At 37.7% G+C, this 72,089-nt stretch overlaps 1 protein-coding gene and 1 long non-coding RNA gene across 2 annotated transcripts; one reads left to right on the top strand and one right to left on the bottom strand.

Moving 5' to 3' along the window:
- The first annotated feature begins 19,783 nt into the window (after positions 1-19,783).
- LOC145286020 (uncharacterized) lies at positions 19,784-70,112 on the top strand. The gene is made up of 2 exons (XR_013869091.1): positions 19,784-19,936; positions 67,595-70,112. It is a non-coding gene; the product is annotated as an uncharacterized LOC145286020 (long non-coding RNA).
- On the bottom strand, positions 27,806-30,628 carry LOC145286019 (ufm1-specific protease 2-like). The gene has a single exon (XM_080134638.1). It carries the CDS (start codon positions 30,291-30,293, stop codon positions 28,320-28,322), a length of 1,974 nt encoding a protein of 657 aa, XP_079990764.1. The 5' UTR covers positions 30,294-30,628; the 3' UTR covers positions 27,806-28,319.
- Positions 70,113-72,089: the final 1,977 nt, after the last annotated feature.

Raw genomic sequence — 72,089 nt, 5'->3', positions numbered from 1 at the left:
CTTCATGTATAACTCCTATTGCAACCAAATCTCGCCATCACAATATTGCTGACAACAAATTCATAAGAGAGGAAACTGCCAGGATGTTGGTTGTTGACTACAATGATACCATAAATAGATTTAGGAACTTGACGCCTACGCCATGCCTAACATCAATAAAATGATTGACGATGTAGCATGGTATAATATCTTCACAACACTCGACCATCAAATACCTATAAGTCACACTGATCAAAAATACACTGCCTTTGACATAAGTGGAAAACTATACCAATTTACTTATCTACCTTTTGGTGTCACTAATGGAGTAGGTGCATTCCAAAGATGTATCAACGACATCATAGAAAAGGAGAATTTTATAGACACCTTTGTGTACATAGACAATGTCATAATACGCGGAAAGGATTAAAAAGAGTACGACTAAAATCTCCAAAGATTTTATGATGTAGCGAAAGGATATAACATCATGCTGAACCAAAGTAAGCGCATTATTTCAACTATGCCAATCACTTTACTTGGTTACACAATCCAAAACAACCAAATTGCTCCTCACTACCAAAGACTAAAACCACTCCTTGAAATACCACTACCTCTAAATCTCACGTCTCAAAAACGAGTAGTCAGAATGTTCTCATATTATAGTAAGTTCATTCAAAACTTCTCTGATAAAATACTGCTACTCAACCACAACAAAGAGTTTCCACTGCCCCATCTTTCTTAAACTCTTTTCAAACGTTGAAGACTGATCTAAAAAATGCTACACTAATAACAGGAATTTGAAGTAGAAACAGATGCAAGTAATCACTGCATGGTCAACCTGTTGCATTTTTTCATGGACGCTAAACCCAAACGAAATTAAACATCATACTGTTGAAAAGGAAGCTGCTGCTATTGCCGAAGCTCTCTAAAAGTGGCAACACTTTCTACTCAGAAGACACTTCAAAGTCATTACCGACCCAAAGAGCATTAGTTTCATGTTTGACAACAGTAGGAAATCTAAAATCAAAAATGATATGTTGTTGGCAGATTGAACTGTCACAGTTCAAAATCAATATCGTCTACTGTCAGGAAACGGAAAATGCAGCTGCTGACACATTCTCTTGCATCTCTGCTCTAACTCACACTCGACAAGACCTTCGTGATTTGCATGTTAGACTATGCCATTCTGGTGTTACACGGTTCAACCACTTCATAAGAATAAGGAACCTCCCATACTCTTTGAAACAAGTTAAAAACATAATCGACTCTTGCTCCTTCTGCCAGTATCTGAAACCCAAATTTGCCAGATGTAACAAAGAAACATTAATACAGGCTATACTACCTTTTTAGTGATTAAACATTGACTTCCAAGGCCCTCTACCTACTTCTTCATGTGGTATTTGTTACTCACCATAATTGATGAGTATTCTCGCTTTCCTTTTGCCTTTCCCTGTAAGGACATGACAAGCAAAACCAACTATTTTCAATTTTTAGTGATAACTACAATATTTATTATAGCAGTTCAAATCTAATTATTTATTTTTCTGTAGAATCACTCATATTTTTTCTCATTGTATAATTCTAATTGAATTGTCTTGTGTGCTAAATTAAAGATGTTAGATTTGGCCATTGCATAAATGACTGTAAACTTCCTGTCACAAGTTTATAGAATTGTGCAAACAAACAAAATAAATAAATAAACAGAATATTTTCCTGCTATAAAATACTTGATTATTGGTAACTTTCTGTAAATTAAGTTAAGTTTTTGTTTCAAATAATATAATTACAATTTAATTGTATTCTACTCTTGCATTCTAACTTATATTTATTCCTATAACACTTATATTGCACCCTCTTAATGTAAATGCCTCCAATCAACACAACTAGCACAAAATGGCACCATTCACTGTAGAGATCTTTAGATATCAAAAAAATGTTCTTATTTTCAAATTGTTTGTCTATGGAATTCCTTCCATGCTTTCTGTTTCTTCCATTGTATAAAATGCAATAATTCAAATGTAACGTGAACAAACATCTTGTTACACAACTCCCCATTTAAAATGGCCCCTATAAATCTTTCCCCTAATTACGATAGCCCAGTATGTCTCAGTGGTAATATGCCATGTTTGTTGTGAACAAAAGTATTAAAAAAACTATGTCAATGTGAAAACTTTAACAGTAGATATATATTTTTTTTTGTCCATCGTACAGTATATCAATACTCTATGGCTGACTGGGATAGCTTCCATACATTTATATCGGATCTACCTCTGCGTTCCATGTTTAAAAAGGATGCGTCCCCTATATTATCAGACCTAACGAAATGGTTAATTGTAGGTATAGACCGATTCATACCCTTCAAAATTCCAGCAAAAACCTAACAGCCAGCCGTGGTTCTCTCCAGAGTGTGCTGCTGCCATTGCACACAGAAATCTCTTTTTCCATTGCTTCGAACGTAATATATGTACTGAGACTAAAGCTGCTTTCAGGCCATCAACAACCACTGTAAAAAAGTAATAAAGAATGTGAGAGAGTTGTATGCTCAGTCCATCAAATCCAAAGTTGCTGAGCAGAGGCTTGATTCCTATTAGTTTTGGCAAATAACAAACAGAATCCTGAACAGAAGTGTGTGCTCTATCCCAACTATCATCAACGGATCTGAAGTAATCTCGTCAGCATCAGACAAAGCTAAACTCTTTTCCAACAACTTTGCAGCTAATTCTACCCTTTACGACCAAGGCCGTCAACTCCCAGTATTTCCTCGTATATCTGAAAACACGCTATGCGGCATACAAATATCTGTACGTGATGTTGCCAAGCTAATCAAAAACCTTGATTCCAGTAAAGCAACTGGCCCTGACGACATTCCAATTATAGTGCTAAAAAAGCATCAACCAGAACTTGCACCCATACTTACAAAGTTATTTAAGCGTTGTCTTAAGGAGAATTGCTTCCCAACATTCAGGTGATCGTTTATCTTCCTCTCAGTACAGACCAATTAGTTTCCTGTGCATTATGAGTAAGTTGCTGGAATATGTGTTAAATAGAGAAGTAGTCAACCACCTCAGCAAAAATAACCTTCTTAGTGATATGCAATATGGTTTCTTTTCTGCTAGATCTACAGCAGACATGCTTACAGTTATATCTCATAGGATTAGTGAATCTCTTGGCAGAGGCTTCCTCTCTAGGGCAATTGCTCTTGACCTATCAAAGGCCTTTGATAAGGTATGCCATAAAGGTCTACTTCACAAGATCTCCAGCTATATAGCCTGTATAGTATAGCTAGAAATCATTTCGCTCTGATAGGCTCATAAGAGTAGTGGTTGATGGGCAGAAATTAGAAGCTCTCAGTATTGTTTTTTTTTGTTTGTTTTTTTTACATGGAGTTCACCACTTATCAAGGCCCAATGGCCACTCAGGGATAAGGGTTATTGTGTGTACAGTAATCAAAGGGATAGTGTAGCAATAGTATTGGAGAATTGGTAAGGTGTCATTACTTAGGGGGGGGGGGTCATCAGGAATTTGTTTGTGTTGGACTTGAAGGCATCCAGGTTGAAGTCGGGAGGGAAACAGGCAAGCGGAACAGAGTTCCACAGGCGTGCAGTTCTAAGAAAGAAGCTTTGTTCATGGTATCTACGTTTTGATTTAGGCACAGATAGGAAGTGAGGAAAATTATTGACAGTGGTTTCAGCTAGTCGGGTGTTTTTTGAGAAAGATTGGCGAGGGGGGGACCAGAGAATGGAGCTCAGACGAGCACCTGCCATGGAAATAACGATAGAACAATGACAGGCTCGCTACGTCTCTTCTGTGGGAAAGAGGTTGCAGGGTAGAGAAAAGGGCATCTCCCACCAAGCCACTGAGTCTATTTTGTACTCCGTCAAGGCAGGATAGGCTGTTTTTTGCAGCCCCTGCCCAGATGTGGCAGCAGTACTCCATCTTTGGACGTACTTGGCTCTTATATAGATAGAGAATTGCATCATTAGTGAGATATCTTCTGGAGCGGTAGAAGGATCCCACCATTTTCCCAGCGACCTTGGCCACAGACTTGATGTATGTGTTCCATTTAAGATCAGGTGTAAAGGTCAAACCCAGGAGCTTATCAAATCCTGAGGCCTACCTTAGACGAGAGCCATCGATTTCAATTGATGCCAGATGGGGATCAGAGCGTTTATGATGTAGAGATAGGAGCTTGGTCTTAGATGCATTAAAGGTAACCAGCCACCTCTTTCCCCACTGTACCACACGCTCAAGATCAGAGGAGAGAGAATCAGAGAGAACATCATCATTTACGGCCTTTGATGTATTGCCATAGATGGTCGTGTCATCAGCATAGATGTCAACGAAAGATTTTAGTATGTGTTTTGGGAGATCATTGATGTAGATCAGGAAGAGAGTTGGGCCCAGGATGGACCCCTGAGGGACTCCAGCATTAATACTGTGGGCCTCTGATTTCTGCCCATCAACAACTACTCTTATGAGCCTATCTGAGAGAAATGACTTAATGATAGAGAAAACATTTCCAGTTATACCGTAGCTGGAAATCTTGTGTAGTAGGCCTTTATGCCAAACCTTATCGAAGGCCTTTGATATGTCGAGAGCAATTGCCCTAGAAATGAAGCCTTTGTCCAGAGATTCGCTAATCCTATGAGATATAACCATTAGCACATCTGCTGTAGATCTAGCAGAGCAGAAACCATATTGCGTGTCGCTAAGAAGGTTATTTCTGCTGAGGTGGTTGACTACTTCTCTATTTATTGTGGATTCCACACACAGGAGACTTATTGGTCTGTACTGAGAGGGGGATGACTTATCACCTGAATTCTTAAATACAGGGCATACTGATGAGGTTTTCCAGGGTGTTAGAAAGCACTTCTCCTTAAGGCAACGCTTAAACTGTTTGGAAAGTATGGGAGCAAGTTCTGGTTGTAATTTTTTTAACACTATAATTGGAATACCATTGGGACCAGTTGCTTTACTGGAGTCAAGGTTCTTGATTAGCTTGGCGCCCTCATGCATAGATATTTGTATGTTGCATAGCGTGTTGTCTGTTATAGGAGGGAATATGGGGAGTTGATGGCCTTCGTCACACAGGGTAGAATTTGCCGCAAAGTTTTTGGCGAATAGTTTGGCCTTGTCGGATGCTGACGAGATGACCTCTCGTCCATTGATAATGGTTGGGATAGAGCGCACGTTTCTGTTCAAGATCCTATTTGCTATTTGCCAGAACTGGTGGGAACCAAGCCGCTGCTCAGCTACTTTGGACTTAACGGATTGCGCATATAGCTCTCTTGCATTTTTTATTACTCTTTTACAGTGGTTGCTGGCAGTTCTGAAAGCAGCTTTAGTTTCAGTGCATCTATTATGTTGGTAGCTATGAAAAAAGTGATTTCTGTGTGTGATGGCAGCAGCACATTTGGGGGGAACCATGGCTGGCTGTTAGGTTTTTGTTGGAATTTTTTGGATGGTATGAATTGGCCTATGCCTACAAGTAACCATTTGGTCAGATCTGATACTATAGAGGACACATCCTTTTTAAACATAGAATGGAGAGGGAGATCAGATATGAATGTACGGAAGCTATTAATGCTGGAGTCTCTCAGGGGTCCATTCTGGGCCCAACTCTTTTCCTGATCTACATTAATGATCTTCCAATTCACCTCCTTACATCATTCATCTATGGTAGCACATCTAAGACAGTAAACGACCAAGTTCTCTCTGATTCTCTCTCCTCTGATCTTGAGCACGTGGTACAATGGGGAAAGAGATAGCTGGTGACTTTTAATGCATCTAAAACCAAGCTTCTATCTTTATATCATCAACGCTCTGATGTCCATTTGGCATCAATTGAAATGAATGGCTGTCATCTTGAGGAGGCTTCATGTTTTGACAAGCTTCTGAGATTGGCCTTTACTCCTGATCTGGAATGGAACACATATATCAAATCCATTGCCAAAGTCGCGGGAAAAATGGCGGGATCTTTCTACCGCTCCAGTAGATATCTCACTCCTGGTGCAAATCTCTCCCTATATAAAAGCCAGGTATGACCAATGATGGAGCACTGTTGCCACATCTGGGCTAGAGCTGCTAGAAGCAGCTTATCCTGCTTTGACAGAGTTCAAAATAGACTTTGTAGCTTAATGGGGGAATACCCTTTTCTCTTCCCTGTAACCTCTTTCCTACAGAAGAGACGTTGTGAGTCTGTCTCTGCTTTATCATTATTTCCATAACAGGTGCTCGTCTGAACTTTAATCTATGGTACGCACCCCCCCCCCCGCCAAACTTTCACGAAAAACACTTGTCTAGCCAAACTTTCACGAAAAACACTTGTCTAACCAATAGTTTCCCACACTCTTTATCTGTGCCCTCATCAAACTTTCCTGAAAAACACTCATCTAGCCAAAACCACTATAAATAATTTCCCACACTCTTTATCTGTGCCTAAACCTAAATGTAGATTCCATGAACAAAGCTTCTTTCTTAGAACTGCATGCCTCTGGAACTCTTTTCCATTCACCTGCTTTCCAGCTGACTACAATCTGATTGTCTTCAATGTAAACAAGTTCTTGATGAACTGTCTCCCTAAGTAATCCAACTTCCACTACTTATGTTTACTACACTATAATCACATTGACTAATGTATACCCATCAACCCTTATCCTCGAATGGCCTCCGAGCCTTGATAAGTGGTGATTCTCTGTATAAAAAAAAAAAGTTTTATATTCAGTGTTGTTCGGGAGATTATTTTGCTTTTTTCTTTTCTATATTTTTTTTTTTTTTGGTATTTACTAAATAATTATTTTTTAAAATAGGATTTTCCAAGTTAAATTCATCATGAAAGTGTATAATATTTAAATATTTAATCGAACCAAATCGCTATAAAACTATCTCAAATTTAGGCGCTTGCTCAGAACCCCTCCCCCATGAAAAATATCTGTACGATGCATATACTCGTGAATGTAAATGTTATAAAAATTCATGTAAATTGATCAAGTAGTTTTATTTTCATAAAGAAATCATTTTTCAGCGAATTTGAGTTTTTCAATGCCTCTATCTCCATGGTAAGAATGGCTTTCTAAAATCTCATAAAAGTTTGAATTATTTGTTCCTTCAGACTATTTTAAGAATAGTGTTGTAAGATCAAGGAACTCTTTATTTTTTAACACATGTATTTTTTATATCATTTTTTAACAAGATTCAATTATTCTAAATATTTATTTGTAATTTACAACATTCTCCTTCATGACACATTTGCATTTCTGACTACAAATACTGCAAGAAATAAATCCAAGGCAAAGCAAGTTCAAGGACCGGCTATTGGTTTGGTTTTGCATAACTTGCAGGGAATCAACTAAAGTTTTCTTTAGCTGAAGCAGGGATGCTTTAGAGTCTGAATCGATGGATCTAAGTTGAACTAAGTGTGAAGAAGGAATTGCAGTTGAAAAGCAGATTATAAAATATAGAAAGCAATCTGGAGTAACTGAAGTTGATATTGATCAAACACGTAAGTAAGAACTTAAAAGAGATCTATCCAAATGTCATGATCTGATTGTCACTAAATGGGAAGCAAGATTTGCCTTCATATTTCTTCTGTTAACTGTTTTTATTAGATTTTTGGCATCATCAATCTGAGAACACAACAAAGTGTTGCAACAAAATTTAATAGTCCTAGCAAAAAATATGCTGAGGACCTGGGTGTTGCCTTCAGAAGTTCTTTATCTTCAAAACATTTTAGTAGCAGCTTCCAAGGAGGATGTGCCTAACAGTGATGACCAAATCATCAGTTATTGAATCAGTGTTAATTGAGTCAGTGTTATTGAGTCAGTGGCAAGTGCAAGAGAAAAATGCCAAATATTATTACTTGCAAGCTATTTTTGACTCTTACAGTTTCTGTTGTCATTGCAGAGATAAGTTTTCCAAAACTTATTAAAACTTATTTAAGGAAAAAATCAAGGTAGAAGAAAAACAGTCAGCAGGAAGAGAGCTCCACAAGCATGCAGTTCTTGAAAAGAACTTACTGGAAGAGGAAGCTGTATTACAATGAGGTGTTGAAACAAAAGAAGAATGGAATAGATCAGACAATTCTGAAGAATACATATCATAATAGTATTTATAAAAAATGCTGAAACTAGCAACATTAGCTTTGTGAAAGAGAGAGAGAGAGAGAGAGAGAGAGAGAGAGAGAGAGAGAGAAAGAAAAGAAAGAGTGGGGATAATCAAATTACAGATATGTTTTTGAATCCTCAAATAGAACACAGATTCACCAGCTCAAATATGACAACAGTACTTGAGACAAAATCCGATAGTAGATTTGTAGAGATAGAGAATAGCCCAAGGTGTGAGAAAGTGTATATATGTGTGCATGAGGATGAAAGAAGCCATTTTGTACCTCAATTCACAACAGAACCTAAGTCAACTTCTAGATCAGCTGCATATTTCAATTTTTAATCTGATGGAAACAAATGAGAAATCACACCAAGATAGAAAGTGGTATCATCAGCATAGACGTTAATCTTCTGAATAATATCATGAAGACTATTGATATAAACAAGAAACAGTGTTGTGTTTAGAATATAGCACTGAAGAACACCAACGTTGATAGGAAAAGAGAATGAGGAGACACTATTCAGAGTTACTTGCAAGCTTTAATCAGAAAGAAAAAAAAAAACTAACAATGTCAAGAATCTTACCACTAATACTATAACCCTATATATATAATATATCTATAATGTAGAAAACTAGAATGTCATACTGTTCAATAGATTTGAAATATCAAGCACAAAGGTTTCTACCCTCTTCTGAATTATCCATAAACTAAGAGACCTGCCTAGTTACAACAATTAAAAGATCAGCAATCGAATGAAAACCATGAAAGTCATACTGACATCACTAAAGAGGCCAAAACTTTCTAGAAAATAAGCAGAGCTGCCATTGAGCAACATTTCAAAAACCTTGCTAATAACAGAGAGAAGTCTAACAGGACGAAGGATGTTTCAAAAGTAATGCCTCTCATTTTTTTTTTATCCTACCTAAATGGATCAGAGGGGGATTGCAAATTGCATTGTTACGATGAGTGAACTTTTGCATTTATGACCTAAAAGTTTCATCTCTCTGTTGTAGATATTGGCTAAGAAGCAACCCTGTTATGGACGTGCATCAGAAGCAGATATGCATAACTGAATTCCTGGCAAAAGTGTATTGAGAATAGTGGTGATAATGTACAAAAATAAATTCTGGAACACAAATGGTTGCTCGTTTTAATGGTACCACTCTCGTCTTCATAGTTCAACTTTTTGAGTTAAAAAATAAGAGAAATTACTTTTGGAACGACTCTCATACTTAGTTGGATCAAACCAATCAGCAGCACTTTTAAAGGGAGGAAAAATAGATTCCTTCCAACAAGAAGGGAAACAGAAATGAGACAAACAAATGGAATAATTTTAAGATAGAAGAACATTAAGGGGCACAACATTTGAGATAACAGAAATTAAATTTGAATGGGAAGCCTTAAGGTGGTCAAGAACAGAAAGGATCCTAACAACATTTTATGTCTTTTGGTTTATTGAGCAAAACCTAGTTTCTCTATTGCACGTTTCCTTTCACAAACTATCACTTTCCCAACATACCTCTCACATTGAGAAAAATCAGTAAGCCTCACTTTTCAATCTATTCTTGACAATACTATTCAAAACTTTTGTGATGAATGTTTATAGCCCGCTCAGGAATGCTGATCATCTTTTTTAAATCGCCAACCATAAAACAAAGTGCTGATTGGAAATCCCTCAGAGATCTTATCAGAGATTCCCCATGGAGTAAAACATTTTCTCTTGCTGCTGAACAATATGTGAATGAGGTAACAGAATGGGGCAAAGCAAGCATAGAAGCATTTGGCGCCCCACCCCTGCGGAAATTATTTAGGTTCACTTCAACATGTGCAGCTGCTATTGCACATAGACAGCAACTCCTCCACCAATTAAATTGCGATATCAGATTTACAGCATCAAGAAACCATTGTAAAAGTATATTAAACATAGCTAAAAGTAGATATACTGAGATGATCAGAAAATGAATTGAGTTGCAGAAATTAGAAATTTGCAAGTTCTGGAAAATCTATAATAGTGTAGTGAATAATGGGTAATCACAATTACCAAACTATCCAAGCATCATGATCAATGGATAAAGCTGAATTTCTTATCCAGTGGTTCATCTTTAACTCCACAAAACACTCTCTCCCAAATATCTACATTATATAACACACAGAGAAATAACACTTGATGATCATTACCTCTTTCCATTGATAACACTGAAGCATTTCATTCCTGATATATATAATAATATATAGTAATAAAAATGATATATGAATGCATATACCATACACTAGATAAGACAGGTGTGTATCAAGGCTGGTAGTGCTTATTAAAAGCACACAGATGTCTTAGCATCATACTGTGCTTCTCCCAGGCAAATCAACCCCACGTGCACATCGTGACCACTGCCACGCAGATGGGGCTCTAATGAACGGCAAGTGTCCTGCGTCGTATTACTGGACCTCCACTGCCTTGTGGGCCAAGGTTCTTTTAACCAAAGGCTAAGGGTGAGGTAAACCTGACAGAAACTTCCAGAGAAGCTTAGGCTCTATAAGCTTAAGCATATATGACCCACCGGCGTGTGGAATATGCTCTAGTGCCCAGCAACCTAAGTCCCAGTCATGCATCAAATGGCATGATGGGTGGAGAAGGCTCCGTAAGCCGTGGTGAAGGCAACCTCTCTAGGAGAAGGAAAACCCTGATATAAAACCTGCGGTGACTGCTGCAGCCAATCGAAAAAAAACCCTGGACTTGATTCTCAGCGACACTCTCCGCTTTAACCAGGTTCCATCCGATTCTCGAGAACTCAACGGCTCGACTCTCCCAAACATCTTAACTATCAGCCTTATATTATCTCATTTATGCAAATTAATGCGCGATCGAACCTGATGATTCGTCGCCTTCTCGTTTCCCATCGCTCGGGTTTCGAGTTCGCACATGCAGCCCACCTCCATGACTGCAGTCACACTCAATTTTCACTACAGATGGTGACTTGCTCTTCTTTTTGGTTCAATGTGGCAGTTTTCCAGAGAGTGGGATTGTCTCGGTGCAAAATCTTTCCTCACTATAAAAAGCTTCAAGCACAGGCATTACTTGATATGTAATAGAATACACATTTTACGATCATTGTGTATCTTGATAAACAAAAAGGCTGGCTGTATCTTAAAATGGCAAATGGACACTCAATGAGAACTGATGCGGATATGGTCGTCAATGGAAATAAAGGCTCTGGAACATCCAAGGTTTGGACCGGAAGGTGTTCAGGGCACCACAGCCTGGACCCAGTCATCAGCAGATGTGCAGGATTGTAGAAGGTTCATAGAAGTGACCGTCCGGCACGTGCTGCTAGTGGCGCTCATGTCTGCCTCATTTGAGCCAGAGATATATTAAGTAATGGCAATACTCAAGAACGAGTTTGCTGCCATCAGTGCTTAATACATCCAAAACTTTTGACAAAATCTGGCATGAAAGTCTTCAAGAAAATTAATTTGTCTAGTAATTTCTTGAGCTGCTTGCCTTTGGAATTTATTCAATATGCAGAAAATTAAATAAAATATGAACAAACATTTCCCTGCTTAGGATGCCTTTCTAATTTGGCCTCTTATTCACAGTAGTTACTTACACCTTAGTGGTAAGGTGTCTTATTTTGGATGAATAGAAGTAACAAAAAAAATAATAAATAAATAAAATCCTGCTGTTGGTAGAGTTGTGTTCATTAGTTATCTTTAATGGACTATTCCAAAATAGCCTCATAAAGGAAGTGAATAGAAACGAAGATAACTTGTATTTCATTATTTTTATCAATTTATTTACATTGCTGCATCATGACTAATGTTTTGGCAAAATTTTAAAAAAATTGAAAAAGTGGTTATTGAGAAAAGTGTGAACAAACAATCGGACAAACGATTTTTGGGCAATTTTACCCCTATAATGGCCCCTAGAGAATCAACCAGAGTTATCCTAGAAATCCGTTCTGGCAAAAATTTAGTTTCACCATGACTAATGTTTGTGCAAAATTTTTTTTAAAATCCAGGGCGTGGTTATTGAGAAAATTGTGAACAAACAAACGAATGGAGTGAATTACTAGGCCCAATCCCTCCTTTGTGGGAGACCAATAACTGTTACTAAAAGGAATAAAAATTACTTTTCTAACTACCTGCCTAAGTTTTGGTTTAAAGTATTTCAAATTAATTACATGTAAAAATAAAAATGGTTGCTCCCATTTTGCAGTAATCACCAAAGTCTGTGACTTTTACTTTTATTTTCAAACTAGCCTGGGTGCCCAGTGGTGCCTGGATGTTTGGATGTGTGTGTTGAGCAAAAAAGAAAAAAAAAATGCTGTAATACGTAAGCAGGCTTGAACCCGTACTGTGAAGGAGGAAAAAAATGTGAAAAAAAAAGTGAGGTCTTTACCATTGCGTCCATCACCAAACCAGAAGTGGTGAAGGTTTAAATTAAGGCTAGTCAATCAAAAAGAGGGGATGGCTTTTGAAAATATCGGTGAAAAAAGCAACCTCCTTGTAGAAAAGTGCCCAGTTGAGGGTGAGAGAATGTTTTTAGCCAATTTTTTGATATTTGTCGTCCAAAGCTTCAAAACAATACCTCGTGAAAATCCGTCACCTCTGTCGAAAGTTTTAGGCATGCATATATACATATATTTAAACAGACAGGTGAGATTTATATTATAGATAATCAGAAAAAGTAAATTTTATTGCATTTGGAACAGCTACTTGTATATTTACCGTTTTTTTCACCCCCCCCCCCCCCAATGAAACATTCAAACCTTGATTATTTTCCATTCCATCCACTAGCACCCTCATAGAGAAACTTATTTTTCACCTCTTTTTTATGTTAGAAGTTTTTGAGTAAAAGGAAAAAATGCAAATAAACCAGTATTTTTCATTTTTTCTTGTTTCCTGTAACTTGTTAGAAGATTTTATAAAGCAAATATCAGATGAGGACTGATGTCAACATTTTAAGTGTAAAAATAACTGAAAAATCTTTACAGAAGAGAAAAAGAATTGATGATCCTGAAAACTGAAAAAGAAAATAAAGAATGAAATAAATTGTGAATTATATTTTGTTAAAAAATGTATACCAACTTTTGTTATACATTGGTTTATCAAGAAAATGAAGCTAAATTTTGCAATTCTGTTTAGTGGATAAATTATTTTTCTGTGTTTGCACATAATTGTCATAATCATTTATTGTTGCATTCAAAAATTTATTTTTAGTCTTAAAAATGAGCATTTTCAAAATTCAGTAAAACATTAAACATTTAAAGTAAAAAAAATCATTAAAAAAATTCAACACAAAAATAAAAAATCTAAGCAATGTTTATCAATTTAAAAAACAAAATAGAACTAAAAAAAATGGTTGGATATGTTTATTTTGAAAAAAAAATTATTAAGATTTTTAATTTTGCTGCAAATTTTATAACATTGGAAAATGTACAATCTTCTTTGAACAACTTTTATTGCTACAATTCTTTGAGCTTGCCAATGTTACACATAAATATAATATGACTATTAGACAGAAAATAGCATCTTTATGATGTACTTCAACTTGTTAAAGAGAATAAAATTACTGTTCACCAAAATTTACATAAATTCATCCAGTAGTTTTGTTTTTATAAAATAAATCCGACATTTTTGGCATCAAAATTGTCATTGCTTAACCTCATTTAATACACACCTTCGTAAAGATTTAAAATCGGGTCAATGATAATGGTTACGATTTTCATCATACTACTAAAAGTTGAATTTATGAAAACAAAACTATTGAATGAATTTACATTTTAGTGAACAGTAGTTATGTTCTGTGAAAGCGAAGTACATGATAAAGATGTCTATTTTTTTTTTTTCAACAGTCAAATTCCATTTAGGTGTAACACTGAACAAGGACCCAATTCTTAACTCAAAATTTTTTTATAATACCCTTTGTCCATGGTAAATGATGAGATCATCGTCTAAAACAAAATGTAATGAAAAAATTGTAAACTATTGTGATAAAATCTATTTAATATTATACATGAACGCTGAAGAAAAACATGTTTAAAGCAAGCATAATTGAGGTTTATACAACATGGTGTCATACTTGTGTTATGTACTAGTCTATGCATATCCGTTATATAGTGGTCTATATATAACTGTGTTTATATATAACTATGTTTGTGTATATATATATAAGCGCGATAAGACACAGATTAAAGATCAGGTGAAATATCCTGATAGATATTACTTTGAGGTAATACTTTCAGGGTGATCCTAACCAAAAAGGTAAAGCTCAATATTTAAAAATAGAGCAATATATAAGTTTAGTGGTTAAAGTTAAATTCTGCAAATCAAAATATAAACGCATATTCGAATTAAGAATTTATTGTTTGACACAAGGAATATATAGAGGGGAGTTATGTTAATTTTCTCAATCAAAGGATTTTCAATACTGGCTCATGTCATCAGAGGAAATGAAATACGATTAGCAAAATGTTCAGCTGTGAATAAACACATATTTTGCTTTTCAGCACATATGTTGAAATAGATTTTTGAGTGGTGAATAATAATTATAGGAAAAGTCAGAGTATGATATCTTCTGAGGTATTATTGCCAGTGTCGAAAATTAGTAGGCCTGGATTGAAAAATACTTGGAGAGATGTTTAGAAGCTAATTGTCTAACACATCGGATCGAATAAACATCCCTCCGAGCATTTTTCAATTCAGGCCTACTAATTTTCGAGGATTACCGCATCCGAGATATGCATATATAGCTCAACGTACAAATTCCATCACTACGGGAATATATGCAATGGAATGGAACGTTTATTCAATATTTGATATACTGTCTCCACACCCACAAGGAATTTGGATCTCATCTACCAAAATGTATTTAAATCACCAACGAATATGGCCACTTCTTATACCCTTCGGAAAAACAGTATGGAGCAACCATCCATTCTTGTTATATGGGATTACTGCTTTCTCCCTTGGACCACTATTCTGCCGACCTGGCAGTAATACCCTGGAAGATATCGTACTCCTTCCGATAATGGACTGCCCAGGTTGTATGAAATTCCTTTTCCTATAATTATTTTCCTATAATTATTATTCACCACCCAAAAAACTATTTCAATATATGTGCTGAAAAGCAAAATACGTGTTTATTCACAGCTGAACATTTTTCTAACCGCATTTCATTTCCTCTGATGACATGAGCCATTATTGACAATCTTTTGATTGAAAAAATTAATATAACTCCCCTCTATATATTCCTTGTGTCAAACAATAAATTCTTAATTCGAATATATGTGTTTATATTTTGATTTGCAGAATTTAACTTTAACCACTAAACTTGTGTGTGTATATATATATATATATATATATATATATATATATATATACTAGCATGGGTGCCTGGTGTTGCTCGGGTGTTTGGAGGTGTATTCTGAGCAACAAAAAACAAAAACAAAAAAAACAGTCAATTTTTTTAACTTTGACCCTTATTCTGACCCCTTAACATTTATTGCTTTGGGCTCAAATCAAGTTATTAAGTTAGATCTATGTCCAAGGAATCTATATCTAAAATTTCAAGTGTTTAGACCCAAAATTGTTGGAGGAGTTTGGTAGAGTTCTCAAAGGTCAAATTGTTGAACTTTGACCCCTTACCAGCCAAATTTCTGGCCGAAACCTGATCACATAGATTTTCCCAAATCTCAGTACCCTATATATCAAATTTCGAGTCTGTAGACTAAAAATTGACAGAGTTATTGGATAGGGAAATGTACACAGACAGACACACAGACACGTTCACTTTTATATATATATATATATATATATATATATGTGTGTGTGTGAAAATTCTTTGGTGGGGTACAGAATTTAATAATGGCTAAATACAGACCAATCAATATGATGATTAAAAAAATAAAAAATGAAAATAAAGGTTAGCTAACCAGGTTTCGTTCCTCGCTCAACAGAGCTAAATCAAGGAAAATATGATTTAAAAAAAAAAAAATCATAAATATGAGAGGGGTAAAAAATAAATCGGAGAAAAATTACATAGAAACTAAATTAAGTCCTAAAAGATTTTCTTTTTGCTTGCAAAGAGAAGGTCTCAAAGACTTAATAAAAATAGCCTCTAGAATTTTTAAATGAAAGGGCGAGTGCAACTTACTCAAGATCGTAAACATGTCAGCACTGAAATTCGTGGCACATGCATGGTTATTTATAAGGTGCTCGCAAATCGCAGAACCATACGTACTATTCAGAACATCCGAGGGGGAAAAATTTGCATAACGAATCTTTGATGGTACCTGTTGTTTCAAATGGAAATCCAATCTTTGCGATGTTCGCCAACATAGTGCAACTACATTTAAATAAATAAATAATAGAATTATTATGGTGGGGGGAAGAACATCTTTGCAAATGGATGACAACAATTTTTGTCTGGTTGAAAAAACAAAGCGTGGATTCGATGCAAAATAACACCGTTGCACAGACAAAAAGATTTGCTTAGCAAATCGGTCACTGATATTACCTAACCAAGTTAGACGTAGGTAAACAGGACATCTATTAACTATAATTTCTTTAGGTTTATAAAAATTGGAAACTTTCTTATTAATAGTAGTTTCAACAATATGTAAGGGGTAGCCATTGTTACAAATGATCTTAGTAATAAATTAAAGCTTGTCATTCAAATTAACTTTAGAAAAAATCATCAAGGCCCTATGTGCTAAAGTCTTAATTAAATTGTATTTTTGGTTTGTAGGACAAAAAGAGTCCCAACACGTATAGAGACTGGTAAAGGTTGGTTTACGATAAACGATATGGTAAGAAAACATGAGGATGTCTTGGACACAAGAACATCCAAAAACGGAAGAGTAGAATTTGTTTCTTTGCCTACTGTAAACTTAAGGGTTGGATGAATGTTATTGAGGGACACAAAAAAAGCATCCGCATTTGTCTCGTTGTCAAATAAGCAAAAAGTGTCATCAACGTAACAAAAGTAAATGTTTGGTTTATGTAAACCAGATAATAGACCCTGTTCATGAAAACCCACAAAGATATTAGCCAACACTAGTCCCAATGGGGAACCCATGGCCACATCATCTGTCTGTCTGTACATAATATCATTAAAACTGAATTCAACCGACATGGTGGCGAATTTCATCAATTCTACAAAAATATTTTCTGGAACGGGAGGAGTTGGAAATTTACTCTGATATAAGGTGTCAGCACAAATATTAATAGTCTCTAACAATGGGACGCAATTAAAAAAACTAGAAATATCAAAAGAACACAAATTTGTTAGAATTAGTATAGTTTTGCATAAAGTTAGCAAAGTTAAAAAAGTCTTTAATGCAAAATAAACTATAACATTCCAAAATGGGTTCTAAAATACTTGCAAAGAGAAGGTCTCAAAGACTTAATAAAAATAAATATATATATGAAACGCTACTGGTTTCTTTAAATGTATATGTGACACATTTTTATGCATCGTTTAGCATGTGTGTACAATCCTTATAATATATGTGCAAATGTACCACCATTGTCTTTGCATGTATGTACGATGTTCGTATACATAATGGGTATATATATATATATATATATATATATATATATATATATACTAGCATTTCAGCCCAGCATTGCCCAGGTGTTTGGAGGTGTAGGTTGAGCAAAAGAAAAAAAAAGTAGAAAGGCAGGCTTGAACCCATACCACAAAAGAGGAAAAGAACGGGAAAAAGTTTGGTTTGGAAAAAGTTTGGTAGAGTTCTCAAAGGTCAAATCGTTGAACTTTGACCCCTTAACAGCCAAATTTCTGGCCGAAACCTGATCACATAGATTTTCCCAAATCTCAGTACCCTGTATATCAAATTTCGAGTCTGTAGACTAAAAATTGACAGAGTTATTGGATAGGGAAATGTACACAGACAGACACACAGACACGTTCACTTTTATATATATATATATATATATATATATATATATGTGTGTGTGTGTGTGTTTGTGTGAAAATCTTTGCTGTTACAACCACCGCTAAACCGGAAATAATGTAGGTTTAAATTAAGGCTAGACAATCGAAAAGAGGGGATGACTTTCGAAAATATTGGGGAAAAAAGCGACCCCTCCCTATAGAAAAGTGCCCAGTTGAGAGTGAAGAAAATGTTTTTAGCCAATTTTTCGGTATTTGTTGTCTGAAGGGTCGAGCTTCAAAACGATACTGATCTTGTGAAAATCCGTCACCTCTGTTGAAAGTTTTAGGCAGACATGCAAACATACATTTATATATAGGTAGCTCAAATTTTCGACCCAAAACGATTAAAAAGCTTACCCTATATTTGAATACCCTTTATGTAAAATTTAAAATATTTAGACCAGAAATTGTCTGAGTAATTTGGTAGAGACCGCAGGGGTCAATTTTTTTTTTAACTTTGACCCCTATTATGACCCCTTAACATTTATTATTTGGGGCTCAAATCAAGTTATTAAGTTAGATCCATGTCCAAGGAACCTATATCTAAAATTTCAAGTGTTTAGACGCAAAATTGGCAGAGGAGTTTGGTAGAGTTCTTAAAGGTCAACTTGTTGAACTTTGACTCCTTAACAGCTAAATTTCTGACCGAAGATTTTCCCAAATCTTAATACCCTGCATATCAAATTTCGAGTCCGTAGACTGAAAATTGACAGAGTTATTGTATAGAGAAATGTACACAGACAGACACACAGACAGACAGACACTTTCACACACACGTGCACACACACATATATATGAGTTTGTATCTCATCATATACTGTTGCCTTTGTTCCTTCTAATCATTAGTACTGGTACCTGGCTCAAAATGCTGTAAAAAGAATTATTCCATCCGAAATCATCCATCATGATATTGGCTGTATTTTATAACTTTACTAGCAGGGGTACCCGGCGTTGCCCTGGTGTTTGTAGGTGTGTGTGGTATTATATAAAAAAGAACCAGGGGCGGGGGTAAAAGTTGGTAGGATCAAACCCGAAGCCCTGAGGCGAAGTTTGAAAATAAAATCGGCCAGCCAGAATGAGTTAGTGAAAGAAGTTTGAATTTATTTAAGTAAGAACCAAATTGACAGGTGCGCGCCCGGAAGTCGTCGAACGTTACGACGACAATGACAACGACAACAACAACATAGGTTTGTTTGTTATAAGCGAAGTAAAAAAAGAAAACAACGTTTTAATTAAGCGGGGGGGGGGGGGAGTAATCAAAACATCGAAAAAAACACAAAAAAACTAACGTAAGGCAAACGAACGATGAAAACAGAAAAACGAACACGTGAAAAATGGCTTAAATAAGCCTGTTTCGATATTAAAATTAAAAAAATCGGTGGGTACCCGGGTGTTTTTGTGTGTGTGTCGGGGGTGGATAAGCGAAGTAAAAAAAAAAAATAGAAACGCGAACGTTATGTGAAAAATGGCTTAAATAACACTGGTTCAATATTTAAATTTAAAAAATCGAAAAAAAAAAAAAGGCATCTCACACCACGATTTGAACCCAAAACGTTTAGATAATGAACCAACGCGACGTACATGAAATTTGTTCAGTTTTTCAACTATTTAAAATAAATCAGGTCATGACGTCATCTGGCGCATGCGTAGAACCGCTCGTCGTCACGAGAAGACCGTTTTTGTTGATCCCACCCCCTGTCGAAAATTGTCGATTTCGGGGTGAAAAAATGAACGTTTTTGGCCAATTTTTTCGATATTTTCCAAGCGAAAGATGGGGCTTCGATATGATACTGAGTTTGTGAATTTTCGTTGTGTCTGTCGAAAGTTTTTAACAGACACACAAACATACATTTTCGCTTATATATATATAGATTTCCACAGGGTTGTGACTTCCCTCAGAGGTATGTAACATATTCCTTTATTTCTACATCTTTCTAAATGTGTCCATAAAAGCTCCCAGAATGCAAGAGATAATTTCTCCAGAGTTATTCTCTTCAGTAGCTCGAATTCAATTAAATCTCTCTGATTGCTTGTCTGACTGGTTCATGTGTTACTGTATATATCAAAAAATATTTCTTTGTTATGTAAGCACTTCATGCAAAAAGTTTAATCCTATTGTTTAAATGTAAATATTATTCTAACATTATTTTGCTGAACTAAATTCTAATGTCCTTTGTTTATTATAAATGTAAATATTTTATTGCGATATTTCTGCTAAAAATATTTTATATTTCAATAATGTACATTAGTTTGATCGTCCATCAATACCTGCAGTTTCATAGAAACACTGGAAATCTAGCCTGTAGGCCTAAAAGACTATCAAATATGTCGGCTCTTAATCTGCAGAGTCCTAATATGTAACACTGAATTTATGTTACCTAAAAAAAACTACTGCACATTTATATTCTCTTCTACCTCATCAAATCTATGTGAAGAGGAATGTGGTGCATAATAAATTCAATGAGATGCTGTGCTGCATTATTTGTATATTTGTTTATAAGAAACTTTATTTAAAACTTGACAATGTTTCCTTATTTTTAAGCTGAGAAAACGTGTTCAAGATGTTGTTAATATAAAGTTTATAATTCACTACAAACCTTCATTTCATTTCACACTATTTAAGTTTCAGGTTTTTGCATTGCTCATGCAGCCAAGATCAATGTTAACATTTGGTCTTTTTTCCAATGTAATACTAATTCGATTTAAATTCTAAAACCTTCATGTCATAATTTTATATATATATATATATATATATATATATATATATATATATACTAGCATTTCAGCCTGGCATTGTGCCCGGGTGTTTGGAGGTGTATGTTGAGCAAAAAAAAAAAAAAAAAAAAAAAGAAAAAATCGGTCATTTTTTAAAACTTTTACCCCTATTATGATCCCTTAACATTTGTTTTGAGTTCAAATCAAGTTATTAAGTTAGTCCATGTCCAAGGAACCTATATCTAAAATTTCAAGTGTTTAGACCCAAAATTGGCAGAGGAGTTTGGTAGAATTCTCAAAGGTCAAATCGTTGAACTTTGACCCCTTAACAGCCAAATTTCTGGCCGAAAACCGATTACAAAGATTTTTCCAAATCTCAGTACCCTGTATATCAAATTTCGAGTCTGTAGACTTAAAATTGACAGAGTTATTGCATAGGGAAATGTACACAGACAGATAAACACTTTTATATATATATATTCAGACACGTCTGATTGAACACGACAGAGTTATTCTTTTTTCCGATCTTAATGGATAAACACACTCCATCCTCAAATTCACCTACGAACCAAACATAAATAACAAAATACCATTTCTCGACGTATTAGTAGATTCAAGTGATCTCACTAAATACACAACTTCAACATACAAAAAAACCTACCAACAGTAACGCAATACTCCTAAATTACCATAGTGAATGCCCAGAAAAATATAAAACTGCCCTTATAAAAAAATTTGATTCACCATGCATAGAATATAGCATCAACTCGACAAATATTTTACAAAGAGCTAACAAACATAAAAAAAAACCTAATAAACAATAACTTTCCCAATAAAATCGTTGATAAACACATAAAACTCTATTTAAACTCACTCCACAATAAAAACATAAACCCTAACACTAACAAAAACGACACTATCAAAGTATACTATAAAAACCAATTACACACTAACTACAAAATAGATAAAAAATTAACAAACCTAATTAAAAGATACACCAGACCCACTGACCAAAACAAAAAGACCAAACTAATAATGTACCAAATTTAAAACTTCCAATTTAATTATAAAAAACAATAACAACACTAACACCACACTAAAACAAACTAATGCAGTGTATGAATTTATTTGCCCCTTCGAAGAATGTCTCCGAACCCACTCTAAAAATTCATACAATGCATACATAGGCCATACAATAACAACACTCTCCTGACAACTAACCTATCATTTAGCTGACAATAGTGCCATAAAACAACATCTAATATCCTACAATAAAACCTACAGTCGCCCGACATTAGAAATATCTTAACTAACAATACTAAAATCAGATATCTTAACAACTGCACACGACTACTAAAATTACTAGAAGCCACACTTATAAAAAAAACTACAGCCCTTTTTGAACCGGATCTCATTTAATGCCGGGACAAATATACTAACAGTATTTAATAACTAACTAGAAACTAAATAAATAAACTATGCAATGAGAAAATCGAAATTTAAAATAAAATAACAATAATTCGACCCAACCCTCCTGCACCCACTTTTATAACCAATTAAAAAACTATCATTACACCAAGCCTAATAGAAAAAGAAAATGAAAACAACAACAATCGCTCCTGAAGATAATTGGATGCACCGATAGAAAGCGTTCGAGAAGAATATGTCCGGAAAAAAAAAACCTTTGGGCGTCATACTGTATGTTACCTACTGAAATTGAAAAGACCACCTGGCAAATTGGAAAATTATTCATCAAAATCGGAAAAAAGAATAATCTGTCATGTTCAATCAGACGTGTCTGAATAATAACCTGCTGGCAATATATATATATATATATATATATATACACGTTCTTTATACACTATTTTTATTAGAATTAAAAAACTGTTTAAGATGGCAAGTGCACCATTTTCTATATAAATTTTACATAAAATTTCCCTTCATTAAACTCTTGTCTCGGTTAGCAATATGAAAAACTAAAAAATCTAATGTAATTCTAAAAAAGAAAATTTTTTTTATCTTACACTAATACGAGTAACCATTGTGAAAAAAAATGATGACCCATCTGATCTCTAATTTCCAAAAATAAAACCTTCCATCTCATTCACAAATATTCAATGATGTAAGATGTTTTTGCGCTTATTTTTATTGAGATGCAAAATATAGCAGTCCAAAATAAATTAACAGGAAAACTTATGGCTATACTTATCAGTGAAAAGTATTAGTGTACATTAAAAATTATAGAAAATTATCAAGTCGAATTTTAATAAAAAATAAAGCTGATTAATAACAAATAAAACTGCATGGCATGTTTATATTAAAAGACGGAAAATTATCTACAACACACCAATTGGACACAAATGTAATTCAGAATTTGTGGCCTATGAATGGTATATTAATTTACTATTTACTAGTGGGGTTCCCTGGTGTTGGCCGCATGTTAGGAGGTGGTGTAGTAAGGAACCCCAGGTGTGTAAAAAAAAAGTGGTAGTTGGGGGGGGGGGGGTAAAAAAAATAGTAAGCAGCCTGGGTGGAAAGAGGTGTTGTTAAAAAAAGTGGTAGTAGGCATGCAGGCTTGAATCTGTAACATGAAGGAGAAAAAAAGGTTAAAGAAAGTGACCTCTTTTCTGATGTCTTTATGGTGCACCCGGAAGTCCTGAGCGTTGTAATTAAGTGTAGTCAATCCAACCGAGACGATGAGTTTGTGAAAATGTCGAAACAAAAATCGACCCCTTCTTGTAGAAAACTGAAGATGAAGGAATTAATGTTTGTGGCCAATTTTTTGATATTTGTTGTCCGAAAGATCAAGGTTTAAAACATACTGATTTCATCATGGTCTGACATGTCTGTCAGAAGTTTTAGCGAGAGAAACAAACATACATACATTCACACAAACAGACAGGTGAGATTTATATAACAGATTAAAAATTTTACTTGATAATTGTTGGTGTATACTGATAAGTATAGTCAGAAGTTTTTCTGTTATTTTGTACTGCCACGTTTGCATGAATCATACTTAGCATTTTTTTAGTAAAATTCCTATTTATCTCCATAGAAGAGTTAAATTAGACACAAAGTCAGCTTTTCATGTGGGGGATATTTGGCTCCCTCAAAAATGGTACTGTGGATGGAATTAAAAAAAAATTGCATAAATTAAAAAGAATTTATCCTGTTCTCACCAAAAACAGAAGAGATACTAACTACACTTTGATCATGATCCAGAAGGCTGGGGTCAGTCACCCACATTATTTAGAGTTAAATGGGATTTGGCATTACTCCTAAACAACATTAAAAACAATAAGTTATAGCAAGTTTCATCATTTTAAATGTGGAACACATCAATGAAAATATAATCATTTTGATAAATAAGTTTAGGCAATATTGAATTTTCTTGCTCACACATCTCTATTCTGAATTTGTGGTTGTGGATCCACACATCAATAGACAGGACTTATCCAGTTTACAATTCAATATCTAGCAACTTCATATTGGCATCTTCTGGTAGGTTTTGTAAACAATGAAGATGTCAAACTGATTAACAAACAATGGCATTCATTAAATGAAGAAAACATTTTTCACTGACTTTCTACATGTTACATTAACATATAAGAATGGCTTTTGAAATAGAAAACCATTCTTAACATGAGGAAGGAGGGAATGCCACACTTTGAAGTAATTAACTGGCAGTCTTCACTTTGGCATCTTTCGACTGCTTATATAATCTGCTGGAAGTTTTCAGAGATTGTGTCATAAACTAGAAAAAATACCAAAATTTTACAATTAAAATTCATTAAAATTTTCCGGAGTAATTTTTAAAATGAAAATTAAATATAAAGTAAAAATAGAATTTTTACTTTATTGCTTAATAAAAAATAATTCTGAGAAAAAACAAAAACAAAAAAAAACTAATTTTATTTTAATTATTTTTAGTGTGCAATCATTTATATCAGTTTGAAACCATCTAAATGAAACTTTAAACATTGTTTATGACAGCTTTTTCATAAATTTGGGTTTCGATTATAGCTGATGGCACTCCAGTAATCTATTCTTTTTATAAATAATTTTATCAAGAATTCTTCATAACTTTTGGTTTAAGCTGACGCACCCAAATCATATGGATATATTGTTTTATTTTTGAAATCACAACTTTATAATATATAAAAATCGATAGAACATTAACTCTATAATAATATATACAAAATCTGCAAGAATTAAAATATATTTAAGCATAATTTACAACCGGACTACACCGGGCATTCCTGGTAGCTTGGATAAATACTTTTGCAGTTTAACAAAAAAATCTACAATAATATCAGAGCGTCTCCATTTACACTGAATATCTACAGAATGTCAACATCAATATACTACATATGAATGAGTCCCCTGTGGTCCCGCTATAGAATATATGACATTGTCATATGCAATTTCAAAATTGGAAATTCAACATTGACTAAAAACAATTCATTTTGATTTGATAGATTTAATTCAAGGAATGTCAACTTTATTTTTGCATTTAAAAAAAAAAATGCATGGAGGCCTCTAATTAACTATACTGTCATTTATAAAGTTTTCTTCGTCAACAGAGACAACATTAAAATTAATTTAATACGGCTAACTCTCATGGTCGTTAAAAAGAAATCAATTTGTTTTACAAAAGATAAATCTTGTATTATTTTTTAACCATTTTTCATTGTAAATGTTTATTCATAAATTTCTGAAAAAAAAAAAGAAAAGAAAAGGAAAACGTATAAAAAGTTAGTTGAGTAATGTATAAATTTAGATTTTTTGGGGTGTTTTTGTCTTACAGATATGATTACTGTTCGAATGTAATTTTATATTTAATATACAAATATTTATAATATTATTAATCATTAAACTGTGTAAATCTTAAAACCTAGCAAAATTATAACAAAGATTAATTATTAATTGCAGTTTGAAAAAGATAAACAATGGTCTTTAAAAATCATTAAGTTCCTTTTGCTGTTTCATACTTCATATAATTAACACAAGTCTAATGTCACAGAATTTTGTGCTCCGTTCTTCACTATAAGTTGGACGTCCCTATAGAAAATTAATCATTAATGAAAATAGTCTTCCAAAACAATTAAGGAAAACTTAGTTTTGCTAAAAACTGGAGAGTTCGATTTGTAACAAAGGGGATAAGTATTTTCTGAGATACGAGGCCAATTTAGCAAAATTCATTTTTTGCTAATTATCTTTGAAAACTGTTTTCATTAATAATTAATTTTACAACCTTATTGTTTTTCGTAATTTTTTGGATATGTTCATTACTGTGACATGACATTTAAGTAGATAGTATTGGTTTTTAATTCAATATTTCGATTTTCGAATTTTACTCTAAGAACGAAGAAACAAGAATTTAAATTGTCAAGGGAACACAACTCAAAATGGTAATCTGTTGGTCGCAATTTTAAAAGTTTGAAAAATCTTTAATTTTTTATTTTCTATCTACCTTAACAATCATCTTTAAAATAACTACAATAGGTTTTCGGGTATGCTGAAAACAAATATTGCATTTAAATTTGACGCAATCAAGTAATTTTCTGAATATTAAGCAATGTACTCCTTATGTTATCACTGGTGGTCATTTTGTATATGCAAGCGCGCATATTTTTGACATACGTATACAAAATGACCACTAGTGATAACAGAAGAAATTACATTGCTTAATACCTAAAAAATTTTAATAAACAAATAGGCACTTCTGCATGCAATGACATAAGGCGAATGTGTGCATTTAAGTTTCAAGAACGGCAGGTAGAGGGCGTTTGTCAGCCTAGAACAGGGTCGATAACTCATACTTTTATTTTGATATACAATCTTACTGTGAAAAATGTTTTTTTTGTACCAAAAAATATATATTCTTAACCTCTATAAACGTTTCATGTTTTTAAAATTCTATTTTGCTACATTGACAAACTAAAATTATCTATAATAAAATGACATTGGCAAACAAATTATATTTTGACAATCTTAGTGTGAAAAAAAAAAAGCATTCTTTCTGTACAAAAAAAAGTATTCTTAAACCTCAATAAATGTTTCATGTTTTTAAAATTACATTTTGCTACATTGACAAACTAAAATTATATTTTGATACATTTTTTATACTGTAGAAAAAAAAATTCTAAAAACAATCTATAAGTGTTTCATCTTTTTTACATTTATTTTTTATTTTCAGTTATAAATTCACTCATTGAAAAGAAATACTATTAAAACTTTTAAATTATATTTTGGGTACTTGTACAGTTTAATCAAGACATTAAAAAAATGAAAATATCGAAAAAGGTTATAGTGTACGTATCTGTTTTGGACTGAAGATCTAAGAAAAAAAAATTCACTCAATTTCATCAAGCAGTTTTTTTTTGTTTTTTTTTACAGCGAAAAAACACGTTTTTATGAGAGCGTGCTGAAGTCAGTCATTATGGAAATTTTTAACACGCCACGGGGAGATAACTCCATGTAAAACGCCGACACTCCCTCCCCATCTTTATTACTAGCTTTTCCTCCTAAAAATCGAATCTTTTGCTCGGTATCATAACAAATTGAAAAAAAAAAAACAAAAAAAAAACTACTTGATCAAATTAAGTCAAATTTTTTTTTTGAGAACTTCGTTCAATAACGGATACGTGAAATACAACCCTTTTTCGATATTTTCATTTTTTAATGTCTTGATTAAACTGTACAAGTACCATATTTTGACATTTTTTATACAATAAATGTTTTGATTTTCATATATTTTTTTGTTCTTTATTTCGTTGTTATTATAAAGTTGTTATAAAGTAAGTTTGTTATTTTTGCATTCTCGGAGACACTTGTTTATATTTGAGGTTCACAGAACGGCCGATAGAGGGCATTCAAAGAACAGGCGTCGATAACTCATCTCGGACGCCTCATGTCATTATTGACATGCAGAAGTGCCAACAAATATATCGTACAAATTGAATTTAACTCGAAAATGCTATTTAAAAATAGTGCAGTAACATAAACATAAGCATCCTAAAAACTTGTCCAAGTAGGGAGAACAACAACTTATCTTGCTTTTAGTAGCATTTATTTGTTATATTTTTGTTTCTTTATCATTTTTTCAGTTTGTTGTCTAATAATTGCTCGAAAATTTTTTTGGCGGTGGGGGGGGGGATACAAAGATAACATCACGATATTCTCTTCTTTAGAGTCCTGAGAATCGCTCAAAAAGTCGTAAATAAAAAATAATGATAGGAAAAAATGTGGGGTGGGGGAAGGCATTTTAAAAACGTTTATTGTGGAGGGGGGCTGAAAGATCGCAGGACCGGCGACCAAGTATAACGTGACCTAACTTTTACCAGAGCGAAAACGAGATTCACATTTCAAACCCCATTGCGCTATTTGCACCAAAAAAGTTGTTAGTTTTGATCAAAACTTGAAATATACACTAGTTTTCATAAAAAAAAAAAAAATTAGAATCATATTTTCCGCAGTTACTATGGCAAGAAGCATAGTTTTTTGTTTTTAACAAATTCAGTGTTAACATGACATTTTTTTTTTTTTTTTTAAAATAATAAAACAACGTTATATACAAACTGGTCTCTGTGGCATGCATAAATTATAATGAGCATTCTTTTCCCAAAAATTTGTCCCCTTCCAACCACACCATCCATGATCTTGGATAAATTTGAGATCTTCTCCACCCGTATAATGAGGATCAAGGATAAGAAATTTTAGATCTCCTGTTATTTCATTATAGTCGACGCCGAGGATTGTGTGAGCGAGAACACCTCCACCGATCATCACAGGAGTTCCCTGACCATCGAAGTGCATCGATAATTCCCGACCTCGAGATGCCAATTCGACTCCAGAATTAACACTCATGACTCTACACTGCACATTTAATAAATGGTCTAAGCAGTACCCGACTTCAAACGATCCTATCCACTGACGACTACCAACAAATGATGTTGGTTTATCTTCGATATCGACCAGAACTTGTTGGATTTCTCTATGAGACGGCACTGGCACATCGGTATAACCCTGGAAGCGAAACCAGGATATGATGGTCTGTAAGGAACGGTAAGCGCATCCCCATTTGTTATCGTCAAAATTATCTTGCATATAGTGATGATATGCGTATCTACCGTGGACCAGATGTAGTGTACCAGCTTTCATCCCAGAAGAAAGACCAACATGAGGGTTAATTAAATATCCACCTAGGGCTGCTATGTCCTCTTGAAAAACAACACCATTTCTTTTACGGAAAATAGGGGAAGTCAGGGGTAGACGGAATAAATGATGAAGGTGCCTTCGTTCGTATTCCAACAAATTTTCATCGATTTCTTCTGGGTAAGTTATGGAGAGCAATAAACTGGATCCAAGCAGTTCGATATGGTAAAACTTGGGTAAAGGAAAGTTTGATCCTTGCCTATGATGTTCGGTAATGCAACACTCAGCAGCTTGTATTTGGCGACAGACAGCTGTGGATAAAGTTCGGGGAAGCTGTGACAAAAGATACGAACACGGTACTATAGTAAGTACATCTAGCTGCAAGGGTATGCACACCTGGCGAAAATCATCTTGTCGTTGGTGTATTAAAGGTGCACATAACGGGGTCTGTTTTGTTTTCGTGTCCGACGATATAGACAGAAACATATCCAAAGAAATAGCTGGTTTTTGAAACTCAGACACAATTGTCGGTTTCTTCTTTTTCTTCTGTGACGTGTCCATGTGGCCGATAAAACTCTTATCAGCATCGCTCGTTATTTCGATGTATTTGTACAAGTCATCGCATGTCTCATCCGGACTGTATACTTGTTGGTATCGTTGTAGAATCAGGGGTGATGGGGAGCGATCACCATTTTCATTGTTAACATTTCCTTCCGTCGACGACTGTTCTTCGGGTTTATTTGTTGATTTTTCATCGTTATTAAAAAGCAGCACACAACTGTTTTTCACATGAAAAACCGTCAGCGGAGAGCTGATCACTTTACACAATTCTTCCACTTCAGTTTTGATCACCTTGATTAGCTTATCTGACTTAGGCTCGTATTTGAATTTTAGCGGTATCTGAGTTTTCAATCTAAAACGAATATGTCCGTCTAAAAAACAACCTCTATTTCCTCCAGCATCATCATCGACAACAGCTGTCCAAGGTACAGTACTGATATCCAGGTCGTATCCGCTGTTACAATACATAAAAAGCAGCATAGTCGAACTATGTGGGTGTTGGTCCGCGTAGTTAAACACTATAAAACGGTTAGTCTTCAAAAACTTCATTAGAGCTTCAACAGTGGGTCGAATAGGGTCATCATCGTTCTGGACACTAGAATCGGAAATTCGATACAGACCCAAAACGTTCAGGCCGCCCGGCAAAATGTTATTAACTTTTATGGCATCTACTTGAACTCTTTCACTTGATCGTGTACAACACCAAACAGTCATTAATTGACCGTTCTCTTCTCCAATTAAAAGACCAATACCAACATTTTTTAGGGCTTCGCTAATTGATCCCAAAACAGACTGTTGGAGAAAAACATCCTGCAACTCGGCCATCTTAACTGCTACTGCTGCTTTTTTTTTTCTCGTTTTTGTTTTTTTAAATGAAACAACACCCAGAGTGATCTCCCTTGATGTCAAATAAAATTTAAAATTTTACACTTAGAGGAGGAGCTCATGTAAAACCGGAATTTAGAAAAATTTGCATCAGTTAAAATCAGGATATGCGTAAAGAAAAAACATTAAGAAATTTGTCAAATTAAACAAACCTATATTTAAAAGTAGAAGAGAACACCCTCTCCCTGAAAAAAAAAAAATGATTCTACTATTTTTAAGGGACAATAGAACAGAAAACAAAAACAAAATAGAACAAAAATAGAACAAAATAGAAAAAAAAACTATAGGTAAATTTTTTACTCGTTTTTCACCTCAACATTTTCCTTTAAAATGACGACCGCAACAGGTTTTCGGGTATACTGAAAACGAATATCGGATGTAAATTTTCTGCAAATAAGTGATTTTCCGGATATTAAGCAATGTAATTCCATATATTTAAAGTAGTGGCACTTGTACGCGCAAGCGCCGGCATATTTTTGTTGTCAACATACCCGAAAACCTTTAAAGAGCGTTATTTATTTATTTATTTATTTATTTATATTATTATTATTTTATTTTTATTTTTATTTTTTATTTATTTATTTTTTTTGCAAGACTGGAGTTTAGGTGGACGAACCCTTTATTACATAAAGGAACAAAATTCCCTAATCACCGTTAAGTTACTATGCCAACAATATAAAAGCAATGATATCGGTATTTCAGAAGTTAACAGTTTTAAATAAGCAGAACTTCATTTTTTAAAAATAAAGGTACTTGTACTCAAGACATTAAAAAATGAAAATATCGACAAAAGGTTATATTTCATGTATCCGTTATGAAACGAAGTTCTCCGAAAAAAATTTCGGTACTTGTACAGTTTAATCAAGCTATTAAAAAATGAAAATACCGAAAAAAGGTTATATTGTACGTATCCGTTTTGACATGAAGATCTCCGAAAAATTTTTTCACTTAATTTGATTGAGTAGTTTTTTTTTTTTGTTTTTTTTTTACAGCGGAAAAACACGTTTTTATGAGAGCGCGTTGACGGCAGACATCAGATTTGTTTTAAATTTTTGTTTGATTTTTAGAAACGACGGGAGATAACTCCATGTAAAGCGCCGACACTCCCTCCCCATCTTTAATAACTAGCTTTTCTTCCTAAAAATCGAACCTTTGGCTCGGTATCATAAATTGTTTTTTCGCAAAAACTACTTGATGAAATTAAGTGAGATTTTTTTTTTCGGAGAACTTCATTCCATAACAGATACGATACGTACGATTTAAACTTTTTTCGATATTTTCATTTTTTGATGTCTTGACTAAACTGTGCAAGTACCGAATAAACAATTTTTATTTATTTTAAACAGAACTTATTTGACGCTTCTACACTATCAAAACGAAATTTCAGAAATCATAAAACTGAATTTTATATGAAAATGACGCGAGGTGCTCGCTGGGCAAAACAACAAACAGCTCACTTAAAATTAATTTTTCAAAAACATTAATAAGAAAACAAATATTTAGAAAAATTAATTAAAAACAAATATTCAGACTTGGCTTGTTATAAGAGGTGTAAATTTATTAGCCCTGGTGTATCACACTCGTGTTTATTTTGAGTCCGAAAAAAAAGAAGAAGAAATCCTTCCCGACTGGTCAAATGTTTTTGGCGTTAAGTTGGAAAGAAACGATAAATTAATTTTCTTTAGAAAAGCCGTTCGGGTAAGGAGCGGAGTGAATAGATAAGAAGAATGTTTTTCTTTTTTTGTGTGTGGTTTCACCATTGGAACCGGCACAGGGTGTGTCACGCACGAGCGAGAGAGCGTGGCAGTAACGCGTCTTACTCCTCTGGTGTTCGCGAGCAAAAAGAGAGCGAGAGACTCCTCGAATTTAGCGCCATGGCTTTTTTTGTCTTTTTTTGGAGCTCTCCGGAAACGTCAAAATTAGTTCCGGTGTAGAGGCTACATACCCCCCTACTAGACAGTATGTCGAACAAAAGAAAGTGAAAAAGTCACTGGCTATACACAGCAAATCGGTGAGGACGTTGTACTGATCTGCCCGATCTGGTAGAAGTTGTAATTACTGGTGAATTGATGTTTCCGTTCTGAACTGCAGTGTTTTGTGTCCGTTTGCGTGCTAGCACATCGTCATCCCGAATAGCTTTCTTCAGGCGATCAACACTGACTGAATCTCGTCTTCCGTCAATGTCGATAATGAAGAACTTTGAGTAGTGTTTCAATACCTTAAAGGGACCGGAATACGGTGTTTGCAGTCGATCTGTGCCTCCATCGTTCCGAACAAACACATGAGTCCACGATTGTATGTCTTTGGGGACGTGAGTGCGTGTGTTCTGTGTTCTCGGGGCAACGTTAAAAGGTTTCGCCAAGTATTCCCTCACACGAGAGGTATAACTTGTTGGGTCAGGCATGCGTGTAGGAGTGGTCGGTGCGACCATCTGTCCAGGGAGAGTCAGCGTTGTTCCGGAAATCATTTCGGCAGGCGTAAAGCCAATATCTGCTTTTATGGTGGATCTGATGCCTAATAGAATGAAGGGGAGGTACTCTGTCCACCTGTTAGGGTCGGAATGTGCTCTAATAGCTGCTTTCAACTGACGGTGCAGATGCTCGATCATGCCGGGTGGTACGAGGTAGTCCTTATGTGTTTGCTTCCCAGTAGGCGAGACAACTCAGAAAAAAGATAGGAATCGAATTGTCTGCCCCTATCGGTTGTGATGGTGTGAGGCACACCATAACGCGATATCCAATGTGTAACCAGGGCTCGGGCAACAGTTTCTGCGGAAATATCTGCGATGGGGATGGCTTCAGGCCATCTAGAGAATCTGTCGATGCAAGTCAATAAATATGTACAGTTTCTCGAATGTGGGAGTGGACCCACTAAATCTTTGTGAACGTGTTGAAATCGTGCCTCAGGGGTTGCGAAGGTAGCAAGGGGACTTTTAATATGCCTCTGTACTTTCGATTTCTGGCAAGGGACGAAACTCTTGGTCCATTCGCGAATGTCTCGGTTAATGGCTGTCCAGATGAAACAAGAAGTCACCAGCTTCTGGGTAGAACGAATGCCAGGATGTGACAAGTTGTGTAATTGAAAGAAGACAGCTCGCCTATGTTGGATTGTGTAGTGGACTTTCGGTCAGCGTTCAAGTTGTGGATAACTTGACAAAGACTAAAGTTAATATTTATTTTATTTGATAAAATAAAATTACACAAATAAAAATGTGGCACAAGGCCGAAAAAGGGGGGTGGGGGTTAATGTTGACCTAACTAACATAACGTTAACTTAACTAGACTCTTTCACCAAAATACCAGAATCACTCTGTGGACATCCTACTTAAAACCCGAAAGTTACAAATATATATACATGATGTGGGGGGGGGGATAAAAATCTTATTTACAAAATTGGATGAAAAATATACAATGCTAAAAGGTGGTTAGTAAAAAGAACCCCCTCACTACTAATTGTGGCGGATAAAAAGTTTTGCCAGTCGAAAAGATGTAGGTCCCACGAAAACTGACTTTATACAAACACAACAAAAATAGCCCACATCTCTGGCAAAACAGTTTATCCGTCACCTAAGGGGCCGGGATTGGGGGTTATCGAACCAAAAGTGGGAGGAGAAAAAAAAAAAAAAAAAAAAAAAAAAAGGAACGCTGGGATGGGAAAACCAAAAAAAGGGGATTGGGGCGATGATAGCATGCATACTCTAGCTAAGTTAAAAATCGAACAAAAATGCCTAACTAGCCTACTCTAGGAGGTCCGATGCATGTCTATGTTTGATCAAGTTACCCAAAATCCTTAAAAAAACCTAAGCCACTCAAAAAAGAAATTCAAGATTAGCTCCATTCACTTTACACAATCGCGAAACTTTCACCCACCTGTCGTTGAAATTCACAGGAGTGAGTTTCACCTTCTCCAGCTTAATTCGCATTTTCAATCGATATTTGAAAATGAGGACAAGCTGGGGAGCAGTGAAGGTCTCACCTCCGTAAACCTCCTTCTGTCGCGTCGTCCAAATCACGCCTCTCATAACTGCTAGTAAACACAGAAAAACATAGCGTTCTTCTTTCTTCATGGTCGGTGCCCAGTTGCAGCACGGGGAAACCGACTCCAGCACAAAAAACCGCTCGCTCAGCATGCGAACCGTGAAGCCTTCAACTAACTCACACAACGGTCGAACAATGGCGCAGTGGAAGAAAGCATGATCAAGGTCTTCCTCCCATTCTCCGCATCAGGCACAATTGGGTGTCTCCGTAAAACCCGCTGCGTAAAGTCTTTTGCCGACCCAGAGGGCATTTCGTATTACCAGCCAGGTGAGTGATGCCTCGTAATTATCGAAGCAGCTCGACCCAGGCGCCCAAGGCCATATTAAGCGGCGCTCCTCCTTCGTAAAACCGAACTCCTCAATCTTTTCGTCTCGAACGGATCCCCTCACTAAGACCCGATATAGCGCCTTGCGAGACAACAGCTGGGTGTCAGAGAGGCTTTCTTGGACCCGTAGAAGAAATCTCAAGGCCTGCCGACACTCGCGATAGAAAGGGCACTCGTTTCGGAACAACTTGTGTGCCTCCCCCTCAGCCGAATGCACACTCTCCAAAGCCTGAAAGGCTTTCTTAGTGTCTTCTATCCAGAAGACACCGTTTCCCTCACTTGGTGTACACATTCGATCCAGGTATATCAGCCTAAGAGTGTGTCTACGTATTTGCACACTAGGCATACCCAGACCGCCTTCAGACGGATGCAGGTAACAGACCTCCCGAGTAACCATGGCTTGCTTTCCGCGCCATAAGAATGCAAAAAGAGCACGCACCAGATCAACTAGTGTGGTCTCCGGGAGTGGAAGTACTGATAGACGGTAAAGGATCAGGGGGTAGATATGAGAATTGCATACCTCCGCCCGACCCTTCAAAGACAGATTTCTCAAGGCCCACAAATGAGATGCGACCTTGACCGCTTCCAATACCTCCGACCAATTTTTCTCCAGCTGGAGACCGGGGCCAAACCAGACGCCGAGTAGCTTGCATGGCCCATCAGTCCAACCAAAGGGTCCCTGAAGGGGCATACCCCTCCAGGCACCGATACGTAAGCCAATAGACTTAACGTAGTTAATTATGGCCCCTGTGACCTTGGCATACCGACTTGCTTCTATGTCAACGACTCTAATCTCGGCACTGCTCGTTACAAGCACAGTCACGTCGTCAGCATAGGCGGTATACTTTACCGGGGTAGAGCCACCTGGCAAAGTAATCCCGCGAAGGACCGGATTCACCCGAAGCTGGCGCAAATATGGCTCAAGCGCCAGCACATATAACATTGGGGATAACGGACAACCTTGACGGATCGATCTTGTTAACATGAAGGGTTTCGACCTCACCCCATTCACTTCTACCATAGCACCAGGGTTGGCATACAAGAGGCAAATCCAAGAGCGAAACTGGGGACCAAACCCAGCCGAGCGAAGAACAGCCTCTAGGTAACGATGGTCTACTCTGTCGAATGCTTTGGACTGATCTAAGTTGATCAGCGCGGCTTCTGTGTCGACTTTTTCTACGATCAAGCGTATCGTGTGCAAATTGTCTTGAATCGTCCGGCCCTTAACAGAACAAGTCTGTTCGGGACTTATTAGACGGTGTAAGACAATCTGCAGACGATTTGCTAAGATCTTGGCCAAAATCTTTAACTCTGTGTTTAACATCGTTAAGGGCCGGAAATTACCTATCCCATCCCCTCCATTTTTATCTTTGCGTAACAATTTAATGATCCCCCTGGTAAAGTACTGAGGTATGCACCCGTTCCTAAACCAGGAGTTAAAAAGTACGGTCAGCAAAGGGATAAAAATGGGCGACAGCCTCAAATACACCTCGTAGGGCAGACCATCTATCCCAGGGGTCCTGTCTAGCCCGACCTGTTTCAAGGCCTCAATGACTTCTTCCTCTTTTATGCTACCTTCACACCTAGCTGCTTCGGTCGCCTCCAGGCGAGAAAAGTCGGCTAAATAGGTGTCAAACTGTTCAATAGTCAGACCGGGCTCCTTGGTAAAAAGTTCCTGAAAATGAGTCCAAAAACCCTCCAAGATTCCGTCGTTTGACGTTACGGTTCGTCCGTCCGGCAATGTGACACTGGCGATGTGTCGATCTGCAGAACGTCGAAACTCCTCCGCACGCAATGACGCGGCCATGTTTGTTGCCTCGTTTGGCGCTCTTTTTAATCTAGCCCTAACTAATACTCCCTGGTCCTCCCTGTTATCCAAGGAGTCCAGTTCAGCCTTAACTACAGTATAGCTAGCACTATCCCCCTCCTCCACCGCCCTTTCTAATCTATCTTCTAGCGCCGCTTTCGCTGCTCTAGAACTACGTTTGAGCCGGCGACTAAAATCAGCAGCGAAGGACCTAATGACTTTTTTAAGGTTGCCCCACCACTTATTCCCGATGATAGCCCCCGTCAATTCCCTCTGTATTGTTAGTAGAAGCTGTTCCCGGAAGTCCTTCACATCGAACAACGACGTGTTGAACTTCCAGTAACTAGCCATCCTAGGTTTAACACTATCTAAGTTTACTCGAACCCGGACAAGCCTGTGGTCCGAATAAACTATACGATGAAAACTTGGACAGTCTAAAAGCCCTAAGTCGACTCTCCTAACTAAGAACCGATCGATGTAACTCGAAAGTTGCACCGAATCGGAGCCGCGTCTACCTGTCCAAGTCCATGCTAAATCCCCGGGTTTTTCGTTCCGAAATTTATCGACAAGATCAAACTTGTCGACAAAGTCTCGAAACGCTTTAGCATCCTGGTTCTGATTAGTATCCCTTCTGGTATTAACCCCGCGATCTAACTCGGGATCCAGGACCGCGTTCCAGTCTCCCGCTAAAACTAACCGTCGAGACGAATTCATGAAAGGCTCGATTCGCCGAAAAAAGGAAACTAGCTCAGTATGGTTATTGGGCGCATAAACCCCAATAAAACGAAATGCCACATCCTTTACGGTAACATCTAGAACGAGCAATCTTCCCTCTGGATCTGCATAAATAGGGTCACACGACGCATCAAGAGTGTGCTTAACTAGCCAGGTAACCCCCCTTGCATGGGTATCATAATGTGCTGAATAGAGCTGAAAGTCTCTAAGGAGCACACCCTGATAATCACTAGGAATGAAGTGAGTTTCCTGTATACAACAAATATCCACACCAAGGCGTTGAAGGTCGCGTGCAACTCGAAGTTTACGAGAGGCGTCCCTCAACCCTCGGACATTTTAACTAGCTAATCTTAAGGAAGCCATCTTGAGTTACTTAGGGTTGAGAAACCTAATCAAACATAGACGGTGTCAAGACACCGACAGCTGTCCCCAATGATCCAGTGGTCATCTCAGTGGTGATAGACCCGTCAGGGGACAGACCGCCGATGTCTAGGGGGAAGGTTAGTTTAACTGCCCTATAAAGTGAAGGATGGAGTTTGATGGGGACCCGTCCAACACATCGTTTTCTAATTGCGATTAAATCGTTGTCGTTGAAATAGGCTGCTGGAGGATAAAGGTTGAAAGCAGAGTTTGCTTCCTCCAGCATAGTCCATAGTCCTTTGGCCTCCTCGCGTTTCTTGACAACTGTTAGTATATGGTTTGTTTTAAAATTTTCAGGGTTAGTAATGTCTTTTTTTTGGTATGATTTGAAAGCGAGGAGGTTTCTGTATTCTTTCCTGCTATGGGACTTCATTATGTTCTCTACTTCCGCCGTGATCTTGCACACATCCTTCCCATTAAAGAAGGGTTGTTTTTTTTTCCTTGATTCAGTCTCTACAGAGGGGCTTCTATGTCTTTTTTTATCTGAGGGGGGAGGAGGGGGCATGTCTGTTTTCATTGGAGAAGGGGGAGGGGTGTTCTTGGGCGTGTTGTTTGGCGAGCAGAATGGTGACGGTTTGGGGGTCTTTTTGGAGGGAGAACCTAGAGATGTCATTTTGGTGTCTCTATGGGGCAGAGAAGCTTTAGTAAGGGGGGGGGCTTTGTGAGGGATTTGCTTTTCTTTTGAGGTCGGTTTTTCAGGGAAAAGGGATTCAGGGAACTCTTTCTCCTCAGATTTTCTCCTTTTCTCATCAAGCGTCTCTTTTAGTTTCAGTAGGGTTTTGAATTTATTGCCCCCTGGGTCCTTACTTGTTCTAATTTCAATTTTCTCTTCTTTAGAGAGGGACTTAGCATAAGTCTTGGGTGGGGATTTTTTTGAAAGAGGGATGAGTGTCCAGTTGTCCTTCTTTTTGGGGGATTGTTTCTCTGAATTAAAAGTCTTTTCAAACTCTTCAGGTGTGATTTCGTTTTTCTCTTCTGCTGGTGTCTGGGAATTGTCCTTAGGTTTTACATAACCTATTTTCCGGTCATTTGTAGGGATAATTTTTACAGCTGGCTTCCTTTTGGGGCATGTGTAAGTGAGATGGCCGACTTCCCCACATATCCAACATGCTGGTCTTCTGCCTGCGACCACGATTGGCAGCTTCTCTACACCAGCCTCCAGGTAGTATGGTATACGTAAAAATGCTTCTGCGTTAAGCAGAATGTCAAAGGTCCATACTCCATTATAATGGTCCTCCTCTATTCCGGTTATGTCCCCAAACTTAAGTAAGAAAGCGGCTAGGTATTCCCCGGGGACAGCACCTGGAACTTCAAAAATGGACACTGTAGTTCTTCGCCTTCCTAAGTATTCCATCCTCAGAACGTACTCATTGGTAATGATTTCTTTTTTTGTCATACCTATGCATTCGTCTTCCGTCTTAAAAAGAGCTGCCCATGTGTTGTATCCTTTACATTTTGTAATTCGCTCAGCTCTTAAACCTGCTGATGCAATTAATTTGGTGACAACGTCTTTCGTTGATCTTATTAATTTTTTTGTTTTGCGGTCTATTACAAATAGAGAAATAGTCCTCTTAGCAAACTCCTGTAACCGCGGTTGTTCCAACTTAATACCAGTTTCTGTCGTAAATTCAACGCATTTCTTTGCGTCTTCGACAAATTTTGCCACGTCAATTTTTACTTTTGGTGGTTTTGTCCATCCACCTGATGCCTCATCTTCCTTCACCTCAACCGTCGGCACACAGCTGGCAGATGCCATGGCCGGCGTATAACAAGAGGAGAGAAAGATAACAGTCCAAAAAAAAAAATAAATAAATAAAAAAAAGAGTCCGGTAATTGAAAAAGTGGTGCCGGGGGAAGAAGAAGATAAGCAATAACAAATTTAACAAGGTGATAACAAAATATTAACAATATAACAATATACGAACCAACAAATTTTTAACCATGTAACTCGAACGATAAAGTCGTAGTCAAGATGGACAAAGACTAAAGTTAATATTTATTTTATTTGATAAAATAAAATTACACAAATAAAAATGTGGCACAAGGCCGAAAAAGGGGGGTGGGGGTTAATGTTGACCTAACTAACATAACGTTAACTTAACTAGACTCTTTCACCAAAATACCAGAATCACTCTGTGGACATCCTACTTAAAACCCGAAAGTTACAAATATATATACATGATGTGGGGGGGGGGGATAAAAATCTTATTTACAAAATTGGATGAAAAATATACAATGCTAAAAGGTGGTTAGTAAAAAGAACCCCCTCACTACTAATTGTGGCGGATAAAAAGTTTTGCCAGTCGAAAAGATGTGGGTCCCACGAAAACTGACTTTATTCAAACACAAAAAAAATGGCCCACATATCTGGTAAAACAGTTTATCCGTCACCTAAGGGGCCGGGATTGGGGGTTATCGAACCAAAAGTGGGGGAAAAAAAAAAAAAAAAGGGGGGACGCTGGGACAGGGAAAACCAAAAAGGGGGATTCGGGCGATGATAGCATGCATACTCTAGCTAAGTTAAAAATCGAACAAAAATGCCTAACTAGCCTACTCTAGGAGGTCCGATGCATGTCTATGTTTGATCAAGTCACCCAAAATCCTTAAAAAAACCTAAGCCACTCAAAAAAGAAATTCAAGATTAGCTCCATTCACTTTACACAATCGCGAAACTTTCACCCACCTGTCGTTGAAATTCACAGGAGTGAGTTTCACCTTCTCCAGCTTAATTCGCATTTTCAATCGATATTTGAAAATGAGGACAAGCTGGGGAGCAGTGAAGGTCTCACCTCCGTAAACCTCCTTCTGTCGCGTCGTCCAAATCATGCCTCTCATAACTGCTAGTAAACACAGAAAAACATAGCGTTCTTCTTTCTTCATGGTCGGTGCCCAGTTGCAGCACGGGGAAACCGACTCCAGCACAAAAAAACGCTCGCTCAGCATGCGAACCGTGAAGCCTTCAACTAACTCACACAACGGTCGAACAATGGCGCAGTGGAAGAAAGCATGATCAAGGTCTTCCTCCCATTCTCCGCATCGGACACAATTGGGTGTCTCCGTAAAACCCGCTGCGTAAAGTCTTTTGCCGACCCAGAGGGCATTTCGTATTACCAGCCAGGTGAGTGATGCCTCGTAATTATCGAAGCAGCTCGACCCAGGCGCCCAAGGCCATATTAAGCGGCGCTCCTCCTTCGTAAAACCGAACTCCTCAATCTTTTCGTCTCGAACGGATCCCCTCACTAAGGCCCGATATAGCGCCTTGCGAGACAACAGCTGGGTGTCAGAGAGGCTTTCTTGGACCCGTAGAAGAAATCTCAAGGCCTGCCGACACTCGCGATAGAAAGGGCACTCGTTTCGGAACAACTTGTGTGCCTCTCCTCTAGCCGAATGCACACTCTCCAAAGCCTGAAAGGCTTTCTTAGTGTCTTCTATCCAGAAGACACCGTTTCCCTCACTTGGTGTACACATTCGATCCAGGTATATCAGCCTAAGAGTGTGTCTACGTATTTGCACACTAGGCATACCCAGACCGCCTTCAGACGGATGCAGGTAACAGACCTCCCGAGTAACCATGGCTTGCTTTCCGCGCCATAAGAATGCAAAAAGAGCACGCACCAGATCAACTAGTGTGGTCTCCGGGAGTGGAAGTACTGATAGACGGTAAAGGATCAGGGGGTAGATATGAGAATTGCATACCTCCGCCCGACCCTTCAAAGACAGATTTCTCAAGGCCCACAAATGAGATGCGACCTTGACCGCTTCCAATACCTCCGACCAATTTTTCTCCAGCTGGAGACCGGGGCCAAACCAGACGCCGAGTAGCTTGCATGGCCCATCAGTCCAACCAAAGGGTCCCTGAAGGGGCATACCCCTCCAGGCACCGATACGTAAGCCAATAGACTTAACGTAGTTAATTATGGCCCCTGTGACCTTGGCATACCGACTTGCTTCTATGTCAACGACTCTAATCTCGGCACTGCTCGTTACAAGCACAGTCACGTCGTCAGCATAGGCGGTATACTTTACCGGGGTAGAGCCACCTGGCAAAGTAATCCCGCGAAGGACCGGATTCACCCGAAGCTGGCGCAAATATGGCTCAAGCGCCAGCACATATAACATTGGGGATAACGGACAACCTTGACGGATCGATCTTGTTAACATGAAGGGTTTCGACCTCACCCCATTCACTTCTACCATAGCACCAGGGTTGGCATACAAGAGGCAAATCCAAGAGCGAAACTGGGGACCAAACCCAGCCGAGCGAAGAACAGCCTCTAGGTAACGATGGTCTACTCTGTCGAATGCTTTGGACTGATCTAAGTTGATCAGCGCGGCTTCTGTGTCGACTTTTTCTACGATCAAGCGTATCGTGTGCAAATTGTCTTGAATCGTCCGGCCCTTAACAGAACAAGTCTGTTCGGGACTTATTAGACGGTGTAAGACAATCTGCAGACGATTTGCTAAGATCTTGGCCAAAATCTTTAACTCTGTGTTTAACATCGTTAAGGGCCGGAAATTACCTATCCCATCCCCTCCATTTTTATCTTTGCGTAACAATTTAATGATCCCCCTGGTAAAGTACTGAGGTATGCACCCGTTCCTAAACCAGGAGTTAAAAAGTACGGTCAGCAAAGGGATAAAAATGGGCGACAGCCTCAAATACACCTCGTAGGGCAGACCATCTATCCCAGGGGTCCTGTCTAGCCCGACCTGTTTCAAGGCCTCAATGACTTCTTCCTCTTTTATGCTACCTTCACACCTAGCTGCTTCGGTCGCCTCCAGGCGAGAAAAGTCGGCTAAATAGGTGTCAAACTGTTCAATAGTCAGACCGGGCTCCTTGGTAAAAAGTTCCTGAAAATGAGTCCAAAAACCCTCCAAGATTCCGTCGTTTGAAGTTACGGTTCGTCCGTCCGGCAATGTGACACTGGCGATGTGTCGATCTGCAGAACGTCGAAACTCCTCCGCACGCAATGACGCGGCCATGTTTGTTGCCTTGTTTGGCGCTCTTTTTAATCTAGCCCTAACTAATACTCCCTGGTCCTCCCTGTTATCCAAGGAGTCCAGTTCAGCCTTAACTACAGTATAGCTAGCACTATCCCCCTCCTCCACCGCCCTTTCTAATCTATCTTCTAGCGCCGCTTTCGCTGCTCTAGAACTACGTTTGAGCCGGCGACTAAAATCAGCAGCGAAGGACCTAATGACTTTTTTAAGGTTGCCCCACCACTTATTCCCGATGATAGCCCCCGTCAATTCCCTCTGTATTGTTAGTAGAAGCTGTTCCCGGAAGTCCTTCACATCGAACAACGACGTGTTGAACTTCCAGTAACTAGCCATCCTAGGTTTAACACTATCTAAGTTTACTCGAACCCGGACAAGCCTGTGGTCCGAATAAACTATACGATGAAAACTTGGACAGTCTAAAAGCCCTAAGTCGACTCTCCTAACTAAGAACCGATCGATGTAACTCGAAAGTTGCACCGAATCGGAGCCGCGTCTACCTGTCCAAGTCCATGCTAAATCCCCGGGTTTTTCGTTCCGAAATTTATCGACAAGATCAAACTTGTCGACAAAGTCTCGAAACGCTTTAGCATCCTGGTTCTGATTAGTATCCCTTCTGGTATTAACCCCGCGATCTAACTCGGGATCCAGGACCGCGTTCCAGTCTCCCGCTAAAACTAACCGTCGAGACGAATTCATGAAAGGCTCGATTCGCCGAAAAAAGGAAACTAGCTCAGTATGGTTATTGGGCGCATAAACCCCAATAAAACGAAATGCCACATCCTTTACGGTAACATCTAGAACGAGCAATCTTCCCTCTGGATCTGCATAAATAGGGTCACACGACGCATCAAGAGTGCGCTTAACTAGCCAGGTAACCCCCCTTGCATGGGTATCATAATGTGCTGAATAGAGCTGAAAGTCTCTAAGGAGCACACCCTGATAATCACTAGGAATGAAGTGAGTTTCCTGTATACAACAAATATCCACACCAAGGCGTTGAAGGTCGCGTGCAACTCGAAGTTTACGAGAGGCGTCCCTCAACCCTCGGACATTTTAACTAGCTAATCTTAAGGAAGCCATCTTGAGTTACTTAGGGTTGAGAAACCTAATCAAACATAGACGGTGTCAAGACACCGACAGCTGTCCCCAATGATCCAGTGGTCATCTCAGTGGTGATAGACCCGTCAGGGGACAGACCGCCGATGTCTAGGGGGAAGGTTAGTTTAACTGCCCTATAAAGTGAAGGATGGAGTTTGATGGGGACCCGTCCAACACATCGTTTTCTAATTGCGATTAAATCGTTGTCGTTGAAATAGGCTGCTGGAGGATAAAGGTTGAAAGCAGAGTTTGCTTCCTCCAGCATAGTCCATAGTCCTTTGGCCTCCTCGCGTTTCTTGACAACTGTTAGTATATGGTTTGTTTTAAAATTTTCAGGGTTAGTAATGTCTTTTTTTTGGTATGATTTGAAAGCGAGGAGGTTTCTGTATTCTTTCCTGCTATGGGACTTCATTATGTTCTCTACTTCCGCCGTGATCTTGCACACATCCTTCCCATTAAAGAAGGGTTGTTTTTTTTTCCTTGATTCAGTCTCTACAGAGGGGCTTCTATGTCTTTTCTTATCTGAGGGGGGAGGAGGGGGCATGTCTGTTTTCATTGGAGAAGGGGGAGGGGTGTTCTTGGGCGTGTTGTTTGGCGAGCAGAATGGTGACGGTTTGGGGGTCTTTTTGGAGGGAGAACCTAGAGATGTCATTTTGGTGTCTCTATGGGGCAGAGAAGCTTTAGTAAGGGGGCTTTGTGAGGGATTTGCTTTTCTTTTGAGGTCGGTTTTTCAGGGAAAAGGGATTCAGGGAACTCTTTCTCCTCAGATTTTCTCCTTTTCTCATCAAGCGTCTCTTTTAGTTTCAGTAGGGTTTTGAATTTATTGCCCCCTGGGTCCTTACTTGTTCTAATTTCAATTTTCTCTTCTTTAGAGAGGGACTTAGCATAAGTCTTGGGTGGGGATTTTTTTGAAAGAGGGATGAGTGTCCAGTTGTCCTTCTTTTTGGGGGATTGTTTCTCTGAATTAAAAGTCTTTTCAAACTCTTCAGGTGTGATTTCGTTTTTCTCTTCTGCTGGTGTCTGGGAATTGTCCTTAGGTTTTACATAACCTATTTTCCGGTCATTTGTAGGGATAATTTTTACAGCTGGCTTCCTTTTGGGGCATGTGTAAGTAAGATGGCCGACTTCCCCACATATCCAACATGCTGGTCTTCTGCCTGCGACCACGATTGGCAGCTTCTCTACACCAGCCTCCAGGTAGTATGGTATACGTAAAAATGCTTCTGCGTTAAGCAGAATGTCAAAAGTCCATACTCCATTATAATGGTCTTCCTCTATTCCGGTTATGTCCCCAAACTTAAGTAAGAAAGCGGCTAGGTATTCCCCGGGGACAGCACCAGGAACTTCAAAAATGGACACTGTAGTTCTTCGCCTTCCTAAATATTCCATCCTCAGAACGTACTCATTGGTAATGATTTCTTTTTTTGTCATAGCTATGCATTCGTCTTCCGTCTTAAAAAGAGCTGCCCATGTGTTGTATCCTTTACATTTTGTAATTCGCTCAGCTCTTAAACCTGCTGATGCAATTAATTTGGTGACAACATCTTTCGTTTATCTTATTAATTTTTTGGTTTTGCGGTCTATTACAAATAGAGAAATAGTCCTCTTAGCAAACTCCTGTAACCGCGGTTGTTCCAACTTTATACCAGTTTCTGTCGTAAATTCAACACATTTCTTTGCGTCTTCGACAAATTTTACCACGTCAATTTTTACTTTTGGTGGTTTTGTCCATCCACCTGATGCCTCATCTTTCTTCACCTCAACCGTCGGCACACAGCTGGCAGATGCCATGGCCGGCGTATAACAAGAGGAGAGAAAGATAACAGTCCAAAAAAAAAAAAAAAAAAAAAAAGAGTCCGGTAATTGAAAAAGTGGTGCCGGGGGAAGAAGAAGATAAGCAATAACAAATTTAACAAGGTGATAACAAAATATTAACAATATAACGCGCAGAGTAACAATATACGAACCAACAAATTTTTAACCATGTAACTCGAACGATGAAGACGTAGTCAGACGAAGAGTAAAGTTACTTCTCATGAAAGAGGAGAACTATTTATGGCACAATGGGAGATTCCATTGTGCACACATGGGCCAGTCTATTCCTTGGATTGTGATTGGCTGAATCACCTGATTGGATATGTTTGTACATAAATACAAGCCCTCAGTCCAGCTCAATCTGATGTCTGTCTTATGCATGAGCTGGACCCTTGGTAAGTGTTGCTGCTATTATTATTATTATTGTTGTTGTTGTTGTGTGTTATTGACTAACAGTTCTTTTGATTATTCTACATCTCCCCTCTTCCCCCCCCCCACGAGTAGGCTGGGTTGTGTGAGAGGTGTATCTCTCTTTTAGGCCTAGTTTGTTGTGTGGTAGTAACCTAGAAAGAGCTCGGGGAATCCTTGATCGAAAGCGTGGGGATATATGTGTGGTTTGTTGTTGGGGTTTGGTTGCTGTGTATGTGCTATTACAGGGAGATAGTGGGAGATGCAAGGATGTAGTATCGCTTGAGGGAATTGTTGGTCCTAGTGCTGCACTTGGTATTGGGGTTGGTGCAGGCTTAAGTTCACATTTTCTGAGGAAACGGCGGTTCCTAAGTGTGATCCTTCCGGATCCGTTAACCCTGATTCGGTATTGTCGATCTGGTAGGGAACTGATGATTTTGCCCGTTGTGTTCCATCTGCGATTGACTGGATTTTGGATGGCTACAGTGTCACCAGCTTGTAATGGTGGAAGGTTGTGGGTATATTTATTGTATCTTTCTACTATTTTTGCATAGCGGTGGTGGAGCATTTCATCGCGATGTTGTGCCGCTGACACCCATTCAGGATGAGGCTTGTAGAGGATTGGCTGTGATGGGATGGAGTCACGTAGTCGACGGTGAAGTAATAATTGGGCCGGTGATAGGCCAATGCTTTTGATTGGGGTATTCCGATACTGCAAGATGGCCCGGGCAACACTGTCATTGTCCAAGGAACCGTGGGGGCCTGTGTTTCCTTTCACAATCCTCTTTGCAGTTTTTACTGCGAGCTCTGCCCTGCCATTGGATTGGGGATATGTAACAGAAGATAATCTGTGCCTAACACACCATGTTTTCAGAAATTCTTGGAACGTGCTGGAAGTGAAAGGTGGGCCGCCATCGGTGCTGAGTTCTTCTGGGGCACCATATGTTTGGAACAGTTGTCGGCATATGGACATCAATTTGGTTGTAGTAGTGTGACCTGATTCTAGGCAGTATAAAATTAGCCAACCAGTTAGCCTATCTGCGCAGGCAAGGTATGTGTGATCTCCAATATAAAAATATCCATGACGATTTGTTGGAATGGCCACTCTGGGGATCGTGTTAGAATGATAGGCTCCCTTGGTTGACTAGGTGCGATGGTTGAGCATACCATGCAATTCGCCCTAATACTGCGGATTGATGCATCCATCCCTGGCCAGTACACAGATTCGTTGGCACTTGCTTTCATGCCGACTACTCCTTGGTGTGCAGAATGCAGGCAGTGTAGGACCTTTTTTCATTGTGTTTTGGGGATGACGATCATTTGATCCAACAATACTAGACCATTGTCAGTGCTAAGGCGGTGCCTCACCTCCCAATACTCACGGATTTCGGGCGCAGTGAGATTACATGTTTTTGGGAAGCCTTGCTGTATTGTGTCTATTAATTTGTTATATTGTTGATCGCCATGACCTGCTGAATGAATTAGGTCTGGTGATAGCATGGCTATATTATTGCTGTCTGCAAATGTTGCTATTAAGGCTGTTGACTCTGTTATGTTGCTTATGTTGTTCGACTCCAGTATATCCATTTGAGAGGGTTTTGTTGGAAATACATCGAGGAGGGCTTGCACCATCGCCACTGGGTGGCGGGAAACTGCATCAGGGCCTCTGTGCCACTTCCCGGGGCAATGCTGTATGGTAAATCTGTATCTCAGGGTCTTTTCCTTTAGTCTAAAGAGCCGGGGGTTTTGGATCTTGCTCAGATCACGATCGCCAAATATCCCCTTCAGAGGTTCATGGTCTGTGACCACTATGATGTTTGGAGAACCCATGACGAACACACGACATTTCTCCAATGCCCATGCTATTGCTGCTGCCTCACCCTCTATTGGTGTGTATCTGCGCTCAGCATCCGTGCAAAATCTGCTGCCGGCATATATCAGATGCCAACCTTCGGAACAGCAGATTGGGGCTTTTTCCATGGTACATTGGCAATGTTTTTGTAGGAGTAGGAAGCCCATTCCTTCTTTGCTCCAATCTGGAGCAAGGCAAGTTGCTCTGTCTTTGTCAAATGTTGCTACCCCCTTCTGGACTAGGTGAATTATAACTCGCTTGGAATCTTTGAATGCGTCTTCAAGGTTTTGATTCCAAGCAAATTTGGAGTTTTGTTTGACGAGGTCCCGAAAAGGCACCATAACTGGACCCAGTGAATATGCCCAGGCTACTTGGTTGACAAGCCCAAACCATGATCTGGCATCAGTAATTATCCTTGGGACTGGAAAATCCTGTATCGCTTGTATTATGGACTCAGAAGGGGTCACTCCTGAAGAAGTTATCTGGAGGCCTCCAAATTGTACGACATCCTGACAGAATTGGAATTTGTCGGTGTTGAGCACAATTCCATTCTTAGCACATTGGAGCAGAAAATCGAAGGTATGATAAAAGGCTCCCTCAATGCTAGAGTCATATAGCAGGGTATCGTCTACTATCTTCACCTTGCGTGGGATATCTTTTATTATCTCATCGTATCTGCGAGTGTAAGCATCCCCAGATGCGACATATCCTTGAGGCATCCTAAGATACATGTATCTTCCCCACTCAGTTATGAAGGTGGTTAATGGTTGAGATTCTTTGTCTAAGAGAATCGAGTGGTATCCATCAACAGCGTCTAGGACTGTTTTCTTTGTTCTAGGTGGCACTTGCAGTGCCAACTGGAATGGCGACCCAGTATGGTGGGTTTCTCGCTTGCATTGAGAGTTAAGGTGTTGGTAATCTATTGTTCTCCTTGGATTACCATTCTTTTTGGCAGTTATTACCATAGTACTGCACCAATCAGTAGGCATACCCACGGGTACTGGAGCTATGATACCTTTTTCTACATCCTTCCAAAGGGCTTGTCTTACTGGTTCCTTGAAGTGGAAGGGTACAGGAATTGGGTTATGCCTGGCTTTAGGGATTGCTCTCTCTTTGAGGTGAATGTGGGCAGCTGGGCCGGACATGGCTGGAAATATCCCATCTTTGTTGAATGTCGTTTTGGCAAACTTTTCTAGGAGCCAGCTCTTAAGTTTGCCTATGTTATCTTCTGTTGCGGGAAAAGGAAGGTTTTTGGGGCGATTTGGCAGTTGATCTACACACTTTTTAGACTTGGTGTCTACCTCTTCATGTACGTCTGCTAAAGGGTTTGGAAAATGTTTGTGCAATATTCCCACATCGATGCAGGCTGCTCTGCTGAGATAAAGCTATTGTATGCCCTTGCATATGTAGAGGGCTTGTTTAGTTGTTTTCCCTCTGACCACAAACTCAACTGGTAGCCAACCCTGACACATGAGTGTGAAACCTCCAACTGTTCGTATGATCTTTCTTGATTGGATAAGACTAATCTCTGTGAGGCCCATTTTGATTAAATGCTTTGGTCCCCCAAGACAAATGGCGGCACCACTGTCGGGAAAAACCTTTAGCGTTGTACTACAACTCCTAGGGATATTGACAGCTCGTCTGGGATCTGGTTTTGGTGAGAATGAGATTACTGATGCATTTATTTCAGTTAACAGATCACCTTCTGTAGTCATAATGGTGCCCCTCATTTGATCGAATGTGATATGGGCCATGAGTGTATTCATGGGAGCTTCTTGGTCTTCAAAACTCTTTATCACTGCCGGGCAATATTTCTTTGTCCGGCACACTGCTGAGAAATGGTTAAGTTTCCCACAAGTGTTGCACATTTGATTCCATGCCGGACACGTTAAATGGCGGGCACTTGTCCTTGGAGTACCGTGTTGGTGACTACCGCAACCTATGCAGGTTTGACGGGGTTCTTTATCAGCAATGTTATCGTTGTGAGTAGCAGTAGAGCTAGTGCGAATATTGCCTCTGCTAGTTCGTACAGCAGTGTTTTTTTTTTTTGCGATACATTGACATCCGGACTGTAGCTATGTCTGAGGTATCAGTCATTGCGGTTTGGTCCCGTAGTGCAGACTCAAATGCCTCAGCATGACAAATATTTTGGTTGAGAGTTTTTAGCAACCCGGCTTTTGCCAGTAGATCGGTCTGAAGCGTATCATTCGATATCCCTTTGATAAATTGGTCCTTGATGTAAATGTCGGACAGGTCGTGATCGCAGTTGGGGCATGAAAAATTACAGTCTATGGCCGTGGACCTAAGACGAACAAGGTATTGTTGGATGGGTTCATCTTCATGCTGTGATATAGCTGCAAATGTCATCCGATGGACCATGGGATTTGATTTTTGAGTTACCAATGCTTCTGTCATCTCTAGCAGCTTGTCTGGGTTGGTGGTGAAGAACTTAGGGTACGTATTTATGATTGCGTTTTGAACGGATTCATCAGCGCAACTGTATAACTGGGTATTGGCCTGAGAAGTTGGCATGTCCGTTATTCTGGTGAATACTTCCCAGTCAATCCGAAATTTTCTGAATTGTTGGGGGGTCATTTCGAGATGAAGTTGGGGAGGCCTGGCAGCTGGTGCCTTAGCATAGGTGGTCTGGGTAGCGGGCTCCTTGGCTTGTCGAAGAATAGACAGAGCTTCTCCCATTGTCGTGATTCCCAATTCTCTTAGCATGGCTCGATCCATTACTTGAAGGTTTTCTTTCCTCAGTTTTTCCTTCACAAAAGTTGCAGCGTAGCTCTTGGCGGAATCGGCAGCAATGCCTGCTTTGAGGAAATAGTCTTCCCAATCTTCTGTCTCGAATCCTGTTCGTAGTGCCATGTTGGATTGTGTAGTGGACTTTCGGTCAGCGTTCAAGTTGTGGATAACTTGACAAAGATTAAAGTTACTTCTCATGAAAGAGGAGAACTATTTATGGCACAATGGGAGATTCCATTGTGCACACATGGGCCAGTCTATTCCTTGGATTGTGATTGGCTGAATCACCTGATTGGATATGCTTGTACATAAATACAAGCCCTCAGTCCAGCTCAATCTGATGTCTGTCTTATGCATGAGCTGGACCCTTGGTAAGTGTTGCTGCTATTATTATTATTGTTGTTGTTGTTGTTGTGTGTTATTGACTAACAGTTCTTTTGATTATTCTACAGCCTATGCTTAAGGGGTACATAGGGGCATTCATGACCGTTCGAAACATCGCACCATATCGTCTCGTTGGAACAAGGTACTGGGACTTGCCTGAAAGTTAGATTTTCGGAGTGATGTAAGCGATTTAGTTCTTCGTCATCCTGTTGGTCGATGGCGATCTGGTGGAGGTCGATCTCATCAATCGCTTGATAGCATCGATGTGCATTCTCGATAATACATCTGCAACTACGTTCTCCTTCCCTCTGATATACTTGATATCCGCAGTAAATTGTGATATGAAATCCAAATGGCGAGCTTCCCTGGGTGAGTGTTTTCCGGGCTTGGCAAGCAAAGCATGCGATAACGGCTTGTGATCCGTAAAAAGCGTGAAAGTGGATCCTTCCAACATGTTACGAAAGTGTTTAACTGCGCAGTATGCGGCCAAAAGTTCCCTGCTGAAAGTGCTGTATTTGGTTTCAGCGTGCTGAAGACGCCTTGAGAAAAAAGCTAGTGGTTGCCAAGTATTATCCACTAATTGTTGCAGTACACCTCCAATGCCAACGTCGGATGCATCAACGGATAAAGCTAGGGGTGCATCTGGACAGGGAAAAACCAACATTGTCGCTTCTGTTAATGCCTGCTTGACCTTATCGAAGGAACGTAATTCCGTTTCGCTTAATGTAATCGTCTCATTTATTTTGTTTTTATTTCTGAGTACGTCGGTTAATGGCTGCGCGATTTCAGCACAATGGGGCACAAAACGTCGATAGAAATTAATTAAACCGAGGAACTCTCGAAGTTTATGAAGTGAAGTGGGAGCTTGGTAATCGACTATAGATTGGACTTTCTCTGGAAGGGGACGGATACCTTCTTTGTTGATTAAATGGCCGAGAAACGAAAGTGAAAAAACTCCAAACTCGCATTTTTGCGGGTTAATAATAACGCCACATCTGTCAATCTGTGAAATAACTGCTGCAGATGCTGTAAGTGTTCACGTTCTGATGCACTTGCCACAAGGAGATCGTCCATATATGCATAGACGAATGGTAGTCCTCGCAAAACTGCGTCAATAAAGCGTTGAAAAGATTGCCCTGCATTACGTAATCCAAAGGGCATGCGTAAGAATTCGAAAAGGCCGAAAGGAGTTTTGATCGCAGTCTTAGAAACATCCTCTGGGTGTACGGGAATCTGGTTGTATGCGCGAACAAGGTCGATTTTGGAGAACACTGTTTTTCCGTGAAGCGAGTTAGAAAAGTCTTGCAGATGCAGAATAGGGTAATTGTCCAGAGTAGTGCGACTGTTAAGTGCGCGGTAATCCCCACAAGGGCGCCATTCGCCGGCTGATTTTTTTGGCACCATGTGGAGTGGCGATGACCAATTGCTATTAGAGGGTCGAATAACGCCTACATCCAACATGTGCTGAAATTCTTGTTTAGCCGCCCTTAAACGATCGGGTTTAAGTCTGCACGGGCGCGTGCTCACAGGCGGTCCCCTTGTTTGGATATGATGAGTGACATCGTGTTTAACTTTGTCACCGTTAAACGTAGGATGAGTTAATTCCGGGAAACCTCGCAGCAAATCTGTATACGGATCCGTGGTATCTTTACATATAACTGGGCTGATCTCGGTCGACCCACTGATTATGCCTTGCATGGAACGTCCAGTGTTATTATCAATGAGTTTGCCGCGTTTGACATCTACAAGGATGCCGAAATGGTGCAGAAAATCCGCCCCTAAAATCGGAACGGGTAGCTTTGCGACGATGAAGACCCAACGTAGTGCGCGCTGTAATCCAAGATTTAATGTTATCGATGTCTCTCCGTAAGTAGGAATGGAGGAGTGGTTCACTGCGTGTAGAAATAAGTTTGATTGAGGATGATTCTCTTTCACAAACTTCTTACGGATGATACTGACTTCTGCACCGGTATCAACGAGAAATCGTATACCAGTGGTTCTATCAGTCACGTACAGGGTGCGACGAATGTTGTTCTTGCCAAGAGTGTCTGCCGCTCCTACTGCCTGGCCTGGGCGTTTCCCGAGAGACGTTTCTTCGTATATGAACATGGCTGGTGGCATCGGTAAGCTCCTTATGATTTTATAGCAAAAAATGGTGAATTTATCGATTAAAAATATTAGTGAATTCTATGATATACATATTCTTTGAATGAACTCAAATTTTTCGTTATCACATTTGATGAAAAATGTAGTCATTTCATAACAACTACTGTGATTCGAAATTAAATTGAAAATGTTATATGTTACCATAACGGGTATAGAGCCAGGATTGGTGGAAAGATTTTAGGTTCAATCCCGTGTAATGGTTTTTTTTTTAAATTAAAAACCGATGAAAATCGAACTATTAATATGCTAATAATTTGCCGGTTCCAAGTTATTATTATAACTACTACTCTTAGAGCTTCTGCTGCTGCTGCTGTGAGATCGTGTCTTGTCCATATTATCATCAGCAGCAGTGAACCTGCTTGCCTAGTTTCGGAAGTAAATAAGTCGAATAATACATGTGAACTTAAAAGACTAAAAAGAAGAAAATACTAGTGAGAGTGGCAGAGACAATCAGAAGAAGCCAGAAAAAAATGGATAAAATAAAAGGTTTAGTTTTTATTTTATTTTATTAGAAGAAATGAAAGAAAAAACAACACAACTTTATTTAAACTGACTCGGAAATACTGAAAATAGTTTAAAGATTGTTGAATTTTTATTTTATTATTCATTTATCTCATTCGTTCAGGGAATGAAAGAGAAATATTTTTTTTTAGAAAAACAGACAACATTGTCGATTATTCCTGTATTTTTCTTTGCGTGTATTTATATATATAATATTAACAACGAACTTGGAATAATAATGATAATAAATATATATTTATTTACAAAAGAAAAAAGAAAAAAAATCGTCTGAAGGAGATTTTTTTTAAAGGTAAATTAAAAAAAAAGGATAAAAGCAGACGTCACTTTAAATGTCGATGACAATGGATATTGAGTTAAATCCAGGGCCTGAGAATAGTAATAATGGAAGTAATTATGAGGTGGGTAATCAATTAAATGAAGAAGAATTGAAAAAAAAATGAACTTCAAAATAATACAAGAAAAAGAAAAATGGAAAATGAAAAAACAAAAAATGCAAAAAGACAAAAAAATTTAAAGAACAAAATAAAGAAGAATATTTAAAAAGAAAACGAGAATATCAAAAAAAATATAGAGAAAAAATAGAGAAGAAATAAATGTGAAAAATCGAGAACATCAAAAAAATTATAGAAATAAAAATAAAGAAGAATTTAAAATTCGAAATAAAAAAATAAAAAAAAATAAGAGAAATATACTAAAGAATTTTAAATTCGAAATAAAGAAAATCAAAAAAAATTAAGAGAGAAAAATAAAGAAAAATACAATAATAAAAATAAAGATTATCAAAGAAATTTTAGAGTACAAAATAAGAATAATGTCTTTTTAGAAAGAAAAAGAAAATGTATGGCAATTATAAAAATAAACACAAATTAATGGAAGAACAAAAAATGAAAAAATATGATAAGAAAAGTTTGATAAAAATTTATGAGAAGAAAATTTATTCTTGGAGAAACAAACTAAACAAATTTTCTTGCTTTTTTCATAAAAAAGCTATTGTCATTCATAAATTGACAAAATCCTATTTATTTTACAATAATAAAATGACAAATAATATAAGAAATTATAGAAAAATTATAAAATTGGATTGAATAAAATAACTGGAATGTATTCTAATGCTTTTGGAATTAGAAATTTGATGCTCAAAAATATAAAAAATACTGCAAACACTGTTTATAATTTTGTCAAAAAAGTTGATAAAAAAGGACTATTACCTACTTATTGGGGAGAAGAATTGTATCATGCATTCAATAATGAACATTATTTGTTTCCAAGAAATTCAGTTGGCATTATTGCTGATTTGGGAACTCAAGTTTTTGCTGATGGAATGGCTTATGTGGCTCTTTCAAGAGCTAGAAAATTGTGCAATGTTTATTTGTCTGACTTTGATCCAAGATCATTAATTATGTGTGACAAGTCTGCTTGGGAAGAATACAACAGATTGAGGGCTAGTTCTGGAAGACCAGAATTGACTCCATTGCCACCTTGTAGAAAACAACCACCGTGTATGGCAAATGCTACTTATATGCCAAAGAAAAGAACCAAGCGATTGCAAATGGGACAAATAGAAGAACCAAAAAGAAGAAAACTCAAAATAATTTGACAAATTTGGTTCCTAAAATGCCTTTGATCAATAGAAGCAATGATTGTTTTGTTAATTCAATTGTGCAATCAGTTAATCAGTTGACTGATTTCCATGATTATTTGAATAGCTTGAGCATTGATAATGAATTTTCAAAAGAAATGAAAAATATTCTTTATCATAATCAAAATTCTGTTGCAAATTTGAAAAGAATTATTGGTGGAAGATTCAATGATGGAAATCAACAATGTGCTCATGAATTTTGGAAAGAAATGTATCTTAATTTTGAAAGGGACTTTCAACAAAAATTTATCTTTGCCAAATTTGATACTGCCAGATGCATTAGATTGCATCAACAAAATTGCAACTATTTTACAAATGAAATTTGCAACTGCAACATAAGTCCTGGTTGTGGGAGACAAGTGCAACTTCCAATTGATGGAAAAGAAGAATTGCTATTGCAACCAAATAATGGTCCTCAGCAATTCAAAATTTTAATTAATCGAATTATGAAAAGTTCTCTTCTGAAAAATTGTGATACATGTTCTCTCAATTCAGAACATGAAGTTACTTCAAGAATTGAATTCCCACCTGAATTCAAATATCTTATTATTCAAATCAATAGATTTTTAATCAATCTAAATATTAATATTGAAGAAAGAATCAATTGTGACGTAATGAACTTCAGTTCAAAGAAGCAGCAAATCTTTGGTAATAATTTTTCTCTGAAAGCTGCTGTCATTCATAGAGGATCAACTGCCAGAGCAGGACATTACACTGCTTTGATCAAAAATGAAAATGACGTTTGGGAAGAAATCAGTGACAATACATGTAATGAAAAATAAAGACCTTTTAAGATATTAGAAAGGTTTTATTCAACATAAAATTCAGCAGGTACAACAACATGGTCGGTAACGAACGACTAAGCTGGGAAAAGGCGCCAATTTCGTTCTATTTGTAAACATCTGGTGCACATGCGCACTAGCGCTCTAAACTCACAACACTCTCCACCACATTTTATTTATATTTCGGGTTGCAGGTGATCTTCCTTTCCCTTTTTGTAGCTTCTGGAAGAAATTTGAAAACGCCCTTCTTCGAGTCAGACTGTTGCTGCTGCTCTTCTATTTCTAAACACTTTGTTTTGTCAACTGAAGAGAAAGATTCTCCATTTGGTGAGGTATTATTCTTTGGGGTCTCCTGTTGATCAATCAACTCTGGTTCGCGGATGTTTGATGGAGTAGTAGAATCTGGTGATGTACCATGATCAGGGGAGACAGGAGATTCCAAGTTTGTAGAGGAGGGGTCAGTGACAGGAGTGGGGGCTAGGTCTTCTGTTGAGACTGTTGACTGACGGCCGTCAGGGAAACGAATTCTGGCAAAGTTGGGAGTTGCAGATATTATATCTACTGGTTCCACTAGAGGATCTGACTTGTGTTGGCGGACAAACTTCCTAAGGAGGGCCGGTCCTCCTTGCAGCCACTCGGGTAAGGTATATCCGGTGCCCGACCTTCTGGAAAAGTTAAACATTCTCTCGTGTGGGGTTGAGTTAGTTGCTGTACGAAGTAGCCATCGAATAGAGTGCAAAGCTATGTCGAGTACTTCATGCCAGTGACGTTCGTCCAATTGCCTGGTTTTGAGTGCAAGTTTGATCGTTTTCCAGATTGTGCCATTTACTCTCTCGCATTGTCCATTGCCGATTGGATGGTATGGAGTTGAGTGGGTAATCACAACTCCATGTTGCCAGAGAAACTCTTTTAGTTCACATGAAATAAACTGACTTCCTCGATCACTATGGATGGAATCTGGGCAGCCAAAAAAGGTAAATAAATTCTGGAGACAATTTATAACAGTTTTTGTTGATATGTCCTGACATGGATAGACAAAAGGATAGCGTGAATATTCATCTGCATGAATAGATGCCTTTGCTACAATTGATGTGTCATAAGCTGCTGCATTATGTTGGGCCATTTCTAGACTTCGTGCAGTTGCTACGGCATGATCTAGGTTAATTTCAAAACTTTCAAGTAATCTCTGCCTAATAGTTGAGGAAGTGAGACCTGTGATAAATGCGTCACGTATCGCTAGCTCTGCATGTTGAGAGGCAGTAACATCTTGAAATTTACAATCCTTAGAAAGATTCTTTACTTTTAGGAGAAACTGATCAATAGATTCACCTTGATTTTGTTTCCTAGTGGCGAGAAGGTGACGAGCAAACACAGAATTTACCGGTTTTACATAGGTTGCTTGAAGGATGCTAATAGCCCTCTCGATCCGATGATACCTGTATGGTGAAGACTTCTGCCTGGAAGACCGTCCTCAGTTTACCAAGATAATAAGATTTTTGACAGGTGAGGTGGTTTGAGTATTCTATATAAACACTCGCACCAATCCTATCATTCATTTTAGATCCATCAGTATAGCATTTGATTACGTTGCTTTCCAGCTCTTTTTCGTAATCTCTTGCGCCTGTTCTGTCATAAACCATACATGTGAAATGCTTTTCAAATGATCTGGTTTTAGTCATAAGGTCACTCGGCACATGCAAGAGCGGTAGTTCCTTCCTAGCCTCATTACACAAATCCATGTGACTCTTTGTTTTTCCAGTAGTCCCAACAGATCTTGACCACCACAGACCCATGAGATCTATTTTATAGGATCCCCATATCGCTTCTGCCTTCAGGAATTCTTTAATCAGAGGGATATTCAACAGCATCTCCAATGCTCCAGTAGATGTGCTCGGATATGCTGAAGAAGTCATTAAACAAACAAGTCTTTGTACCTTCTGGAGTTTCTTCCTCAAGTACAGTTTCTCTGTCCCGCGGATCCAGGAAGCACATGCATACGACAAAATGGGACATACCATAGCAATGTATATCCACCTCATTACATGCGGGTTAACTGCCCAGGTTTTTCCCACAATTTGTTTGCATTGCATAAGGGCTGCAGTCGCCTTGGAGGAAATCTTTTCTATATGGCTTTTCCTGGTTAGCTTACTGTCCAGGATTACCCCTAACAGCCTCGCCTCCTGCGAAAGTTTCAATTTCTGTCCACTCAGAAAAAGGTCACCAAGTTGGCAATTCCTTTTATATGTAAACAAGACCATTTCTGTTTTACGACTACTGAATTCTAATTCATTTCGATTAGACCATTTATTAGGAATATTTAATGCCATTTTGGCAATGCGTTTGACCAATGATGCTTTTGAACCCGCGACCAGCACTGCGATGTCATCAGCATCAGCCTGGGCATAAATATTCCTATTTTTAAACTCCTTTAAAAGAGGATTCAGCGTATAGTTCCATAGTAAAGGTGATAAAATCCCACTTTGGGGGTTTCATTTAACTACTTCCCTTTTAACAGTTGCCCTCAGTAGTTCTACTTGAACTGTTCTGTGCCTCACCATATACTCAATCCATCGGATGAGTACTGGTTGCAATTAATAATTTTATTATATCATAATTTTATTATATCATAATTAGGATCATTTAATTCATTTTTATGTAAATTATAAAATTATTAATTCCATCTACTAACTAACTGACTAATGAATTAATTTTATTCAAACAATTTTTACTACATAAATATATGCAAATAATAGGGGGGAAATAAGTTCAATCCAGCGACTGACACCCTTTCTAACTCAACAATAAACAACATATGCAAATAATAAATAAAATATTTATCAATATTCAAATTTTATTTTTAGCTGCAATATTTTAAGTCTAAAAAATTCTTATTTTTTACTTTACTAGAATATCTTGTTCTTTACTTTTCCAGGTTGAATTTCTTGTCCTTTACTTTTCCAGGTTTAATAAAATCTTAAGAATATTACTTTTCATGTGCGCATTTTTCCATATAATATATATATGAATGTGTACATATATGTATATATATATGTGTGCACATATATATCCATATACGTATATATATATGTGTGTGTGTGTGTGTGTATATATATATATGTATGTATGTATATATATATATATATGTGTATACATACATGCATTATATGAAAAAATGCGCGCATGAAAAGTAATATTCTTAAGATTTTATTAAACCTGGAAAAGTAAAGGACAAGAAATTCAACCTGGAAAAGTAAAGAACAAGATATTCTAGTGAAGTAAAAAATAAGAATTTTTTAGACTTAAAATATTGCAGCTAAAAATAAAATTTGAATATTGATAAATATTTTATTTATTATTTGCATATGTTGTTGTTTATTGTTGAGTTAGTGTCAGTCGCTGGATTGAACTTATTTCCTCCCTATTATTTGCATATATTTATGTAGTGAAAATTGTTTGAATAAAATTAATTCATTAGTTAGTTAGTTAGTAGATGGAATTAATAATTTTATAATTTACATAAAAATTAATAATTTTATTATATCATAATTAGGATCATTTAATTCTTTCTAACTCAACAATAAACAACAACATATGCAAATAATAAATAAAATATTTATCAATATTCAAATTTTATTTTTAGCTGCAATATTTTAAGTCTAAAAAATTCTTATTTTTTACTTCACTAGAATATCTTGTTCTTTACTTTTCCAGGTTGAATTTCTTGTCCTTTACTTTTCCAGGTTTAATAAAATCTTAAGAATATTACTTTTCATGCGCGCATTTTTCCATATAATCCATGATTTTTCCAGGCATTGCTATTGTATTAATATATAAATTTATAATATTTATTAATGATTGTCAAAAAAAATTAGCTCTCAAACACACATTTATGCAATATTTATCATTCAATCACAGTAGTTCCGAGCCAGGGTCTCTACCGAGACTGCGGTTCATGAATTCGTGATCTGTATAGAGGGTAAACTAACAAAAAAGAAGATAACACTCGGTGTCTTTTTAGATATCGTTGGAGCTTTTGACAACATACCCTTCAGTAGTATGTTCAAGTCGCTACGAGAACTCAATGTGCCACCAGTACTCATCCGATGGATTGAGTATATGGTGAGGCACAGAACAGTTCAAGTAGAACTACTGAGGGCAACTGTTAAAAGGGAAGTAGTTAAATGAAACCCCCAGAGTGGGATTTTATCACCTTTACTATGGAACTGTATGCTGAATCCTCTTTTAAAGGAGTTTAAAAATAGGAATATTTATGCCCAGGCTGCTGCTGATGACATCGCTGTGCTGGTCGCGGGTTCAAAAGCATCATTGATCAGACGTATTGCCAAAATGGGACTACATTTTTCATCAAATGTGATAACGAAAAATTTGAGTTCATTCAAAGAATATGTATATCATAGAATTCACTAATATTTTTAATCGATAAATTCACCATTTTTTGCTATAAAATCATAAGGAGAGTTAAAAAAAAATTAGTTATTAAAAAAAAGTTCGTTTTTTTAATTATAAAATAAAAACGATACACGGGATTGAACCTAAAAATTTTCCACCAACCCCCGGTACTCTAACCGTTACGCTAACATGCCATATTGGCAAAATCGCAGTAAAAAATATTTATATACAAAAAACGTTATGCAAAATAAAAAAAGCGTTAGTCACTTATGTACTTACTCTCCTGTTTGTGAACCCACATATTTTGTTGTAACTTTTTTTCTACTGAACCAATTTTCGAAAATTTTTTTTCAAAATGTAGCTAATGAGGTGTTCTATCCAAATATATAACCTGTTTGAAATTTTGTTGCGAACGGAATTAGTGGTGGGGTTTGAATGTGTCTCGATTCATTCAATTTCGGACTTAAGCATATATTCAACCACTACCGTGGTTGAATGATATATATGGATGTGGGTATATATATATATATATATATATATATATATATATATATATATATGTATGTGTGTATATATATGTGTATACATACATGTATATATATGGATGTGGGTATATATATATATATATATATATATATATATATGGATATGTGTATATATGTGTGTTTGTATATATACATTTATGTATATATATATGTATGTGTATATATATATGTATATATATATGTATGTGTATATATATGTACATATATATCTTTGTGTATATATATGTATATATGTATGTATGTGCATATATATATTTATGTGTATATATATGTATATATAAATGTATATATATGTAAATATATACATATATTATGTATATATATGTATGCATATTTATATATATTTATGTATGTATGTATATGTGTATATATTTGTATATGTATGTATATGTGTATATATTTGTATATGTGAATGCATATATATATGTATATATTAATATATGTATATGTGTATGTATATATGTATATGCGTATGTATATATATGTGTATATATATGTATACATATATGTGTATATATATGTATATATATGCATACGTATATATATGTATATATATATATCTATATCTATATGTATGTATATATATGTATATATACATGTATATGTATATATGTATGTTTATATATTTATGTATATGTATATATATATATATTTATGTACATATATGTTTATATATTTATGTATATATATGTGTTTATGTACATGTATATATATGTATTTTTATATACATATATATATGTATATATATATATATGTATTCATATATATGTGTATATGTATATATATATGTAGGTAGGTATATGTATATATGTATATATATATGCGTATATGTATATATATTTATGTAGGTATATATATGTATAAAAAAAAAAAGTAAGCGTCTTTAATATGTCGGTTGGACTGTGTTTATATTTTGATTATCCGTCGCTGATTTTATTTGTGAAAAAATGTGTGAATTTGTTTATATCATCGTCATTTACTATTCCAAAAGTGTCTGTCTCAACAAAACTTTTTATTTAAAAAACAAAAACAAAGCGGGAGACCAGTACCCGCATTAAGCTGGTCTGCAGTTTTACTTGTTGCTGGCTATCTTGCTCTTCCTTGTTGCTGGATGTCAACATTTTGAACCGAGAGAGAGATTTAGCTGCCGTACAAAGCTAAAACTCTGTAACATCATCTTTGTATAGATACTCCCTCAGGCATTTGTCTATTATAAAAAAAAAAAAGAAAAAAAGTCCTGTGGCGATAAAAAAAAAAAAAAAAGCTGTGACAGGTGTACGTCTGTAATGCTGGATGCATGTAACAATTCATCTGCCATCATAATATGTATCTATGTATGTATATGTGTACGTATATTTATATATGTGTGTGTGTGTACATTTATATATGTACATGTGAGTTTATATGTATTTATATCTATGTGTATATGTATGTATATGTGTCTATGTGTATATATGTTTGTGTGTGTACATATATACATTTATATATGTTTGTATGCATGTATGTGTATGTATGCAGGTGTGTATGTATATGTATGTGTATGTGTGCTTGTATGTGTGTATGTGTCTGAATGCATATATATGGATGTGTATATATATGTAGGTAAGTGTATGTATACATATGTGCATATATGTACGTATATGTATGTGTAAGTGTATGTATTTGTATATGTGGATGTATATGTATGTATATGTGTATGTATGAATGTGGGTATGTATATGTATGTTTGTGTATTGGGTATATATGAGCGTATGCTTATAGACATGTATGTATGTATGTATGTATGTATGTATGTATATATTTATATGTATGTATACCAATGACAGTCTTGTTTATGTTTGCATGTGTGTGTATGTATATGTAGGTGTGAGTATTGTGTATTGTGTATGTACGCATGTATATATGTGTGTGATATGTGTACATATGTATGTGTGCGTGCGTGTATATATATATGTATGTATAACAATGACCGTCTTTAGTGTCATGTCTGCTTGAGCATGTGAATTCGCTGGCAGGACTATATGTCATTTTTCGGGCTCATGAACTTTCAGTGCCTGAGGGAGTGGCACTCGTCTGACAAGACGTTGCAATCATCATGTATATGTATATACATACATGTATATATGTATATATACATACATGTATATATGTATGTATATATGTAGATATGTATGTATACATTTTTATATATATATATGTATATATCTATATATACAGACAATAGGGCTGCAGATCCAACGCATTACCTCCCCATCAGGTCGGATATTCATCTGCACAATGACCCTTATAACTGCACCTAAATCATACCAGTCCCATTCTTCCAGATACGGGCTTATAGTGGCCATAATGAATGTCCCACTCGAAATAATTTGGATCAGCTCTCTTATCCCGGTTTTCCCAGACTTTCTCCGAGGAAGGGTTTAACTTCCATTGTTGGTCTTGGCCTCGGCTTTCTCACAGGGGAAAGGTTCTCCCTTGACCTCCTCCCACAGTCTCGAACTTAAAACGTGCCCCCAAATGCGGTCACTGGTCTGAGCAAGCTCTACTGCCTCGCTCAGCTTAACGCGGTTACCCTTCAACACGCCTCCTCTTATATATCAGAGAATGAGTGGATGGGTCACCCGAGTGCAACCTGTGCTAAGACCGACTTTGGGAAGCGCCTTCAATAATTACAAGACACGTTCTCTGCCAATAGCAATGACCAGTGACTCTTTATCTGAGAGTACATCTTTCAAACTGCTTGGCCTAACGTTCACAGGAAACATAAGTTGGAACAATTACATTGAAAGCATTGCCAGGGCCGCTGTGAAGAAGGTAGGTTCTCTCTACCGTGCTAGAAAACTACTAACACCCGAAAGTATCCTATACCTCTATAAGGCCACCATTCGCCCATGTATAGAGTATTGCTGTCACATTTGGGCTAGTGCATCTGCTACTAGTCTCTCGCTCCTAGACAAGGTTCAAAAGAGAGTTGCCAATCTGATAGGCCCTGAACTGGCATTTAAGCTTCAGCCTCTGTCCCATCGATGAAATGTTGCATCCCTCTACAAGTATTTTAGTGGTGAATTCTCTGGCGAACTGCAGACACTTGTGCCCTCACAACGCAGACACCCTCGACAAACCTGACAGGCAGCTAAATCCCACCCCGACACAGTAGAGATCCCTAGATTTAAAAGATCTTTCTACTCCAGTAGTTTCTTCCCCAGAACCGCTAGACTCTGGAATTCTATTCCAGGTTCTTGCTTCCCCAACTGCACTGATATGCAGAAGTTCAAGTGTAACGTGAACCGACATCTTGCTACCCAAATCCCAACATAGTACCCCAGTAGTTGTTGCCCCTGATAGTAGCCCCCTACACCAAAGTGGCAATGTGCTTTGTTTGGGGTGAAAATGTAATAAAAATAAAATAAATTGGTTGCCCAGGATATAAGGGCACCAGCGACCCAAAGAGTGTCAAGGCCCTTGTGCTGTTGGACCTGTGGACAGGCTGATCGTGTGGCCAGAGTCTGTCCGAGACTGCATTGCTGGAATTGTGGGGAGACTGACCACAGGAGAGGGGAATGCCCTCGGAAAAGAAAGAGGTCCCCAAAGCAAAGGAGAGGATGCCACCCAAGAGAGGTGACCAATGTCCGGATGGATGAGCCGTCGATGGGCGAGGAGTATCTGTTACCAGCACCAGGGTTGGTCAATGAAAAAGACGCCGCTTAGAGTGCATCAGGTTCTGACAGAAGCAGGAGGCTTGACCTGTCCTGTAGAGGTGGGAGGTAAAACATTGACGGCTCTGGTCGACACAAGAGCAGTTGTGTCTTTACAGGGTGTAGATGTGTATAAAGAGGCTGCAAGATAGGGAACCCTTGCAGCCCTTAGATATGGAGTTGATCCAGACAGATGGTACTGAGCTCCAACTCGAGGGAATGACCACTATACCCTTCAGACTAGGTGATCGGAGGACGGATGAAAGTTTATGTCACAAAGAATTTAAGGAAACAGTTAACGCTCGGTAATGACTGGTTACAAAGTCAGGGAGTGAAAGTCAGTTTTGGACCATCCACATTGACTATTTTACCGGTGAAAATTCCATTAACCAAGGTTGGTCGAATGAAGGATACCATTTGCAAGGTGTCCGAACCAAATTTTCTCTTGGATGAGGTGGGCTTCGATGACAAAGAAAACTTGTTTAACGGCGAGTGTTAAATTCGTCTGAACACTGGGGGAGACATTACCTGATCCGGCTATAGTCCGTTTGAAATAATAATAATAATAATAATAATAATAATAATAATAATAATAATAATAATACAGAGAATAGTTAAGTGAAGTTAGGTGAAATACGTTTCTAGGATGAGCACCTCTCGAAAAATTTTACGGGTTATTTTTTTCCCCTGGTCGACTGCGGTTAGCATAATTTAAGTTTGGTGAGAGAAATGTATTGAAATAAAGTGTTGATTCTTAAATATTGTGTAAATCTAATGAAAACTATTCAAAATGCTTTTGTCATGGGTGGTATAGGAGGAGAGAGGAAGAACAGCTAAACTCCACTGTATGGAGGGAGAGGAGTTGGGAGTGCGTGGGACTGACTTGAATAGTGTCAGTGAGGGGAGGGCAGGTGCCACTCGCAGCATGATAGCCTGCACGCATCATGATAGCCCCCCCCCCTCGCGTACATTGGAATTTATGTGAAATATTCTTTTTTTTCTTTTCTTTTTTTGCTTCTCTCTCTCTCCTTCGGTTGTATACACCACGTTGATTGATAATTATTAATCAAGGTTCATTTAATTAAATTACATATAAATTGTGATGGGAGAATTGTGGTGATTGAATTTGATTTTTTAAAAAAAGCTGAATAAAAATGATATTATTGTTTTTAATATGTTTTGTGAATCTTGATGATTTCTGTCTGTTAGCTGAATTAACCCATATTTTATGTAGCAATATTGTTGTTGTTGGGAAATTAAACTTATGAGAGTTTGCTTTTTATGATTTCCTACAAGAATAATTAGAAATATCAATTGTGAGAATTGAATTGATTTTTGGGATATTTTTTTCCTTTCTTCCTCAGTTTGGAAGGATTTCTCTCATGAAATTGAACAGATTTTAGTTGAATTCAGTTGAGAATAATTGAGGGCGTTAATTTCAGCGATTAAATTGACTTTTGAGAAGGAATTAGAACTTTACCTCAGTCGGGAAGGATTTCTTAATCGAGAAATAAGAGTCAAGAGGCCGCTAATTGAGTGGGATTAATTGAAAATAATTATAAATATTACTGGGTGAGGTAGTAAATTAATTGCAGTGCATCCAATTTAGCTCGAGAAGCGATTATATTTTTTAGATGGACTTTTCATTGCGAATAAATTGTGCGAATAGTGTTTGCACTTAGAGAAGTAGACAAGATCAGAATTTCTTGCGAGATATAGGAGCGTTAACTGAGTCTATGTAACCTGCTTGACTTGCGAAGGCAGTTAAACATTACGCATTTTTACTATTTAATTTTTTTTTTTTATAATTAGTTGGGATGAATTCCAGAGCATTTTGACTGAATTGTAAGTGATAAAATAGGTAGTGATTGTAGTTAGCCGGTCCCTTGGTATTACTAAGTGTGTCTGGGCAGGGCCCGCTCAGGCGCACCCCACTGGGTAAGACGCTGGGGGGGGGGCGTGGCTGACTTCTTATAATTTTTATACATAGGAACGTGTTCTGAAATATCGAAGAGGATTCAATGAATTAGGGAATCGTGTTTTTTTTAAGTGTTAGAAAAAAAAACAGGATGGTGGCGCCTCCGACCTTCAGAACCCTGAGGTAATTCAGGGGTAAGGAAGAACGATGACAACTCAATCGATGGGGGTTTGAGTCTTGTTGCCGATTTGCCCCTGTCGATGATGCCTGTTTTGCATGATCTGCTGATGCAATCCTGCTGAGAGATCAACGATGGTGAAGGGGTTTCTTGGTCCTGGAGAAATTGTTTTGCTTCAATGTATGACGACATTTGGTCGGCCATGGTCGTTCCTTAAGTGGGATATCTTTTCGCTAGAAATCTAATTCTATATACGAGTCACATATGGTATGCTATAGACATACAATTCTTTGAACGAGTCACCTACGAGTAGCTATTGATATAATATAGCTATTGACATAAAAGTATTTTTTTAGTCAGCAACCTTTGTATAAAAATTCTATGCGTGTTGTTGTAGACATAGCGTGTTCTTTCTTCTTATCAGAGTCTTTGATGACATGCGGCATAACCAAGGGATGAGCCCTTGGGAAATTATTCTTATTCTTGTTTGGCGTTATTGGCTGACCATAGTCGCCTTCTTTTTAGGCGGAGTATCTAAGGGAGAGGAGTCTCTGGGAATTTATTTTTTCTCTCTTCTTTTCTCATCGTTCCATTGTTGGTAAGGCGTCATCGATAGGGCGTGGCCGTATTTCTTTCTATATTTCGTTATTGGCGGCCACAACAGTTGTTAGACGCACCCTACCCCCATATGTTGTCATTAGTGTATCAGTTGGACAGTTGAATCACTGACCGAGCCATTTCTTTCTGTCGTTGCAGAGATGAAGACGATCATGGTGTTGCTCCTGTTAGGACTGCTATGGACATCTGCTGCACTGCTAGTTAGAAGGGGTGCCATTTTCAAGAAAACTAGTGAATTAATAATCACATAGTCGAACCGACTGGTGACACTAGTGAATGATTTGCGCCCCTATAGGAAATTAATTAGCACTCATCGGAGGGGAATTTATCAGTTTAATGTATTAAGAAGACCATTAGTTGGTACATATGAACAGGTGGAGCAATATATGCAGATACTGAGTCCCTTAGAGAATGAGATGCGCATTTTAAGGCGCCAGTGGACCGATCAAAGGAACCATTATCAGAGATTTAGAAACATGGAACCAAGTTATACGTATAATAGGCAAAACTTTGGAGGCATTATTCGGAGTGGTTACGGAAGAGCACCTCGAGTTAATAAGGACACGAATAGAGCAATTAGAGTGAGGCAGAAAACGTTAAAACAAATTACCAAGGAGGGGTTATCGATATTAAATATCACTGAAGTAAAAATGCAAGAAAATAGGGAAGGCCTTAATAATATTATTAATCAGTTAGAAGCTTTGCATGAGGATTTGTGGAATGTGTCTAGTCGAATTGAAACTGAGTTTTTGAGAGGGGAAGCTTTTCTACAGAGATATTTACAATTAATGCATATGATACAACGGTTACAACGGACTGAGCAGTCATTGGTTGAGTGGACCACCCATATAGGGGCCCAATTGGATGCCCTAGTATTGGGCATTTGTCCCCCAGTGTAATAAGCCTGGATCATCTGCGAAATGTTTTGGAGGAGATAAGACAAAAATTATCATTGCGTCTACAACTTCCAGTGAGCCCTGAAGAAGGGTGGTGGGAATATTATAACACCCTGGGATGTAGTGCACGGTTAGAAGCTGAAAAAATACTAGTGTCTGTGTCTGTACCCCTCTGGGATCGAGGAACCAAGTATGAGGTTTATCAAGTTATCACTCCACCCATTGCCTATCCACTGGACACACCCAAGTTGGGATTGGTAGCCAGTTACAGAGTGGAGTCAGAATATGTAGCATTTAATATGGCAAAGGATAGATTGACGCTATTGAATCAGCGAGAGGCAGGAGAATGTCGGATCAATGGCCTTGGAATTTGCCGGTCACAAAGTCCGTTATATGTAACTGGAGATCATGAGTTGTGTGTGTTGGGATTGTTCCATGGGGATAAGAGAGTGATAAATCACGTCTGCAAGATTCGAGGTGGCAAGTGAGGGTCTTTTGCCACTGGCTGTAAGAGTAGCCGAAGGCACCTGGTTGGTATCCATGCAACAGAAGATGGAATTGTCCAAAATATGCGGTAACATAGCTTCTGGGATAATTAAGGGAAGTCCGCCTTTAACTATGGTAGAACTGAACAGGGGATGTGAAGCCCGGGGAAAGGGCATAGGGTTACCTGCGTATTATCAAGTTGAGGAATGGTATTTGTTAAAAGCACCTGAGATAGAGTGGGCGAATGCCCAATTGAATAACCTTACTAACCTCTGGGATCCCCTGATCCATCGATCACCGCCGCGTACCCGACTTAGGTTACCAAAAGCTCTGGGAGGGGTTAGACAAATAGATTTGAGTGAATTGCAGACCCAATTAGACGGTCTGGAGAATATAGAATCTAGAGAGAGACTTCATAAGGTAGTGATTATAGGAGCGGGAGTGAGCACGCTAGTAATGGTATGTGTGTTGTTGGCGGCGATTATATAGTGTGTAAAAAGAACGAATGTGAGGAGGAAACAAGGCGATAAACATCTCGAGGCTGGTTGCACAGATGGCAAGAGACACTCTGGTGATTCCAGAAAATGCGATTCCTGGTGCTGACATAAACGAGACCGGTGTGCATCCTGAAAACATTCCCGATGCTGAGATCCAGAGGAACTGAAAGACGACTTGAAGATTTCTCTTCTTTTCTTTTCTTTTCTTTCTGTTTTATCAAAATTCTTGCAGGATGCTGAGCTATGAATCGTCAAAAGAAATCCCAACAGTAGCTTGAATGAGGTGAGAAAAAGTCCTCAGCTCAACGAAATTCTTAGAAGATGCTGGACTGTGAATTATAAGGTGAAGTCTAATCTGTGACTGATTAAGGTGAGAGAGATTCCCCCTATCTCAATAAAAAGCGGGACCTTACCCTGATTAGAGTTGTATATCTTCTATTAAGAGACTGTGTTGTTAAAAAAAAAAATCTTGTAAATTGTGACTGAAAAAAAAAAAATGATAAAAGGGGAATAACTCTTGCAAACCCTTGATGAAAAAAAATCTGAATAACTTTTTTGAAAAATAAAAAAAACAACAAACTTTTTTTAAACAAGGGAGATAACTCTTATGAGTTGGAGGAAAAAAAACATTACAATTTTAAATAACTAAGAAATAAAGGACTCATGAACTGGAAAAAAAAACCCTGTGAGTGACATTTATAAATGTTGAATTTTTTTTGAGGTATTATAATTTAAAAAAAAAAGAACAAACAAAAACTTGTATGATGAAAAGAAAAAGAGACTTAATTGCCTGAATGAGACTGTGGACTTCTGACTTTTATTACTTCCAATGAACTTTTGATTTTCTAATTCTTTGTAATGACTTTCTTATGAACTTTCATAATGAAAAAAAGGGGGAGAACCCTCGTTGGAATGTGACTATCAAACTATGTATGTGTTATCTTTTCTTGACAGGTAAACCAACAATGGAAAGAGGGGCTGTAAAGAACCTGGTGGCGAGCTATGAAAGGGGGTGGAGTGAAGTGTTGGGATTAGACCCCATTGGTTCTATACGAAGCAATGGGTCTGTCTAAGGGGAGCGGATGTAACATGACCGTCTTAGGGGAGCGATTTGCTCCCCATTGGGGAGGTTGAGACCCCCCTGGGACCTGAGGAAGACCGGGCAATTATGCTAAGATTGTCTAATTGAATCCCGGACAATGGCGGGTATCAAAAGTACTTCAAATAAAACAGATATATATTTTATTATTAAAATCAGACATAAATTTTATTGTTTGAGAATGAGGAGACCGGAAATGTCAGAACAATGTGGAAATGATGCCAGACCTATCTTGGCCTCGAGGACACCTGTTTCAGACGAGGACTTTCTGAATGACAAGGTTTGACCTCTTGAGGTCGTGTGAAAAGGATTTCATTTTTGGTCTCAGATTACAAAACTCTGGTCGTATTGTTGAATCGCACACATGCAGTTTGGGTCTGAAATTCCCCAGAAATGTATTGAACGCTGATTGGTTGAATGGATCGACTCACCCTATGACCCCTCTATAAAAAGCCAATACCTGGTTGAAATTACCAGATTTGCACCAGAATCTTGAGAGAACGCACCAGCCAAGGTTACCCGCCCTCTCCATCTAGCCTGACCAGCCATCTAGTGACAAAGAAAGGGATTTGTGAAACTTAAAATGTTTTGGTGAACTAAATGATGTCTGTAACTTTTGTGAAATTAATCTCTCGTAGTTAGAAAACCCTGATTTTGTCTGTCTTTTCTTTCCGGCGCATGCAAAGATTTGCTTTTGCTTTTCAGCAGAATTCAACACAGAGGCGCTGAGAATTCATGTGGAAGACTCCCAGTAGACTTGACATCACGAGCCACAGTTTCTGAAGAAGTTAGAGGTTGGTTGTTGACCTGAGTAACGGGAGACCCACCACACAGGAACTCTACAAAGAATAATTTGAAAGTCTTACAAATCGACATCGACACATGGGAAGGACTTACTCTGCAAAGGCCGAAGTGGTGAAATCTTGTACGTGAAAGAGAAAAGAAAGCAGGCCCACAGCAATCTGAAGCGAGAGCTTCGCAAAGGTTTAATTGATGGTCTTAACCATGACATACACAGCTGAAAATGCCACACTTGTGAACGAGTGCTTTTTTCAAAAGCTGGCTATGTAAACCACCTTAAGTCACATGAAACAAAAAAAGTACAGGTAAACTTTGCACCTATTAGTCCGAACCAAACGTTCTGTTATACATGCAGCAAAGTTTAAAGGTCTACTGCTGGTTTGAGAAGACATGTGATTGTTCATGTCCTTTAACCGCCAGAGGAAGTCAACTCAATGGAAATTGTTCAATTTGTATGTCACATCTGCTCCAAGATGTGCAAATCTGCAGTGGGATTGCAGAGTCATCTGAAATGGCATGGATGAGAAGATTGGGAGAACAATGTGATGGCGATCACCTGGAAAGATGCAGAGATGATGATAATCATCATATATATATATGTATATATATATATATATATATATATATATATATATATATATATATATATATTATATATATGTATATATATATATTATATATATATGTATGTGTATATGTGTATATGTATATATATGTATACTCCCTACTCTCCTGACCTTGCACCCTCTGACTTTCACCTCTTCCCAGCCATGAAGTTGTTTTTAAAAGGAAAGGGTTTCCCAGATGATGCAGCCTTGATTTCTGAAGTCACGTCGTGGTCGGAGGAACAACCT

The sequence above is a fragment of the Euprymna scolopes genome, chromosome 10, assembly GCF_053919585.1.
Source record: "Euprymna scolopes isolate OS-2025 chromosome 10, ASM5391958v1, whole genome shotgun sequence".
Taxonomy (NCBI): Eukaryota; Metazoa; Mollusca; class Cephalopoda; order Sepiida; family Sepiolidae; genus Euprymna; species Euprymna scolopes.
Note: the sequence above shows the minus strand (reverse complement) of the source record. Positions and strands in the feature narration are given on the sequence as shown.

Coding starts and splice junctions, on each gene's coding strand:
- LOC145286019 (XM_080134638.1), bottom strand. CDS start 30,293: ATGGCCGAGTTGCAGGATGTTTTTCTCCAACAGTCTGTTTTGGGATCA.